Source organism: Geotrypetes seraphini, chromosome 16 (genome assembly GCF_902459505.1).
Source record: "Geotrypetes seraphini chromosome 16, aGeoSer1.1, whole genome shotgun sequence".
Taxonomy (NCBI): Eukaryota; Metazoa; Chordata; class Amphibia; order Gymnophiona; family Dermophiidae; genus Geotrypetes; species Geotrypetes seraphini.
Window position 1 is genome coordinate 51,712,475 of NC_047099.1, and position 62,637 is coordinate 51,775,111.

General features: G+C 42.3%; 2 protein-coding genes across 2 annotated transcripts; both read left to right on the forward strand.

Moving 5' to 3' along the window:
* Window positions 1-11,348: 11,348 nt before the first annotated feature.
* LOC117350214 (butyrophilin subfamily 2 member A2-like) lies at window positions 11,349-39,212 on the forward strand. The gene is made up of 10 exons (XM_033924331.1): window positions 11,349-11,451; window positions 12,897-13,244; window positions 18,605-18,886; window positions 20,662-20,790; window positions 21,605-21,625; window positions 22,062-22,082; window positions 22,456-22,476; window positions 36,380-36,400; window positions 36,481-36,507; window positions 37,914-39,212. The coding sequence occupies exons 1-10, from the start codon at window positions 11,355-11,357 to the stop codon at window positions 38,432-38,434; spliced, it is 1,488 nt and encodes a 495-aa protein (XP_033780222.1). The 5' UTR covers window positions 11,349-11,354; the 3' UTR covers window positions 38,435-39,212.
* An 11,539-nt stretch (window positions 39,213-50,751) lies between these two features.
* LOC117350215 (butyrophilin subfamily 1 member A1-like) lies at window positions 50,752-57,982 on the forward strand. The gene is made up of 4 exons (XM_033924332.1): window positions 50,752-50,859; window positions 52,007-52,354; window positions 56,548-56,823; window positions 57,868-57,982. Exons 1-4 carry the CDS (start codon window positions 50,790-50,792, stop codon window positions 57,879-57,881), a joined length of 708 nt encoding a protein of 235 aa, XP_033780223.1. The 5' UTR covers window positions 50,752-50,789; the 3' UTR covers window positions 57,882-57,982.
* The last annotated feature ends 4,655 nt before the right edge of the window (window positions 57,983-62,637 follow it).

The window sequence follows — 62,637 nt, forward strand, 5'->3', positions numbered from 1 at the left end:
CTCCATTCTACCAAAAACTACATTGGCTTCCTGTCGAGGGAAGAGTTCTCTTCAGATTTGGATGCCTTGTCTACAAAGCCCTACATGGCCTATTGCCTAACTACCTAACTGCTCAATTCTTGTTCTCGTTGCCAAGCCGCTCCACACGTTCCCGATTTATTTTTTACCTACCCTTCAGTTAAAGGCTGTACTCAAAGAAGACTCGTTAACCGACTCTTATCATACCAAGTCGGTTCCTGGAATCCTGAACTGGGCCAAATGGTTAGAATATCATCATATAGGCACTTTAGAAAGCTTGTAATCCCTTCAAAGCAGCATACTGATGTGAAACTATTGTTAACTTGTTGATGCCAATATTCTATCTATTGTAGCTCACTGACAATGGGCAGCCCATCTCTTTTGTAAACTGCATAGAACCGAAGGGCTTTTGCGGTATATAAATAAAAATTTATGTTATATTTACAGTAATTAAAAAATATAAAATGAATCTGCTAGTTTTGCTGCTTTTCCTTTCTACCAACTATAATCTGGCGTATTTCTTTATATATTTTCTTAATTTGAAATCTTCCACTAAGGTGGCATTTGCAAAAATAAGCTAAACAGAGACAATTATGGCATCTCTCCTGATCCTATAAAGCTGCATGCCAGCTGTGACTAGCTGCAAAGTTGGCAATTATTTGTGTAACTTTATTGGCTACAAGCTGCTAATTGTCATTAACAAGTGAGTATTAAATAGAATTGCTGTTAACTGGTGCTAATCCCTACTAATTAGCAGTTACATATGTAAATGCCCTTAGTAAATATTTAGATGATTTGCGCACAAATTCCATACCATGCAAGTGGAAAGGTTTGTACCGGAGGGGATGGCACAGGTAGGTCAGCGGTTTGCCTGGCACTTATATGCACATCTTCTAGAATACTGCGTTATGCGCCTGACTGCCTAGAGTTAGACGTGAGCGTTTACACTAGTGTTGCCTGATTCAGGGAAAGGTGTTTCGATTCAATTCACTTCTCATGCCCAATCGGGCATTTTTTTCAAACATCTTGGTGGGTTTATTTTGTAGCCTCTTCAACCACCCCACCATCCTTTGCCCTCTCCAACCCTATGCTGGCGTTGTGGTGTAAACAAAATAAACAAGACTTTTCCTCTCTTTCTTAGGTCCTAGCTCACAGTCTAACACCAACTTGGGGAGGATACACATTTCAAATGTGACATATTGTAAACAAAAAACAGAAAATAAAATTATTTTTTCTATCTTTTTGTTGTCTGGTCATCTTATTCAAATCATGTTGGTCCCAGGCTCTGGTTTCTGTTTGTTTTCTGTTAACTTTCTTATCAGGGTCTCCTGCCCATTTGACCTTTTCTTCTTTCTCCATGCTCATCATTCATCTTTCAGCTCTGTACCTTCCTTTCCACTGCCATATCCAACATTTCTCTTTCTTTCCCCTGTCTACCGTCTCTCTCTCTCTCTCTCTGCCTTGTACCCTGGATCAAACATCTCTATTCCCTTCCTTGCAGCATCTCTCCCTTCCTTTCCTCCATTATGTACAACATTTCTTTCTTTCTCCCCCATGCACCATCTCTCCCTGCCCTCCACCCTATATCCAATATTTCACTCTCTTAGTTGCATGTCTCCGTTCCTCTCATCCACCTCATGTCCAACAATTCTTCCTCTCTCCCCCATGTGCAGCAGCTTTCCATCTTTCCCCCCCCAATCCCCCAGTGCAGCACTTCCTGATGACCCCCACCTCCACCGTGAGATGTAACATATCTTCGGGCCTCCTAAAGCAGCAGCAGCAGCAGCAGTTGTGGTCAGATGTGCTGTGAACAGGCTGCTTGCAGCATGCTCCACCAGGGTTTCCCTCTGTCATATCATCAGTAATGTCATCAGTGACCCAGCAGAGGGCAGGGCCTGATGGGGCAGGTCTTGAGCAGTCTGCTCAGAACACTGCCTCTGCTGGCCAGTCAGCACCACCGCTGCTTTAGGAGACACTGAATCGGTGAGTCCGATTTTTTGGGAGATTGAATCGATTCACCAATGTGAATCAGCATATCGGGCAACATTGGTTTACACCAGCACCACTGGACTCACACTAGTAACTTCTGTGCAAAATTCACACCTAGGCCCTGATTCTATACATGGCACCAAGGAACGTGGTGCTTAGTGCATGACACTCTTAATTTAGGTGCTGTTTATAGAATTGCACCTAGCAGGGCCTAAACTGGACGTAAGCATCAGTAGGCACACCCTATTTATTCCAGGGTTTTCTTAGCCTAAATACTGGCACCTAAATCCAAACAGGCACCAACCTTTTGAAAAATCCGGACCCCTAGTCCTGCCCCTAGGTCTGCCTAGTTACGTCCTCCGCTGCCTGCCATGTTGGACTTCCTCCCAGCCCAACACAGCTTTTCAAAACCCAGACAAAGTGCTGGAGGACATGTCCAGGGAAATCCAGACATCTATTAACCTTAACCAACATGCCAAACACACCCACGATCCATCCCCTAACCATGCCTACTTTCTGGAAAGCTCCTTGGACTAGGCTCCTACTGATCTGGGTGTCTACCATCCAGTTAATTTTCATTTAAACCAGTTATGAGAAGCTAATTGCTTGTCATCGGCTTTTTAAATAATTAAGTTAGATCCCTAGATTGGCTAGGAGCGCCAATCTAGGCGTCTAACTGTAGGGGCTCCTTTTACTAAGCCGCGTTAGCGGTTTTAGCACATGCAGCATTTTAGCGCACGCTAAACCCGCGCTATGCTCAAATCTGGAGTTAAGGTCTAGTGCGGGCATCAATTTAGCATGTGCAATTCCACGCGTTTAAGCCCTAACACGGCTTAGTAAAAGGAGCCCTAGATGTCTTTTATAGAATCTGCCGGTTAATTGAAGGTGATCTACTGTATCCCCATGATGGATGGTTTGTTACTTTCAGTGTCAACATGAAACACTTTTACACGTATTACTAGAAGCATAGGAGGCAAACAGTCATGCTTAAAATATTTATTTATTTATTTATTTATACAATTTTACATTATTTATCAAGCATATCATCTTGTACAGAAAGTGTAATCAAGAAAACATAATTATTTAAGTTTGCTTCCAATCCTGAAAATAAACCAAACTATAAAAAGAAGTACATCTTAACTTAATCACAAACTAGTCCTCAAAATTGGGATCCAAGACTTAAGAATAAGAGTAATTTAAATTAAAGATAACAGACAAACAAAATCACATAATCTGTTGCTGAAAGAGAGCTAATTATTACTTGGGTGCAGATGTTTCTTCATTTTCAAGGCACTTCAGAGAAAGGAAAGCAGTCAAATGAGCCGGTTCTGAAAACACATATTTTAAGGAACGGTATCTAATTACACATTTACATGGGTATCTAAGAAAAAAGAAACCCCCCTATCTGAGTCACACCTGGTTTCAATATTAGAAATTCCCTTCTTCTCTTCTGAGTCTTTCTCGAGACATCCGGGAATATTTGAATATGGAAACCCAGGAAGTCTTAAGGATCCAGTCTGTCTGGAGCTAAAGCTACAGTCAATAAGAGAGTGGCTGCAATAGCCACTTCTCTGTCTGATTGTTCCAATAAAGCAGAAACATCTGTAGGATCTTCCTGTGGTTTTCCATCATCTTCTTTCTTTTGAGAGTCCTGAGTTTTTATAGGTAAATAGTACACCTTTGTAAGTGGTGGTAAAGAAGTCAGGGATTTTAAGAATTTCCAGAAAGTAATGCTTTATCATATCTCGTGGAGAGATTGATAAAATCTTTGGAAAATTGATTAAACGCAAATTGTTAGCCCAACTATTATTCTCAAGAGCTTCCAATTTTCTCCTCATAATTAGATTATCTTTTACAAGTAAATCTTGATTGCTTTTGACCATTTTTAAGTCCTTATTTTCTTCCTGGATATCAGACTTCAACAATACAATATCTTGATTCAAAGACTTAATTTCTTCTTTCTGGGTTTTCATTTCTTTGTCCAAATTTATTATTTGAGGATTAAGGGAATTTCCCAGAGTAGACACTAAGGCCCTGATTCTCCAAAAGTGCGTCCCGATTTTAGGCAGCTGTAGGCGTCCTACAGCTGTCTAATCAGCCAATCGGGATGCACGTTTTTAAAAAAAAATGCTCCCCAGGCAGGCCGCCTATATTGAAGGCCTGCCTGGGGCCCTGATTCTGTATAGGACGCCCGGGAGAGGCGTCCTATTCAGAATCGGCCTACATCAAAACCCCGATTCTGTAACCGGCGTCCATGTTACAGACGCTGGTTAGAGAATTGGGTTAGATTAGACACGGCCCACTACACTTATCGCGGCAAGGGATCTCTCTGCCGCTATAAGTATAGCGGGCCGCGGCCTGTCCTATCGGATGCCCCCCCTCCGACACTACCGACCGCCCCCCCGACACTACCAACCGCCCCCCCCCCGACATTACCGATCTCCCTCCCACCCCGACACTACCGATCGCAGGCAGGAGGGTGCCCAATCCCTCCTACCCGAAGTCGCACCCCCCCCGGCGCTAACAACCCCCAAACCTCCAAACTAACCTATTCTTCAGGCCAGACGGTTCTTGCTTGTCCAGCCGGTAGGCCCGCCTCGTCGAAATGAGGCAGGCTCGCCCCTTCCCGACCCATCCCGCCAAAGCCTAAGGCCTGATTGGCCCAGGCTCTAGAAGCCTGGACCAATCAGGCCTTAGGCATAGCGGGTCCGCCCATCCCCACTTAATCTAAGGCCTGATTTGCCAATCAGACCTTAGACTTAGTGGGGATGGGCGGACCCGCTATGCCTAAGGCCTGATTGGTCCAGGCTTCTAGAGCCTGGGCCAATCAGGCCTTAGGCTTCGGCGGGATGGGCCGGGAAGGGGCGAGCCCGCCTCATTAAGACGAGGTGGGCCTACCGGCTGGACGGGCAAGAACCGTCTGGCCTGAAGAACAGGTTAGTTTGGAGGTTTGGGGGTTGTTAGCGCCGGGGAGGGTGCATCTTCGGGCAGGAGGGATTGGGCACCCTCCTGCCTGCGATCCATATTGTCGGGGGGGGAGGGTGCGTCTTCGGGCAGGAGGGATTGGGCACCCTCCTGCCTGCGATCGGTAGTGTCGGGGTGGGAGGGAGATCGGCAATGTCGGGGGGGGTGCGGTCGGTAGTGTCAGAGGGGGGGGCATCCGATCGGACAGGCCGCGGCCCGCAATACTTATAGCGACAGAGAGATCCCTTGCCGCAATAAGTATAGCAGCTGCGTCTACTTACAATGTAGACCAGCATTTTGCTGGCCTACATTGTAAGCATTTCTTCCTCTACTAGGGAGACGCATAGGGCCGCCTAGGTTCGCCTAAGGCCCTTAGGCGAGCTTAGGCTTCTTGCGGGTCTCCCTAGGCTCTCGGAGGTGCCTTCAGGCCTGCCTGGGGAGCATTTTTTTAAACAAAACATGCATCCCGATTGGCTGATTAGACAGCTGTAGGACACCTATAGCTGCCTAAAATCGGGACGCACTTTTGGAGAATCAGGGCCTAAGTCCCAAACAGAGTCCAACGTGACTTCTGGGGGTTTAACAGGAACAAAAGAAATTGTTTGTGCAATATGAGATTGTTGAATCGCTTGGTTTACCTCGCTGGTGCCTTGGTCCTCCTTAGCTGAAGTTATCCCGGTCACTGGATCTTCCAGTAGGAGCGAGTCCCTCTGGGTTGTTTTCTGTAGCGAGCCCTCCGATGCACTGGCCTCTCAAGAGGAAAACACTGCCTCGTCGTGCGTGCTCTCCTCTCACGGTGAGCTGGCTCCCAGTGGCAGCGGCTGAAGGGGAGGCATCCTGACGTCAGGGCTCAGAGTAACATTGGGTCCAAGGGTATTCGCTGTGGCACTACTATCTGCCAGCGATCCCAGCGGGCGATTCCCCAACAAAAATTGCTCACTTTGGAGGCATCTGAAAATGTCATCAACTGTAAGAGCTGAGGCTCCTGAGCACCAGGAGGCACCACTAACACTCTTGCCCCTTCTTTTCGGCATTCTCCAGAGAGGTAAGAGAGACACTCTCAGCAATCAGATGATGGCAGCCATCTTGGATACTAAGCAGCCATCTTGGATTCTAAGCAGTCATGTTTAAAACATTTGTATAATTATTATTTAAATTAGAAATGAGTTGTTGGATTGGTGAAATAAGAGCTTTTTCAACAAACAAATGAATAATTACTTTAGCCTTATTGCGGTGTTCTTACTCCCGTGTGTGATTACATTTTACAGCCTACTTCCATTAAGGTGATACAAGGAAACATATTAAAAATAAAATCAGATAGAAAAGTCCTAAGCCATCTACTCATAAGGAAAGCAAGAAGAGAAAAGATAGACTCCTTAGTAGGTTAATAATTTTCCATTCCATACGGGTTAGGTGGGTGAAGGTTTCATCTGTATAGATTACACCTGCCATAAAGTAAGCACAAAGTTTTAAAGTTCAGGGTCCCAGTTCCTTTCGCTTTCTCTGAGAAAAACTGTGAAAGCAGATTTAAGAAACAAGTAAAGATTATGCTGGAAAAGGTAGAGAAAAACCCCTCTTGGATGACATCTTGGAGTTCTAACATTTAAGTGGACAAATATGTTCCTGTTTTTAGATTTCCAAACTGCTGGGATATGAAGGACGGAAGAGAGGAGAGGTTTGAGGGACTTGATCTTCTTGAGACATCCGCTATGAAGACTGAACACCAGAGGTAGGATGAATCCTTCCCCATATCCCCTATTCTTCTCCTAAACCTCGGTGCTTGCAGTTAAACTCTCAGTAGACCTATAGAAGGGGATTAATGGGAGGAACTGGGGTTTTGTTGCTGTGAGCAGAGTTTAGTAGTTGGTGTGGATGAGTAGACTGGATGGACCATTTGGTCTACGCTCTTATGATGTATGTGGTGAGTAGGACTTGAGTAACTGTAGGGTGAAAAGGAGAAATTGTCTCTCTTCCAAATAAGCTATTGCCTCAAACCAAATAAATGAGGTCTCCAGAACCAGGGCTGGAGTTTAGTCTATGGTTCCTATAGGTAGGATTGGGGGGGGGGGGAGGAGGAAGGTTTCTCCCCCAGGGATCATAAAGTGCAGTTCTAAAGCAAGGACAGACAAGTTCCTCTTTAGTCCTGGTATTTGCTGCTTTCAAAATTTGGCAGACTATGCCAAACCAGAAGGGAAGTTCTGGCAAATACAGAAAGGATTCGGTATTGGTGCAGGACGGTGCTCAGAGGTGATTTCATTCACCCCCTTCAGAAAGAGACTCAACCAAAGCAGTGAGTGGATAGAGCAGTGGTTCCCAAACTCTGTCCTGTCACTTCCATTATATGCAAATTTCTCTCATGCATATTCATTAGGGATATCTTGAAAACCCGACGGGCTGGGGGTCCCCCAGGACAAGGTTTGGGAACCACTGGGATAGAGTAACATTATACCTTTAATAACATTTTTTTTGCTACAGTTACTAGAACTAATAAGACACATGTTACAATTTTAACAAAGTTTTCCAAAATAAAGTTACATCACCAAAGATTGTAAACTTCTTATAAAAATCTGGTGTGACCAGAGCAGGAGCATTTGAGCACCGAACCTAATATTCCAGGCACACCTCTGTTCGTATTTATTACACCTTCAAAGCGACTTATAATACAGTCTTAGTAATGGTAATACATCCAGTTTAATAGTAATAATGGGAAGAAATAAATAACCTGATTTAACTGGGAAGGAGCCGCATCTTCCCAGTTATATAGCAATGGCCAGGTCCCAGTGTGATATTTGGTGCAGTGGTGTATTAAGGGGATGGGAGGGCAGTCCACCCCAGGTGCTATCATGGTGGGGGTGTTGGCACCTCATCTCCTCTCTACCTCCCCACTCCTCCCTCCATTGTATGTGCACATCTTCACTCCCTCCTCTCACCATATCTCTAGTTCTTTGCTGATGCCACTTGCGGGTCCCGCACCTAGGAAGTGACATCAGAGGGAGAGCCGCCTCCTACAGCGAGTTGGTGATGCTGCTCACGATAGGGAAGTTAAAGAGATATTGGGGAAGGGAAGGGGCACATGTGTATGGCAGTGGGGCATGGGAGGGTCACCACTGCATAGGGCACTTCTTGCCATCACTACACCACTGATTCGGTGGCTTTAAATTGAAGAGTGTTGACATGGTTGAGGACGAAGTTGGGTAGATCCAGGAATTATCTGGCACCATAGATATTAATCACTGATGTCCAGATAAATGGCAGCCATGCCTTACCTAGAGAGCTCTTCAAGTCCAGGCTCTGAATATTGACTGGACCTCGGTAACTGCTGACAACCACGAAAGACCCAGACATTTAGCTCTGGTGTCCAGGTAAAGACCAGTGATTAATATCCAGGGGGAAGCTATTCATTAAGGTGTTTAAGAAATCTAAATAAATAAATTCATTCATTCATTCAGCTGTTTTTATAAGAATGCTGGCTGAATATGGTGGAGAAAAAGTTTAACAGGACAAAATCATTTATAATATAACAAAGATAAAGCATGGTATAAATAACAGGAGAATACTAGTACAGATAGCATCTCTCACCATTAACCTGGAGTCCTTAGACCGATCCAGGGGAAGGAAATGCAGTTAGCGGTGAAACAACTCAAGAATCGCACCGGAATTTTACAAGCTTTTATTTTTCCAGATTTGTGGACCTTTGGAGGCTTACTATAATGCGGCGGGGTTGGGTGGTGCATTTCCGGAGGGTGCTAATCATGCCCACATAACATTAATTCCTAAACCTGGGAAACGGGAAACAGACATTGAATCATATCACCCTATATCCCTCATAAATGTTGATATCAAAATCTTGGACAAGGTATTAGCCAATTGGTTAGCTGCCTTGCTTCCTCACTTAATTTTACCGGAACAGGTACCTGATTGTAAACCGCTTAGATAACCTTGATAGGCGGTATATAAAATCCTAATGAATGAAACTTTGTCCAACAGCGTCACTCGGTCCTAAATGTCCGAAGATTGCTGACAGCCATGTATAGAGCTCAAGTAACCCACACGGCCGGCATTTTGGTTAGTCTAGATGCGGCTAAGGCCTTTGATCAGGTCAACTGGCATTACCTTTTTACTGTGCTCTCTTACATGGGTGTCACTGGTTGGTTTTACGATATGATTCGCTTGTTGTACACGTCTCCCACAGCTAGTATCTTAGTGAACGGTACGAGGACTCAATCCTTCCAGATAGCGCGGGGTACGAGACAGGGTAGCCCTCTCTCTCCCTTGTTGTTTTTGCTCTATCTGGATCCCTTTTTGCGTACCTTACAGAGGGACGATGGTTTGAGGGGCCTTCCGGAGGGGGTCTCTCAGTTGTGTGTTTTGGCGTTCACTGATGATATGTTACTAACCCTGTCTGACCCACAAGTCTCCCTGACGAGAGCATTAGCTATTTTAGATGAATTTAGTTTATATTCTGGATTGGTTCTTAACTTTCAAAAATCATTGGTGCTTCCTTTGTCCTGAGATATACCCGCTCGGTGGAGGGGGGCTTTTCCATTACGTTGGGCTACTACTCATTTGACCTACCTGGGGATTAAGATACCCATGGATCTCACTAGTTTGTACTCCCTGAATGTCCTGCCACTCTTGACTCTTACACAACAGAAACTACATATTTGGAGGGACTTTCCTTTATCATTGATGGGTAAAATTGCTCTATATAATATGGTGTTATTGCCCCAATGGCTTTATGTTTTCCAAATGCTTCCTATTTTGTTGTCAACTAAGTATGATAAAGAGGTGGGGAAATACTTGACTTCTTATCTGTGGAATGGAAAAAGGGCTCGGATTGCTCTGTCCATTTTGATGCTCCCAAAGGCGCAGAGTTCCGGGGCACTCGTCATTTTTCGGCGACTGCCTCGGAGCTCGCTCTTTGCACCCCTTACCATTTTAGTTATTTGCTACATGCTCAACATCTTCCTCGGGGACCTCCGCCAGTTGATGACTTGCTTTTTAAACCGCTATGTCAGGTGTGGAGGCGATTATGTAAATCTCTGCATATCAACCATACTGCCACAGCTTACTTGCCTTTTCTGGACAACAAGGACTTTCCACCTGGAACATCAACGTTTCCTCTTTCAGTGTGGAGAACTTCTAATTTGCAATATATTTTTCAGGTGGTTACTGCACAGGGCACAGTGCCTTCTTTTCCAGTCATGCAGACTGAGTTTCACTGGACGCCTATGGACTGGTTGGCCTATGCTCAGATGGCATCATACGTTCGATCTCTTCCTCTAGCGGGGCTCACCAATCACAGTCGGGAGACCATTTCGGAAGCGCTCTGTTTATCTGCACAGATCCCTATCCCTATGAAATTCCACATCCGTTTCCTTCGTGAGAATCTGAGGTCCATCTCTTATGATTCTTACGTGGCCCGATGGTCTGGGGACTTGTCTTGTGAGGTTACTGGCTTACACATTCAGCAAGGTCTAAAAAACATCTTTACCCTCACCTCTCATGTGACCTTACTTGAACTGAACTATAAATTCTACCTGCGCCTTTACAGGTCACCAGCCTACCTACATCACGCTAAACTTAGCCCCACCGACAATTGTCTCAAATGTGCTCAACCCAGGGTGACCTTGGGTCATCAATTTTGGGCTTGTCCCTTGATCCAGGGCTTTTGGAATCAATTGCAACAGCATATTGCCTCAATGTGGCGCCACAGTTACACTAACCGCCCTGAGATGCTTTTCACATTGGACTTTCTCCCCCGGGTGTCCCCGAAGGGCTTCCGGGTTTTTTTGGCTCAGGCCTTCCTCTTGGGAAAGAAAACTATATTACATTGCTGGATTGTATCGGACCCACTGACTTTGTCACTCTGGCGTACTCTTATGCGTCGCCAAGCGTCTATGGAGCGACTGTCCTTGACATCACTGGACACTCCTAAGGGCCATTTATATTGTTATGTTTGGGAACCATTTCAGCTTACACTGACTCATAAAGCTCATAGTAACATGTTAAACCCGTAATTCTGTTTGTTTACTGAAGGATGGATCATCTGTTACTGTGGGATACTTGGGCGGAGGGGTATTGGGAGGGAGGGCGGGGGTGGGACTTGGTTGTAGTTCATTGCATACTGTGTTTGTACTTGTGTTTTTTGGCTTCTTTGCAAAATCAATAAATATATTTAAACATAACCTGCAGTCCTATCCCCCCTCAACTGTTCTAGTCCTGAGGTCCTCCTTCCCCACTACAGCTCTATCAATGCATCTCCGTCACATCCTTTTGGAACCTTCTCCTGCCCCTGAGCCTCCAGAGCTCTCTATGTCAAAGTAACTTCATTTCACTCTTTTCTAGGTAACATAATCATATTCTTTCCAGAGGCACTGAAGATGGGTTTTCCTGAATCCCCCTGGAGGATGTCTCCCTCCTCTCTTCCCGGATTAATTCTTCTGTTGCTTTCTCATCACTTCCAGGCTGGAAATGCAGGTAAGAATCACTTCAAGATCTTATGGGCTTTTCATATCTGGGGAATTCTCAGAAAGAGTATTTTGGTACAGATCTGTGGATTTATTTCACGCATGCTCTGTGCACATGCGTGCTTGTCTTTGAACATTGCTGAAGTTGAATGTATGTGCAGTCACCCACACCTGCTGTTTCTGTGAGCTAAACATTTGGGAAAAAATGATCACTCCCTTGTAATGCAGGCAGTTCATTTTCATACTTTGAGCATCCTAAGGGCTTCATTTACAAAGCTGCAGTAGGGGAATATGATAAAGTACCTGAATGTAAACCACTTAGGATATAAGTGATATATAAATAATTAAAATTAATAAATTCCTGTGGGCAGAATTGCTACTAAGGTTTTGTAAAAGGGGCCCTAAGTTAGATGCCTGGTACAGAAAATAGGTGCAAAACATACAACTTTTCCTCACCCAACTCCACCCCCAAAATTGTCCATATTTTGGAACCTCAATTTAGAAATGCAACCATAGCCAAGGTTGGCTCTTAAACCTCTGAAAAAGAAATCATTCTAAATTCTGTAAAATACTCAACAGCATCTGCGGCAGCCACGGCCACACTGGGCGATTGAAGGCAAAGTGCAGGAGTGGCCTAATGGTTTGAGTAGTGGAGCAGAACCAGGGAGGGGAAGGTCATATCTTGTTTCCACACACCCCCTCCCCCTTCGGCTGATCCCTGTGACCTTGGGCAAGTCACTTCACCCGCTAGTGCCTCAGCTACAAACTACGGTTTACTAAATTTTGCTGCCATGTTAGCATGTGCTAATTACATTAGTATATGTTAATAGGTTCCACTGCATAGAATAGGCCTTCGATTAAATAATGGACATTAGCATGGGCTACTATGACAGGACCTTTCACTAAATGTAGCCCTTAGATCGTCAGCTCTTTAACGACCTGACTTTATAACTGGCCTCGTGCTTGGATTTGGAGATGTGAATAATAAATCCGTAATCCAACTAATGCTTTATTGTCTGGGTCAGGACAAGGGATCCTCTGCGTCCCTCTCTAGTTCATTCTTCCAGCACTGGGAGTTATAAAAGTATTTGTTCAATCTAACAAGAACATTTTAAAGATTATCCAATTTTACAAAGAGGAGAAATTATGGCATTAGGAATCATTTTTTTGCCGTGGGGCTTTGCAATTAGCGTAGACAGTTATACATCTCTTTATCTGTGCTATTCATCTATCTCATCCTGTCTATTGTTAATTATGTCATTCCATTTGATAACAGAACACTCAGGGGCAGGGTAAGGGAGGATAGGGGTTGAGTAGGGGATGGGGGTGGGATTTTGGAACCGGGGGATTCTTGTTATATAGTTCCCGAACAAATGTTGTATCTTCTACTGTATTCATTGTCCTGTTTTGTTTTTTCTGCCTTGTTCAATAAAATTGTTTCAACCTTGATAACAGAACATTTCAAAGTCCTTGGCCCTGATCAACCGGTGGTTGCCGTTCTGGGTGAAGATGCCATGTTACCCTGCCACCTTTCCCCAGCCCTCAATGCTGAGTACATGCAGGTTAGGTGGTTCCTAAACAGTTTTGGCTTTATTGTGCACCTGTATAAAAATGGGATGGATCAGAACGAGCATCAGAACTCAAAATACCGAGGCAGGACAGAGTTGATCAAGAATTACATTTCATATGGAAGTGTATCACTGAGGATACGAAATATTGGACTCGATGATGAAGGAATATACACCTGTTACTTTGAACTTGATACTTACTATGAAGAAGCAACAGTGAAACTGAAAGTAGCCGGTAAGTGGAAGTTTTTGTTCTCTTCTGTTTATTCTAATGTTGATTGAAAGATTCAAGGATACTTTATTGCAGGAGACACCACACTGCAGAGCTGGTGCCAGATGAACAGACAGTCCTTATACCCCTCACTTAACGTTCAGATCACTAGTAATTGCATGTCATTCTTTTAAATATTACATTTTATTTCATATGGGTCATGGATTTGATATATCACCTTTCTGTGTCAAAGTGTGTAAAGAGGGGCATTTTCAAAAGTAATTTATCCACGTCAATGAACTATTTGAGAAATACACACCTGCAGCTGAAGTTATGCGCTGATGATTCTTTGAGTTTTAGTGGCTGTCAGGATCTCTTGTTTTGCGTTGGCTGTGTTGGCTTTCCCCTTCAACATCTTCCATTGAACTTCTCCTTTTTACCTACTAACCTGAATTTGGGTATCTTTGTCTCTATCATCCTTGTCTACCCTCTTCAATATTGTGAGCAAGGCATGAAAAACTACTTCTTTACTTGATCCTGTTTCAATTTCATGGTTATTAATCACACACCACCATCTTCTTCCATATCTTCTGCAATATTGTTTTGTCGATTTTATGAATTTTTATGACTGTCCTTGATATTGAAAACTGCCTAGATTTTAGGCGATATATAAATGTGTTAAATAAATGAATAGATAGACTACTTATAATAATTTATTTATTTTTCTCATGATTTGGTTCCCATTCCCTGGAAACATGCCCCTAATTTGTCCTCTCCTACAAAACGCTACTAGACACAGCCAGACAGCACCTTAGTAAAGGAGGAAGAATGTTACTAATTCAACTTGATCTCTCAGCGGCATTCGACCTGGTAGACCACACCATACTACTCCAGATACTAGACGCCATAAGGATATCAGGAGCAGTATACAACTGGTTCCGAGGATTCTTAAAATCAAGAACCTACAAAGTCAAGTCAAACGACCATAAATCAAACCCCTGTTCTAACCCCTGTGGAGTCCCACAAGGATCACCACTATCACCTATGCTCTTCAACCTCTTCATATCCTCCCTTGGCTTCACTCTAGATACCCTAAACGCAACATCTTTCAGCTATGCAGACGATATAACCATACTCCTCCCCTTCGACACCCAAGACCCCACTTCTTTAGGCAAGCTAAAAACAACACTGGAAGCAGTGGAAGAATGGATGCTAAAACACAAACTGAAATTGAACTCTGACAAAACAAAATTCCTACTACTCGAAAAAGACAAAACCCCATCCATAACAGAATTAGCAATAAACGTCACCAAATACCCCATACAGCCCTCTCTCAAAATCCTTGGAGTGTTGATAGATAGAAGCTGCACAATGCAGATACAAATCAACAAAACCACTCAAAAAGCAGTTTTCACTATGCGCAATCTCTGAAAAATAAGAAAATTCTTTGAAAAAGACCATTACAGGATCATAGTTCAATCCCTTGTCCTAAGACTAGTGGACTATTACAACATCCTCTACCTTCCATGCCCCACAAATTTGATAAACCAACTGCAGTCCATTCAAAACACAGCCCTCAGGCTGATCTACTCACTTGAAAAATTCGACCATATCACTAATGCCTACCTTGACTCACACTGGCTACCAATACGAGCTCGAATCCAATTCAAATTTTATTGTCTACTATACAAAGCAATAAACGGATCTGCACCCACCTACCTCAACAACTGTCTAAATTTCAACTGCACATCCAGAACAAGAAGAACCCAGAACCTATTTGCCTATCCACCGCTCAAGGGAACTCAGCGAAAGAAGATGTACGATGGCCCCCTAGCGACGCAGGCAGCGAAACTGGACCCCTATATCTCCAACTTGATGTCAACTACAAGTGACTTTAAATCATTCCGAAAAGAAATCAAAACCATACTATTCAAAAAACTAAACAACCTCCCACCGACCCTAACAAGTAACTAACCCTAAACTCTTCTTCCCTAATAGTATCCCTCAACTCTCCTCCCTTCCCCAACTTCTCCCCTCTGCCTCCTCTATTAAACCTTCCCTAAACTGCATCTATTATGTAAGCATCCCCTAAATTGTAATTCCCTGCATCTACTGTGTAAGCATCCCCCAAATGTAACTTCCTAGAAAAGCCCAGCTATCTTATACTATAACCCGCTTAGAACTGTAAGCATCCCTTAAATTGTAACTTCCTGGAAATGTCCAGCTGTCTTATACTGTAATCCGCTTAGAACTGCAAGGTAAAGGCGGAATATAAGTCACTAATGTAATGTAATCCTTAGATCAGGATACAGCCCAGTATCAAACTTGCCCTTTGCTTCTAAGATTTTTGAGAGGATTGCTTCTAAAGAACTTTTAGATTGTATTGACCGAAACAACATTCTGCATCTTCACCAGTTAGTGTTCCATAACTAAGAAACCATTCTCACCAACATGCTTAGCAATACTACGTCTTAGATCAGGGGTGTCCAATGCTGCCCAGTGAAGTATTTTGTGTGGCCCTGGTCGAGGGCAATGCAGTGTTTTCCTCTGATGCCCCGGGTGTTTGCTGTCTTCCCGGCTCCCTCCTCTGTTTTGCTGCAGCGTTTGTGCGGCCCCAGAAACATTTTTTTTCTGCCAATGCAGCCCAGGGAAGCCAAAAGGTTGGACACCCCTGTTTTAGATGATAGGGCATTGTACTTCTAATCTCCTAAAATAGCAATTTAGATCTCCACAGGCTACTGCCAGGATGTGTTCTCCCTCCCCCACAACAAGACTGCCCACTAGGCCATTCTTGCTCCCCCAACAAGACTGCTCCAGGTAGCCATCCATTCCCACCCCCCCCCACACACACACACTAGACTCCCCATGTATTTCCTGCTGTAGGCAGCTGCTTCCTCTTTTTTGCACCATATCTCTCCCTGCAAGTTTGAGCCCTCAAGCAATAGGCGGTCCGGAACCGGCCAAAAAGTAGCCCAAAAAAGCGGAGAGCAGGGGAGAGCTGATGGAGGAGGGCTGCAGTCCGGCCATTGGACCAACGGTTGGCTCGGGGGCCTGTTCCAGCGGGGCACCCGACACTGTCTTCGCTCCTCCCCCATTCCAGCAGGGGAGAGCCGACGAGGAGGGCTGCAGTCCGGCCATTGGACCAACGGTCGGCTCGGGGGTCCGTTCCAGCGGGGCACCCGACACTTTCGCTCCTCCCCCATTCCAGCAGGGGAGAGCCGACGGAGGAGGGCTGCAGTCCGGCCATCGGACCAACGGTTGGCTCGGGGGCCTGTTCCAGTGGGGCACCCGACACTGTCTTCGCTCCGCCCCCATTCCAGCAGGGGAGAGCCGACGAGGAGGGCTGCAGTCCGGCCATCGGACCAACTGTCGGCTCGGGGGTCCGTTCCAGCAGGGCACCAGACACTGTCTTCGCTCCTCCCCCATTCCAGCAGGGGAGAGCCGACGAGGAGGGCTGCAGTCCGGCCATCGGACCCACGGTCGGCTCGGGGGCCCGTTCCAGCGGGGCACCCAATACTTTCGCTCCTCCCCCATTCCAGCAGGGGAGAGCCGACGGAGGAGGGCTGCAGTCCGGCTATCGGACCAACGGTTGGCTCGGGGTCCCGTTCCAGCGGGGCATCCGACACTTTCGCTCCTCCCCCATTCCAGCAGGGGAGAGCCGACGGAGGAGGGCTGCAGTCCGGCTATCGGACCAACGGTTGGCTCGGGGGCCCGTTCCAGCGGGGCACCCGACACTGTCTTCGCTCCTCCCCCATTCCAGCAGGGGAGAGCCGACGGAGGAGGGCTGCAGTCCGGCCATCGGACCAACTGTCGGCTCGGGGGTCCGTTCCAGCGGGGCACCAGACACTGTCTTCGCTCCTCCCCCATTCCAGCAGGGGAGAGCCGACGAGGAGGGCTGCAGTCCGGCCATCGGACCCACGGTCGGCTCGGGGGCCCGTTCCAGCGGGGCACCCAACACTTTCGCTCCTCCCCCATTCCAGCAGGGGAGAGCCGACGGAGGAGGGCTGCAGTCCGGCTATCGGACCAACGGTTGGCTCGGGGGCCCGTTCCAGCGGGGCATCCGACACTTTCGCTCCTCCCCCATTCCAGCAGGGGAGAGCCGACGGAGGAGGGCTGCAGTCCGGCCATCGGACCAACGGTTGGCTCGGGGGCCCGTTCCAGCGGGGCACCCGACACTGTCTTCGCTCCTCCCCCATTCCAGCAGGGGAGAGCCGACGGAGGAGGGCTGCAGTCCAGCCATCGGACCAACGGTCGGCTCGGGGCCCGTTCCAGCGGGGCACCCGACACTGTCTTCGCTCCACCCCCATTCCAGCAGGGGAGAGCCGACGGAGGAGGGCTGCAGTCCGGCCATCGGACCAACGGTCGGCTTGGGGGCCCGTTCCAGCGGGACACCCGACACTGTCTTCGCTCCTCCCCCATTCCAGCAGGGGAGAGCCGACGGAGGAGGGCTGCAGTCCGGCCATCGGACCAACGGTTGGCTCGGGGGCCCGTTCCAGCGGGGCACCCGACACTGATTTCGCTCCTCCCCCATTCGAGCAGGGGAGAGCTGACGGAGGAGGGCTGCAGTCCGGCCATCGGACCAACGGTTGGCTCGGGGGCCCGTTGAAGCTGGACTTCAGTTTTGACTGTTTTGTTTTTATTTTCACTTCTTTTTAGTTTATGATATATATTTTTTTAATCTCATTCATTGTTTTGCCACTTGTTTTGTTTTATTTTATCATTCAAATTTCATTTAAATTTTCCCAGAATTCTATTGCTTCGACGGTTCTCCCTCTGCATCTATTCCTATCTCCCCTCTTTTTAACCTTTCAAATTCCTTTAGATCATTGTAATCTTATTAGAATGTTTATTTTCTTATTTTTCTCCTCTATCTCTATTTTTCTTTCTTTATTACTCTTCTAATTGTCATTTTTCCTGGTACTTTAGTTAGATTGTGAGCCTTCGGGACAGTAAGGGAATTTCTATCTTACTTATAATTTTAATGCACCAATATATTCATTGTAACCCGTTCTGGGCTCTTTTGGGAGGATGGGCTAAAAAATTGAATATATAAATAAATAAATAAAGCATGAGAGTTCCTGTCAGACAGGTATATAGTACAGAAAAGAGGAAGTTCTTGTTTCGGATGCAGCGGCTAGAAAAAAGGAAAAAAAAAATGCAAGGCAAGAAAACCATAGGTGCCAGGGAGTCAAATCATGCCCCAACACCTGAAATTTGTCAGGCTCTGGCTTCAGGGCTCTGGACCTCTAATATTTCCACAGTTCTGCTGGTGATCAAGATTTCTGAGCCTGTTATCTCCATCAGCTACAGATGGTAAAATCTCAATTCTGTTTCATATATGTCACTATCATAAAATGAATCTATAACGTTCTGTTTTCCTTTAGGTCTGGGCAGTGCTCTTTCCATGTCAGTGACTGACCATCAGGACAGAGGGATAAAGGTCATGTGTGAATCTTCTGGATGGTATCCAGAGCCTGAAGTGACCTGGAGACAAGAAGATGGACAGAGTCCGATAGCAGCATCTGAAACAGAAACACAAGAGCAGAATGGTCTCTTCAAGGTCAAAACTTCCCTTCTTCTGAAAACAAATCAGCAGGGCAGCATTTCCTGTCATATCAGAAACGTCATCTTGAGCCAAGAGAAAGCATCCGTGATCTCTATAGCAGGTCAGTTACAGAGAGATTTACTTTATGTCCCCTATAAAGGGTGCCAAAATTTAGATACACAATTTGCTGTGCACTTATAGAATGGGGACAGTTATGTGCATAACTTAATTTGCTAATCAGCCCTAAATTGCCACTTAATTGGTGATAGGTATCAATAATCGGCCTTATCAAGCACTAAATGGCACTTTGTGGTCACATATAGTATATAATTGACTTAACACCCATGTTCTATAAACTGAACATATAGTTTCTATGGTATGCAACTCTAAAAGGGGCGGGGACTTGGGGGAGGCATGGGTGGGTCGGGGTGTGGCAAACAAGTGGGTGTGTTAAGGGATACTGTCATTTACACATCCAACTACCAGTACTTAGGCGCAGTGGTGTAGCAAGGGTGGGAGGCGCCTGGGGTGATGGCACACTCCTCCCCCCCACCCCCCTGTTCTCCACTCCCCTGCCATATCTGCATGCTCCTTCCCTTCCCCCGAGCCCCTTTAACTCCCCTGGTGCAAAGAGCATCACCAATTTGGTGGCCGTGCCAGCTCTCCCCTCTAACATCACTTCCTAATTGCGGGACCCAGAAGTGACGTCAAAAGGAGAGCAGACACCAGTGCAAGCAGCAGGTTGGAGTTGCGGCTCACAGCGGCAAGGTGCTAGAGGTACAGTGGAGGGGATGTGAAGGCGCACCTGTGGTGGGGAGAGGAGTGGGAAGAAGCGGGGGCAGAGAGGAGAAGAGGTACTGGCGCCCTCACCAAGATAGACCTCGGGTGGACCACCCCCTCTCCCCGCACTATGCAATTACTTAGGCATGAGCATTTACTCCAGCCTTTGAACCTCGTGGAACTGCCTTTAAAGCAGGGGTGACCAACCTGCGGGCCGAGGGCCGCATGTGGCCCACTGAAGTATTTTGTGCGGCCCTGGTCGAGGGTAATGCAATGTTTTCCTCTGCTACCCCTGGGTGTTTACTGTCTTGCTGGCTCCCTCCTCTGTCTTGCTGCAGCGTTTGCGAAGCCCCAGAAACATTTTTTTTCGGCCAATGCGGCCCAGGGAATTCAAAAGGATGGACACCCCTGCTTTAAAGAATGCCATTTAGTGCCCAAATATTTAAGAATATAAGAGTTGCTGTACTAGGACAGAGCGAAGGTCTGGCAGAAACCCAAAAATCTGAGACTGTGATGTCATAATGCCTCATTCCACCAATGCCTAAGAACGAATCTCAGCAGTGAGCTCACAGTGTCTTGATTGGTCTATACTTGGCTCACATAAGAACATAAGAGTTGCTGTACTAGGAAAGACTGAAGGTCCATCTAGCCCGGCATCCTGTTTCCCTCAGTGGCCAGCCCAAGTCCCTGGCAGAAACCCAAAGAGTAGCAACATTCCAGAACTGAGACCGTGATGTCATAATGCCTCATTCCATCAATGCCTAAGAGCCAACCTCATCAGTGATGGCACAATAGCTTGACTGTCCTATACTTGGCTCACATAAGAACATAAGAGCTGTTGTACTGGGACAGATCAAACATCCATTAAGCCCAGTATCCTGTTTCCAACAGTGGCCAACCGAGGTCCCAAGTTGGGACATAACTTCAACCAACCTTTCTTGAATTTAGCTCTATATCATGAAATTGGTTGCATCTCCTGAAATCAGATCTGGAGATAGTTGTTACCATGTCTTTCCTCAGGTCTAGTTCCATAATCAGATTAGGGATTGTCATTTATTAAGTGCAATATCCTAGAATAATTGAAGTTCACGTCTCTTGGTTTAATCTCTTTTTCAGACATATTTTACCAGCGGGTGTCTCGTTGGATGGCCTCTCTCTCCCTCATTTTGATGTCTGTGCTAATCCCATGTGGTTTGCTGGTCGTGTTGGTCATTTACCACTTGAGAAAGGAAAGAGAAGAGAAAGGTACAGTAATCCTCCAATTCTTGACAATGCCTCAGGGGCCTCACAGGAAGAGAGAGGAGGATGGGAGGGTCCCTGCGGAGATTAGCTATTGAACTTTAGTTGAGACCTGTCAGCTTCATTCAAGGGTAAGAATCTCTTTAGGGCCCTCATTAGCACAGTGGACCTGATTCTATAAATGGCGCCTAAATGACCCTACATTGTAGACACCGCTTCATGCAGTTATCCATCAACTGTTAGGCATCTGTTATAGAATCAAGCCTAGTGGCAGCTAGTTGTGTTTTGATGTTGCTAGACATCGCAGAAGTAGGCACTGCCAAATTAGGCCATGGTTTACCTGGTCTAATTTGCAGCATCTAACTCTGATGTCTAGCAACACCTAAGTCAACCACACCTATTCTCAAACCCTAACCCTACCTACTTTTCAGGTAGGCATGTTAGGCATTAAAGGGCGCCTTGACTTATGCATTGCTTGGTGCCACGTGGAATTCTGCACTCAACTTTCAATTGTTCTGTGTTTTTTTTTTTTTTTTATTAAACCTCAGTGGTGTGGCTACTTACTACACCAATTAATCTTGCTATCTTGCCTGCTTGGTTCATAGGTGGCAGAACTCAGTGCTTCACCTATTAGATATTTTGAGGGCTAGAGAGGAGCTGGCTTTCATGACACACGTTGGTACCAACAACAGAGGAAAGTTCTGGAAGTCAGATTTAGAGAGAGGGTCAAGGTGCACAGTGGATGCATTTCACCTCTGTTCGAATCCTCTGTTAATGTTGCTGTATCCTAGCAGTGAATTTTCTCTTTTTTTTCTTGTAGAAAACCTTTCTGCAAAAGTTGGTAAGTAATTAAGAGAAAATGGGATACTCACGTGGGATCTTTAAGGGAGTAAATTCAGGGGAGGGGATACTTGGAATGGGCAGACTTGGTGGGCTATAGCCCTTTTCTGCTGCTTTTTTCTATGTTTCTATGTTTCTAATTGTATCATTATGTTTTACGGTTCCTGGTTAGAGGGTGGTGGATCTCACAAATCATCTAGATAAAATTTTAGGGAATGCTGGGAAGGAGCCAGAGGTACCACACCACACAGAAGCACCAATATCAGAGGATAATTCATGAGGAAGGTTCCGGAAAGCAAGTTACTGTATATGGGAGATGAGGCCCGAGGCCCAGGGTCCACATTGAAAGCATTTCACCTCTGGGGAGTAAGTCTTAAAGGAATGTTAATGTTGCTGTATCTCAACATTGATTCTTTTTGCTTTTTGTTTTCTCGTAGAATCATTTTCTGCAGATATTAGTAAGTAATTGTATCATTATGTTGTGTGTCTCAAACTGTTCCAGTTCCTAAATCAATCCTTAGGAATGTAGAGAGCTGGATGGACAGTGGATGTAGGGATTGCTTAGTAACTTGACTGTCTGTTTGAGGATGGTAGATCTCACCTAGATAACATGTTAGGAAGTGCTGGGGAGGAGCTGGCTGTCACACCACAATAGGTGCCAACATCATGGAAAGATGCATGAGGGAGGTTCCGGAAAGCAAGTTGGTATATATGGGGGATGAGGACCAAGGTCTACAGTAAAGGCATTTCACCTCTGGAGAGTAAGTCTTAAAGGAATGTTAATGTTGCTATATCTCAACATTGATTCTTTTGCTTTTTGTTTTCTTGTAGAAACATTTTCTGCAGATATTAGTAAGTAATTGTATCATTATGTTGTGTGGCTCAAACTGTTCCAGTTCCTAAATCAATCATTAGGAATGTAGAGAGCTGGCTGGATAGTGCAGAAGTGCACAGATGGATCAACAAATGGTTAGAAAACAGAATACAGAGGGTGTGCATAAATGGGAAATTTTCAGACTGGGAGAAAGTTAGTCTGTCAGTTGGGTGGTTGTAGGATTTCCTGGTAACATCCGTATACAGTGTTCCCCCCGCAAATTCATAGTTCGCGGATCCAGTCATTTGCGGTATTCTCCGACTGCATCTTCCTGTACTAAATTCATGCTTCACCAATCAGGAGCTGCGTGTCAAAGTAGCTCCTGATTGGTGAAGCTCAACTTTAATACAGGAAGAGGTGGTCAGAGCATACCACAAGTGATTTCTTTCACTTGCTGGTGCTCCAGCTGTACTCTCCTGCCTTTACATCTGCCCTCTTCTGCCTCCCCAGGTGAAAAACCATATTCGCTGTTTTTTGATATTTGTGGGGCTTCCTGGAACAGAGCTCCCCCCCGATTATTGGGGGAGTACTATAGTGCAAAGATAGTGACCCTCTTAGAAAGAGCTGAGGAGGAGCTGGTTGTTATGGTACATGTGGATACCAACGATACAGGAAAATGCAGGATAGAGGTTCTAGGAAGGCAAGTAATTTGTGGGGAGAGTCTGTGACATATGGTTAATGAATTTCATCCCTAGGAGGAGGACCTGAAACAATGTTCAAATCCTTCTTGGTGTCATGTTTTGGTGTGAGCAGTGATTCTTTCCACTTGCAGAAATGCTTACTACAAATAAGAATAAATACTTTCCTGTAACAACTACAGTTCTTAAGTTTTGCCCATTACTCTGATATGTCCTGATTTTCTTATGAATGTCTCTCTTCCTGGTGATGTAGATGGTCAGAGGTGGTCTCAGCTAGAATTGTATCATTGGGTGATTCATATGTTGGACCAATTAAAATGATCCCAGACTGCAAAGAGTCCAGAAAACAAGAATAAAGAAGTACAAGTTACCCAAACAGATCATGGGATTTTACTCCCTTCTCCTCTGCTCCATGGTCAAATTTATCCAGACAAAAAGAGGCAAAGTTAGACGTGATCCAGGATGCAGTCTTAGTTTAGCTAAACCAGGCTGACATTCTGCACTGTCCAACTAAATGTACTCACATAAGTCTTGGTGGATAAATTCAATAGCAAGAATTATGAAACTGATTCCCCAATATATTCAGCACCACACAAGCAGGGGAGATACAGGCCCTGTATGGTGTCATCATCTGATGGACCCAGGCAGTGGCGTACCTAGGGTATGTGGCACCCGGGGCCCATCATTTTTTGACACCCCCCCTCCCCCATCTATATGAAAAATATGATTTTTAGTAACAATCCACATATCGCACCACAAGAGTGTACCTAGGAAAAGGCTGCATCTTAAACACTGCAGTGAGCAATATAACACCAACACATACATTGTAAAACTAAACAAGCCAGATCCCGCACAGTCAATTGATCCTGTAGTCAATGCCAACTGAAAACTGTGTTCTTTTCATACACACAGAACAGAGATACACCCTCGCCCAATATGGAATAATCACAAACTAAAAATAGAAATATGCAGACAAAAGTTAAACTGAACCGCCAAGAAACCAGACCCTGGATACAATGCAACACCACAAAAAAGAGTAACACATGTCCTCTAATACAGTGCAAAATATAAAGACAGTAGATGTAAATTTGAAAAAACTGATACATAACAATCACCACTTTACAAATTAACAAATAAAAATAAAACAAATAATGAGAAATTAAAAAATACAATTTTATTGGACTAATCCCCATAAGCTCGGTCCCCATCCCTGCAAACCACCTGATTCCATCCACACAAGCCTTGAATTGTTTATATTAAAGTATAAAAAGAAACAATATTCTGTACAATTGTCAATTTATAAATCAGCGTCTTCTCCCCACTCTCTTCCCCATTTCCCTTCAGCATCCTCAGCCCACTTTCTCTCCACTTTCCTTCAGCGCACGCACATAAAAACAAGCAAGTAATTTTATATCATTTTCATTCTATTCATTCATAGAAATTAAAGTCTAGATAATGCCAGTCACATAACAAAACATGATTTTACAAAAATAATTCCCTGCACAGTCAAGCCTGCAAGGATTACTAGATGTCTTTCAGCAGCTCCCCTCCCTCCCTCCCCCTTACCTTTGTGGCCAAGTCAAAATGATCTACCAACAATAAAATTTTAAAAACACAAAGCACGCTGTACGCAGAGAAAATGTTAATTATCATTTATATTCCGCGGGTTTTCAAAGAGGTCAAGGCAGATGACTTTATGCAATGTCACCTCAGTAACAACTATACAAAAATAAACAAATATTCCCCCTCCCTTTTTACTAAACTGCAATAGCGTTTTTTAGCGCAGGGAGCTGCGCTGAATGCCCCACGCTGCTCTCGACGCTCATAGGCTCCCTGCGCTAAAAAACGCTATTGCGGTTTAGTAAAAGGGGGCCATAGTGCAAAATATAGACAGCAGATATAAATTCTCAAAACGGACACATTTTGATCACTAAGTTGAAAATAAAATCATTTTTCCTACCTTTTTGTCTGGTGATTTCATGAGTCTCTGGTCCTTCTTCTGGTCCTTCTTCTTTCTTCTCCTGCCCCCCCCTCTTTCTTTCTCTCTCTCCCTGGCTCCCCTCTTTATTTCTGCCTTTCTTTCTCTCTCCCCCTGGCCCCCCTCTTTATTTCTGCCTTTCTTTCTCTCTCCCCCTGGCCTCCCTCTTTATTTCTCTCTCCCCCCTGGCCCTCCTCTTTCTTTCTGCCTTTCTTTCTCTCCCCCTTGACCCCCTCTTTATTTTTGCCTTTCTTTATCTCTCCCCCTGGCCCCCCTCTTTATTTCTCTCTTCCCCTGGCCTCCCTCTTTATTTCTCTCTCCCCCTGGCCCTCCTCTTTCATTCTGCCTTTCTTTCTCTCCCCCTGGCCCTCCTCTTTCTTTCTGCCTTTCTTTCTCTCTCCCCCTGGCTCCCCTTTTTATTTTTTCCTTTCTTTCTCTCTCTCTCCCTAGCTCCCACAAAGCCAATGTGCCAATTTCTCCAGTTCCACGATTCTTTCCCTACCCTCACCCCCAAGCCAGCAGCCGATTTCTCCCTCCTCCTTCCCCGATGTCCTGATGTCCTGAACTTCGTCGGACAGCAGCAGCATTCACAATTCACTGCTGTTGCCCGCTTCAGGCCTTCCTCTCTGTCGGGTCCTGTCTTCATGAAAACAGGAAGTAGGCAAGACCCGGCAGAGAACAAGGCCTGAAGCCGCCAACAGCAGCGAATTGTAAACGCTGCTGCTGCCCGAAGAAGGTAATGAAGCACCGAGGCAGACCGCTTCACCCCCCTCCCAGCCGAACCCCCGCTGACCCTCCTATCTCCCCCCCCGGTGAACCTTTCCGACCCTCCCAGCGAGAGCAGCAAACCTCCTTCGCGGCTTTCTCCTCCCTCTTCCGCGTCAGTGATGCGGCAGAGGAAGGAGAAAGCCGACGCTACTGGAGGGAAGTTTGCTGCTTTCGCTGGGAGGGTCGGAAAGGAGTCACTTGGTACACTACTGGACCCAGGGTGCACCAGTTTTCCTGTAGCTTAACTCAAAACATCCTCCTTTCAGCCCTGAGACCCTCTACTGAGAGGTCCTATTAGTTCAGGGAATTGCTTCTCACAATGGGCTGCATCCAATGGCCAAGATCCATTCGCTTGCCCCCTGCGGCAAGTCTTGTCTTCACCTCCATCATTCTTCTCACACTCTCTCATGTCCTGCATCATGAGCAGTCTCCTAAAAATAAAACGTCCAGTGTGGGGCCTGCCACCAGCCTGGGACCTTAATATTGTCTTCATTTTGCCCATTGAGACCACTCTTTGGCACTCTTTGAACTGCTGGGACCAGCTCCTCACCTGGACTATTCTTATCCTGGTTACTGTAATATCAGCCAAGATGGATCAGCAAACTGTAGATGTTACTGACTTTTCTGTCATATACTCAGTTCTTCCCCAACAAAAGTAACTCTACACACCTATTCCAAATTTCTATCCAAGATTATCTCAGAATTCAACATGAATCAGTTCATTTACTATACCGTGTCGCGAGCTAGGCCTCTATTCAGGACAGCAGGGGGCGCTAGCTATAATCTTTGTAAGTCTGTTCTAAGGGAGCTGAGAAAACCCTTCAGGAAGGTTCAGTCTAGCCATCTGCCTAAGGCAGTGGTTCCCAAACCCTGTCCTGGGGGACCCCCAGCCAGTCGGGTTTTCAAGATATCCCTAATGAATATGCATGAGAGAGATTTGCATACCTGTCACTTCTATTATATGCAAATCTCTCTCATGCATATTCATTAGGGATATATTGAAAACCCGACTGGCTGGGGGTCCCCCAAGACAGGGTTTGGGAACCACTGGACTAAGGTAACTAAAACTGTGCAGTGCATAAAAATGTCCTCAAGGAAAACAACATTCAGAGCTTATCAGTTTTTTTATTCTGACCTTCGGCGGCCATAAATCAGGATAGCCAAGCTTCCCCAAACACACAAAAAAACCCAAAACACTTTCTTTCTGTTGATCCAAAAGAAATGCAAACCCCTTTCAATTGCTCCTGAGCTTTCAGGCTCAAACAGGTAAGTCCTTTTCACCAGGGCAAATGAACCATAGGTCCCTTTCATTCACAAGTAGAATTTCCTCACAGAAAAAAGAACAAGAAAAGTTCAATGCACAAAAAGGTATTAGGCACATATTCCAACTGCTGCCTGCATTGCAGGTGACACTGAGCTTCAGCTCAGCTCAGAATGGGAACCCCCCCCCCAGAACGTGTTCAATTCTTTTTGCTTGAAAAGCAAAATCCACTGGGTGAAATCTCTCACCCTGGTAATCATACAAATACAGGATCCTTCCCCAAACTGAGTTCTGCAATCTTTTAGCAGTTTTATTAAACTTATTATTTATTGAAATTTTCTTTTTTTTTTAAATTCTTTATTCATTTTAAAACTTTCATCAAGTGTACAAATATTATATAATAAACACATTTAGCTTGAGCACTTGAACATCTTATCATTATAACTTATAATTAAAAATGTATCCCTATCCCACCCTCCCTCAAAACCCTCTATTTATTATAAGATCATATATTTGAAATCCTCCCCCCACCCAATACTGAATGGTGTATAATTAATAGAAAAATGGCATCTAATCATGACAGAAAGATGTTAATGGCTCCCATATTTTAATAAAATTTTTATAATTTCCATTCTGTACCGCTATTGATCTTTCCATTCTATATATGTGACATACTGAATTCCACCAAAACTTAAAATTGAGCCTACTATGATCTTTCCAGTTATTAGTAATATGTTGGATGGCAACTCCAGTCAAAATCAATAAAAGTTTGTTACATATTGATATCTGACTCTTTTTTCTCATAGACATACCAAAAAGCACAGTATCATAAGATAATGCTACATGGTTTTCCAATAAACAATTTATTTGATCCCAGATTGAGTTTCAAAAGGCTAAGATATGGGGACAGTAGAATAAAAGATGATCCAAAGTCCCTACCTCCAATTTACAATGCCAGCACCTATTGGACAAGGAACTACCGTATTTAATTTTTGTAATCTAACTGGGGTCCAAAAAGCTCTATGTAACAAAAAAAAAAAACACAACAATTTTCAATATATTACAAGAAACTAACATTCTTGCTAAGGAAATACAGCCGGAATAAATGTTAACACATCACATCTATAAACAGATATGAAAATAAATTTTTTTCTTCCTTAGACCACAAAAGAATAAAGGGGAGTAATGGCAATTATTAAGAAGTTAAACACAAAGGAAAAAGAACTAATCAATGAAAGGCTATAACATGCTCTGCATTATATTAAATTTCCGCTAAACAACAGCAATTTTCTTTAGCTCCAGAAATGATTTTAGATGCTCCGGCTGAAAGAAAATATATTTAACCTGAGCAAATTTTACTACGCATTTACAAGGGTACGCCAGTAAAAAGGACGCCCCAAGTGCCCTGGTCTCCTGTCTCAAGGACAAAAATTGTTTCCTTTTTTCCTGGGTAACCTTAGTTACATCCAGGAATACCCATATCTTTTTACCATAAAACAGTTCTTTTGATAGACGGAAATAGAGTTTCATAAAAGAATCCAAGTCCTGTTGAAAAATAAATGAAATCAGAAGTGTCACTCTCAATGAGGAGTCAGAGATAGACTCTTCCAAAATAGCTGATATGTTGTTAACATCCAATTGCGGTGTATCTGGATTAGTTCCCTCCATTGTTTCCCGAGCTCTAGTGGTTTGTGGAAGATAATATATTTTATTTAATGGAGGAATATGGTCTGGTGAATATTTTAAAACTTCCAACAAATATCTCTTGAACATCTCATATGCTGAAATCTCGGGTACTTTGGGGAAATTCAAAATTCTGGCATTAAGTCTGCGATTAAAATTCTCAATGTTTTCTATTTTTCTTTGAAGCATAGTATTATCTTTAATCACAGCTACTTTAAAGGCTTGTAAGACTTGAACTTCTGATTGCACATTTACTATAGAGTTTTTCATTTCTGTGTTAGAATGTTCCAAGGCTCTTGAAATATCATCGATTTTACCAGCCAAAGTTTTTACCTCCTCTGATGTCTTCGAGGCAGCCTCTGATGTTTTAACCTCAGCTTTATCCAATTTCTGGAGCATTTGCCAAATTGCTGCTAAAGTCACCTCATTGGAGAGGTTCATCTCCCCAATGTTGACTCCCATCGGCAGAAGCTTATCTGCCCTGGCTGCTTCCTCCACCGGAACTCTAGGCGTGTCCTCGGCAACACTGGCAATTCCCGCCTCCAGGGCGTTCGAATCCGCCGGACAAGGAGGTGGCTCCGCTTGCGGTGGCGAAAGAGAGATCTCATGCCCCTGTGAGGTAAGGCCTTCTTTACCTTTCCCCAACAAGGGGCTAATTCCGCCAGTCCCAATGCAGATACCGGGTAATAATTGCTCAATCGTCTGCTATCTAATAGGTGGTATCGTCATTGAGGAAGAAGGCGCCTTGACCAAACCTTTCCTTTTCTGTGGCAAAATTGCTCTAGGAAAAAAGACGCTAACAGCCACGAGAGCTCGATCTCACAGCTCAGTCAATGCCGCCATCTTAGCCACTCCCCTCGAGTCTTTTAGCAGTTTTAATAGTCACTCAAGCATATGGTTGAAAAGCTTATTCTTGGCAAAGACAAAAACAAAAACTGCAATACAGCAGGTATCACACTGCAAACATTATCATACTTTGCTTCAAAGTTTCACAGTCCTATTCAACCCAGTTTTCTGGTGTTTCCCTCCTGGCTGGATCTCAGGTGTAAGTACTTCTGCAACCACAGTATAGCTGGGAAACATCGTGTCACCAAAGCTGCTGCTCAAGTTACAGCTTCTGTCTCTGTGCAGACAGAAAATGTTACCCAGGCAGAAGGAGTGGTTCCATATGCAAGCTGTCTTCAGCTTGAATCCCTCATGAAGGAAATAAAAGAACTGAGAGAGGAGGTGGCAAGACTGAGAAGCATCCATGAGAATGAGAGGTATATCGATGAAATGGTTCATGAGGCGTCAAAGATTTCCAGCAGTGGGGAAGAAGAGGCTGTGCTGAGGGAAGACAGCTGGACTCAGACTACGGAACACTGCAAGATTGGTACTGTAACTTCCCCTGCCCTTGAACTGAAGAACCTGTATGCTGTCCTGGAAGTGGAGAAGATGAGAGCATCCTAAGTAGAGGATGAGCCAAAGATTGAAATCCCCAAAATTACTGGATCCATGACCTCTAGGAGGCATAAGGTAGTGGTAGTTGCCAATTCCCTTCTGAGGGGTACAGAAGCATCCATCTGCAGACCAGACAGGATGTCATGAGAGGTATGCTCTCTACCTGGTGGCAAAATCCAAGATGTTAAGGAGAGCTTACTGAGACCCATCAAGCCTGATGACTGTTATCCGATGCTGCTCATCTACATTGGCACTAATGATACTGCCAGGTACCCCTACGAACGTATCAAAAGCAACTTTGTGGCTCTGGGAAAGAAGATGAAGCAGACAGATCCACAGGTGGTATTCTCATCCATCCTCCCTATTGAGGGTAAAGGCTAGGGCATAGAAGCATGGCTACATGAATGGTGTCATCATGAGCATTTTGGCTACCTAGACCATGGGATGATTTTCCAAGGGCTGCTGAGTAGGGATGGTATACATCTGTCAAAGAAAGGAAGAAGTATCTTCAGCGGCTGGTTAACTAATCTACTGAAGAGGCCTTTAAACTAGAAGGGATGGGGCAGGGCAATCAAAGTCCCTGGGTGAGTATAAGCCCCCAGGCAAGTAAATCACTGAATACCTGTACACGGATGGGAAAATGGGGCAATGTCTGGAAAGCAGTATATACTAATGCTCGAAGTATGGGAAATAAGATTCTGGATCTAGAAGCTGTGATAAGAAGAGGGGTTGGATATAGTGGCGACCACGGAAACGTGGTTCACAGAGAACCATGACTGGGATGTAGTTATCCCGGGCTATAATCTGTTCAGGAAAGACAGGGTAGGAAGAAAAGGAGGGGGGAGTAGCTTTAATGATATGTTAAAGATCATATTAAAGCCACATAATTGCAGGATCTGCAGGGCACAGAAGAGGCACTGTGGATCAATTTGGAAAGATGGTATGGTGAATATATTTGCATTGGTGTGATATACAGGCCTCCTTCACAGACAGAAGAAGTGGATAGAGATTTAATAGTAGACATTCAGAATATATCTAAAAAGGGGGAAATCTTGCTAATATGTGATTTTAACATGCTGGATGTTGATTCGGGTATCCCTATTGCGGGGTTTTCTAGAAGTAGGGAGATTCTGGATTCTCTACAAGGAGAACTGTTCCAGCAGTTGGTAATGGAACCCATGCGGGATGGGAGTCATACTGAACTCATCTGGCATCCAGTGATCACTGCAGTGTACGGTTTAATATATATATATATTTTTTTATAAGATTTTGAAATTATTTACAAGAACAACTCTTGTTATAGAAATACAGAAACAAATTATAAGAAGAATAGTATCCACATGAAAACAAATTACATCTTTCTTAGACTCAACAAATAAGCATGGGGGGATCTCAGGAAAATAACAAGGAGATTATCAATTTCAAAATATAATTAAACAGAAAAAGCTTAACAGGATATCCCGCTTTCATATAATACCGGTTCTGTAACAATAAACACTTCAAATTACCAGTCTCTTCATATCTACAAATGCTTTAAGCTGTTCTGGGGCAAAGAATACATATTTTACACCTGAATAGGATAGAATAATAGGGACGAAGCTCCCAAATAAATTATATCTGATTTCAATGCAAGAAATAATTTCCTACGATCTTGAGTTTGTTTAGTCACATCTGGAAATATCCACATTTTTTTTACCATAATATAACTTTTGAAAATTATGATAAAACAACCTGAAAATGTTAACATCCTGTTCAAATGCAAAGGACACTAGTAAGATCGCTCTTTCAGAGTTTTCTGTAATAGTTGATTCCAATATGTCTGTGATGTTTAAAGGTGATTCATCTAGCTTCTTTTGCAAATTCTCTGCGGTGTCTCCCATTTCTTTCTTTGCTGGCAAATAATAGATACAATTTATAGGAGGTATATTTTCAGAAGGAAAACCCCAAAATTTCAATCAAATATTTTCTAAGCAACTCAATTGGGTCACACTCAGAGATTTAGGAAAACTTAATAGTCCCAAGTTCAATCTACGATTGTAGTTTTCAAGTTGTTCAAACTTATGATTAAGTATAGCTTTTTCTTTTATAATTTCAGTTGTTAGATCTTGCAGTTTATCAGTAACATTCTTCATCTGTAAGTAAAATTCATCCCTAGTCCCATCTAATTTCTTCCCCAGAGCAGTCACAGTACTTACTAAAGTTGAAACTTCATTTGAAGATCTGGCAACTGAGGTGTTCAATGTCTGGAGAGCTTTCCAAATGCTCTCCAGTGTTATCAACTTAGGTTTTCCAAGCCGGGTAGCAGTATCGACTACCACTCACAGCTCACAGCTCCTTCTCAATTCTCGTGGCCACTGCCCCTTGGATTGGGGTTTCCCCAGCAGAGACTCCTCACCGGGTTCCCCCATCAGAGCCGCGATAAGAGCAGGACAAGGCGGAGGCACAGAACCCGGAGGAGATAGGGAGATGTTAAATCCCAAGTCCAAGTTCTCGGCGTCTCCTTCCACCATGTGCACTGCAGATTGGCCTCTGGTCACTTGCAAGGTTAAAGTTAAGCCAAACTCTTTCATGGAATGCTGAGTGGGTGAGGAGGTTCTGGCAACCAAGGGCTCAGGCCAAACACTTCCCTTCCTCTTTGAATGCGGCATTTTGTATAAGGAAACAAAAATGCTCAGAGTCCAAGTTGGGAGTGTTTCACTACACTGCTGCCATCTTGGACCACCCCTAGATGTTCTCTGTATGATTTAAAAGTAAGATGGGTATAGAGAGTGCTTAGTCTCAATGTAAACAAATCTAAATCCATGATTTTTCCAATCAGGCACGGTCAATCATTACTTTCTCCCATAGAATTTAGGTCCATTCCAGTTCAGTCTCTAAGAACCATAAAGCTTTTGGGAATCACTCTAGATGTGAAACTCACATTTCATGACCACATCAGTTCAGTCGTATGGAAATGTTTTCACTGTCTCTGTCTGATTTGCTCCCTTGCAAAGTTTCTCGATCATGCCTCTCTTAACACTCTCATCCATTCTGTAGCAGTGAAGGAAGTGATCAGAGACAAGAAGACTTCATTTAAGGAATGGAAAAGGTCAAAAACAGACAAAAACTGGAAAAAGCACAAATAACATCAAAGCAGGTGCCATAAAGCAGTAAGAGGGGCCAAAAGAAACTACAAGGAAAAAATAGTCAAGGAAGCAAAAAACTTCAAGCCGTTCTTTCAATATATTAATATATTAAGGGGAAACGACATGCAAAGTAAGCGGTGGGGCCATTGGATGACCACAGAATAAAGGGAGTGTTAAAGGAGGACAAAGCCATAGCCAACAAACTGAACTCATTTTATGCATGTGTATTTACCGAAAAGGACATACCAGAAGCCGACAGGCTATACACAGGAAACGAAGATGGAAACTGACAGGGTTGACAGTCAATCTAGAAGAGGTATGCAGGCAGATTGATAAGCTTAAAAACGATAAATCCCCGGAACCGGTTGGCATCCATCTAAGGGTAATCAAGGAACTGAAAGGGGCTAAAGCTGAACTGCTTCAACTAATAGCCAATTTGTCGATCAAAACAGGAAGGATTCCGGAAGACTGGAAAGTGGCGAATGTTACACCGATCTTCAAGAAAGGTTTGAGGGGACATCCAGGAAACTACAGACCGTTGAGTCTGACCTCGGTACCGGGAACGATGGTAGAGGTGCTGATAAAGGACCACATCATTGAGCACCTTGATGGACATGATCTGATGAGGACCAGCCAGCGTAGCTTCAGCAAAGGAAGATCTTGCTTGATGAACTTGTTGCACTTCTTCAAGGGAGTAAACAGGCAGATAGACAAGGGTGACCCAGTCGACATTGTATATCTGGATTTTCAGAAGGCGTTCAACAAGGTTCCACATGAACGACTACTTCAAAAAATTGTGACCCATGTAATCGAGGGTGAAATACATATGTGGATTAAAAATTGGCTGGCGGATAGGAAACAGAGAGTGGGGGGTAAATGGACAATACTCGGACTAGAAAAGCATCACGAGTGGAGTGGAATGCTTGAACATATTTATAAACAACCTGGAAATTGGTATGACGACTGAGGTGATTAAATTTGCAGATGATACAAAGTTATTCAGAGTAGTGAAGACGCAGGAGGATTGTGAAGACCTGCAACGTGACATAAACACACTCGAGAAATGGGCCATGACATGGCAAATGAAGTTCAATGTGGATAAGTGTAAGGTGATGCATGTTGGTAACAAAACTCTTATACATGAATACAGGATGTCTGGTGCGGTACTTGGAGAGAACCCACAGAAAAGAGACTTGGGAGTACTGGTTGACAAGTCAATGAAGCCGTCTGTGCAATGTGCAGCGGTGGAGAAAAGGGCAAACAGAATGCTGGGCATGATTAAGAAGGGGATCACAAACAGATCAGAGAGGGTTATCATGCCGCTGTACCAGGCCATGGTACGGCCTCACCTGGAATATTGCGTCCAGCACTGGTCGCCATACATGAAGAAGGACATGGTACTACTCGAAAGCGTCCAGAGAAGAGCGACTAAAATGGTTAAGGGGCTGGAGGAGTTGCCATATGGTTAGAGATTAGAGAAACTGGGCCTCTTCTCCCTTGAAAAGAAGAGACTGAGAGGGGACATGATCGAAACATTCAAGATAATGAAGGGAATACACTTAGTAGATAAATACAGGTTGTTCACCCTCTCCAAGGTGGAGAGAACGAGAGGGCACTCTTTAAAGTTAAAAGGGGATAGATTCCGTATAAACGTAAGGAAGTTCTTCTTCACCGAGAGAGTGGTGGAAAACTAGGAAGCTCTTCCGGAGGCTGTTATGGGGAAAAATACCCTCCAGGGATTCAAGACAAAGTTAGACAAGTTCCTGCTGAACTGGAACTTACACAGGTAAGGCTAGTCTCAGTTATGGCACTGGTCTTTGACCTAAAGGCCGCTGCGTGAGCCAGCAGTGACCCAGCAGTGGCAATTCTTATGTTCTTGCTTAGACTACAGCAACACCTTTTTTAAGGGAATTATGAAAAAAGAAATTTGACATCTTCAGATTATCCAAAACACCGCTGTCAAAATCATCTTCAATGCAAAAAATTCAACCATGCAACACCTCTGTTGGTCAAAGCACACTGGTTACCTATCTCGCACCGTATCACCTATAAAATAATGTTGTTGACGTTCAAAACCAGACAAACAGGGCAGCCAGAATTCATCAATAGACTTTTAATACCCCACTCCTCTCAATGTACTCTCCGGTCATCTAATCATAATCTGCTAACAATTCCATCATTAAAGTTTATCAATACTATGCACAATAATATCTTCTCTGTTACCGCTCCCATGCTCTGGAATTTAGCACCGGCTTATTTATGATAAATTTACACATTAGATAATTTTAAGACCAGCTTAAAAACAATGCTTTTCAAAGACACTTTTGCAGTATGACCGTCCTTTTAAGGACATTTTAATCGATTACTAGTTCAGTCCCCCTGGCTAGTCTAGCAGTTTAGAACAAATACTTAGTTTCCCTTCCCTTTTGTTTTTTTCCTTGATTGTTCTTTTCTCTCTAATTATTGTAGTTCTACCCCTTTCTTATGGGTCAATCTATTTGGTCTGTCATGTTAGTCCTAGTATCTGTTTCACTGGTTGTCTTTTAGCTATTAAGTTTATTGTGTTTGTATTTCCCTGTTTATGCTTATTTATGTAAAGCTGCTTTGTAATTTTGAAAAGGCAGGATATCAAACTTTTAATAAACCTGGAACTCCACTAATCCTGATAAATCTTGTTATTAAATATATCCCACCAAACTTGCCCAAGTAAGTTTAGCTGGACAAGGCCGAATGTCAGCATAGTTAGCTAAACCATGACTGCACCCTGGATCCCTTCTAACTCCGCCTCTAGAGGTACAGCTGTCTTGCTAAATTATATCAAGATAACATTTACAAACAGGAGAGAATAGTTTAATATCCAATGATTTGTTTGAATGATTTCCACACTTACCCAGATAAATTTCTTGAATAATGATCTTATTAAGGGTACTAAAGTTTTTTTTTACAAACTGGCTTCTTTAATTTTTATCTATTTTTATTTCTATCTAGAATCTCTTCATTCAGAACTTGGTAAGTTTCTATTCTCACGTATATGAAAGTGTTGCTTAAAGATTTTCTAAACTCTGACTGTTGTGTTTCTCTAATTTCAGAGTGGAGAAGATGCTGTAGCTATGCAGGTAAGAGTCTCACACAATCTGAATGTGAATTTCCTCCCCTCTGTAGCTGTTTTCAGGGTGGTCTCACACTTCAGCCTTGTAGAGGTGTTGTTAGAGACAGAGAAAGTATCTCCAGTGATAGAGAAGCTGTGTGTTTTTCCTGATGATACAGTGCAAGGTCAGGGAAAGATCCCTCTGGTAAGGAGAGAATAGAGAACTCACAATGTTCATTTATATAGTAGCCGTGAGCTTTGTATTTTATTGTCACTGTGCAGCAATAGTTCACGAGTTTAAATATATCAACTCTCGATCATTTATAAGAAAACTGAACAGACAGGGAGATGTTTTGTTGCTGCTGTTTTAATCTGAGCTTGCAGCTAGATGTGTCTTTATTTCTGTTGCGATGGGTGATCAATCAAATGAATAAAGTGAAGTGGAAAGGAACCAGGCAGGTGAGGAAAGGACTGAGGAGAAGGTTATCATGTCACTGTACCGGGCCATGGTGCTCCCCCACCTGGAATACTGCGTCCAACACTGGTCGCCGTACATGAAAAAGGATATAGTACTACTCAAGAGGGTCCAGAGATAAGCAACAAAAATGGTTAAGGGGCTGGAGGAGTTGCCGTACAGCGAGAGGTTAGAGAAATTGGGCCTTTTCTCCCTTGAAAAGAGGAGACTGAGAGGGGACATGATTGAAACATTCAAGAGAATGAAGTGAATAGACTTAGTAGATAAGGACAGGTGGTTCACCCTCTCCAAGGTAAGGAGAACGAGAGGGCACTCTCTAAAGTTGAAAGGGGATAGATTCCATAGAAACGTAAGGAAGTTCTTCTTCACCCAGAGAGTGGTAGAAAACTGGAACGCTCTTCCAGAGTCTGTCAAAGGGGAAAACACCCTCCAAGGATTCAAGACAAAGTTAGACAAGTTCCTGCAGAACCAGAAAGTACGTAGGTAAGGCTAGACTCAGTTAGGGCACTGGCCTTTGACCTAAGGGCCGCTGCAGGAGCGGACTGCTGGGCACGATGGACCACTGGTCTAACCCAACAGCGGCAATTCTTATGTTCTGACTGGGTAGATGTGGAGAGAGAGCTGAACAGATCCTTTTCCTAACATCTGGAATATAATTGGACAGGGAGCCAGTAGGGTTGTGAGTTACAGGAAGCTTGGAATGGAATTAACCAATGGGACTTTCTCTTTCATGAATTCATTGAAGTATGAATGAATAATCTCAGCCCAATGGGAACACTGACAATATGACATCCAATAGGAACTCTTTGAGTTGGCTCTTTGAGGCTGCCAATAGCAGAGCTGCTGTTATAGAATAAGTGAATGATTAAGAAACTGGCCAATGAGGGCTGGAATCTGTGTGTGGGGAGCCAATGAGAAGTACGTGTGCTCATGTTTATTAATGTGTCTCCTCTCTGCAGTGGACGTGACTCTGGATCCTGGAACTGCTCATCCTTTACTCCTCCTATCTGAGGATCAGAAAAGTGTCAGAAGGGGAAACATAAGACAGGATCTGCTGGACAATCCCAAGAGATTTGATACTGATCCCTGTGTGCTGGGGTGTCAGGGCTTCACCTCGGGAAGACACTACTGGGAGGTGGAGGTGGGGGATGGGCACTACTGGACATTGGGAGTGTGTAAAGAGTCTGTCAGGAGGAAAGGGAAGATCAGATGGTTATATGATGGGGGATACTGGACAGTGTGGAAGATGGGTGATGAATATTCAGCCTTCACCTCCCCTGTGACTCATCTTTCCCTGAGAGAGAGACCCCACGCAGTGGGGATTTTCCTGGACTATGAGGCAGGAAAGGTCTCATTTTACGATGCAGATAATAAATCTCTTATCCACACCTTCACTGATGCCTTCAAAGAGACCCTCCGACCTTTCTTCTTTGCTTATTTTGTACCTTTCACAATTCGCCCAGTGGCAGCCTGGGAATGAGAGACTTGGGCTCAGGATTAACATCTCCAATTTCTGGCAGGATTGTTGTGAGATGTTGAACATATTCAAATAAATCACTGACAGAAATATTACAAGTAACTATTTATGCAGATAGAAGAAGCTCCTTCCTGGTGGTGATCAGTGGCTGAGGAGCGGACACTCAGCAAACAGGGGGATAGCCAGAAGTTGATTTGGAGGGGGCAAAGGTGGACTGGTATACCCAAAAAAACAGTGAGGAAACTTAGAATTGTTCAAAACGCAGCGGTCCGCTTGATATTTGGATTGAAAAAAAGCGACCATGTTAGCCCCTACTACAGACTACTGCACTGGCTGCCAGTTGAGGCACGAATAATATTCAAGTTCTTTTGCATATGCTTCAAGCTAGTTTGGGGACTAGCTCCTACATACTTGCTATCTCACTTCGTATTATACAGCCCAAAAAGACAAACAAGAAACTGCAAGCTATTTGCATACCCAAGCATTACCGGCTGTAAATACAAAATCTTTCTGGATAGAACTTTTATTTACCAAGCAAACAAACAACAACACGGGCTAGACAACTACATTTAATGGAACTAGACTGACCTATGACGCTTTTAGAAAAGTCATAAAAACTGTCTTATTCGACAGATATATCACCTAAACAGTAATTACACCAAACACTTGTTCCATTGCTTTTTTCATATGTCCCCTCTGAAATTCTTAACAAACTGTAAATTGTATTTTTTTTCCAAGCTTCTTCACACTATAATTGCACTGACTACCCGCATATTGTAACTCGCTGATTGTCCAGCTCTCTTCAATGTCCCCTCTGAAATTCTTAATTCGCTGCATTTTTTTTAAAAAGATTTTACTTACTATAATTTCACTGACTATCTACATATTGTAACTCGCTGATTGTCCAGCTCTCTTCAATGTGAACCGCCTAAAAGTCACAAGATTATGGCAGTATAGAAGAATAAAGTTATTATTATTATTAAGCTCCAGTCTACCCGATCAAAGGCCTTCTCTGCATCATTCATAACTTTTGTTAAATTCAACATATGAAACGTTAATCTGGTGTTATTAGAAGAATGTCTCTGAGCAACGAACCCTGTTTGATGCATACCAATGATATGAGAGAGCCTTGGCCAAGCGTAAAGCCAATAGTTTAGCCAAAAGTTTTCCATCTACATTAATTAAAGAAATAGGCCTGTAATTTGAAACCATAGAACATAAGAACATAAGAAATGCCTCCGCTGGGTCAGACCCGAGGTCCATCGCGCCCAGCAGTCCGCTCACGCGGCGGCCCAACAGGTCCAGGACCTGTGCAGTAAATTTCTATCTATACCCCTCTATCCCCTTTTCCAGCAGGAATTTGTCCAAACCTTTCTTAAACCCCAGTACTGTACTCTGCCCTATAACTTCCTCTGGAATTGTATTCCAGGTGTCCACCACACGTTGTATAAAGAAGAACTTCCTAGCATTAGTTTTGAATTTGCCTCCTTTCAACTTTTCCGAATGCCCTCTTGTTTTTTTATTTTCTGAAAGTTTGAAGAATCTGTCCCTCTCTACTCTCTCTATGACCTTCATGATCTTGTAAGTCTCTATCATATCCCCTCTTAATCTTCTCTTTTCTAGGGAAAAGAGTCCCAGTTTTTCCAATCGCTCAGCGTATGAAAGGCTTTCCATCCCCTTAATCAGTCGTGTCGCTCTCCTCTGAACTCTCTCGAGCAATGCCATATCCTTCTTAAGGTACGGTGACCAATATTGGACGCAGTACTCAAGATGTGGACGCACCATTGCCCGATACAGCGGCAGGATAACTTCTTTCGTTCTGGTTGTAATACCTTTCTTGATTATACCTAGCATTCTATTCGCTCTCTTAGCGGCAGCTGCGCACTGTGCTGTCGGCTTCATTGTCATGTCCACCATCACCCCCAAGTCCCTTACTTGGGTACTCTCATTCAAAAACATCCCTCCCATCGCATAATTATACCTCGAGTTTTTGCTTCCTACATGCAATACTTTACACTTCCCAACATTGAATTTCATCTGCCATCTCTCTGCCCATTCCCCTAGTTTGTCCAAGTCTCTTTGCAATTCTTCGCAGTCCTCCTTTGTCCGAGCTCTACTAAATAGTTTGGTGTCGTCCGCAAATTTTATTATCTCACACTTCGTCCCTGTTTCTAGATCATTTATGAATATGTTAAAAAGCAGTGGCCCGAGCACCGAGCCCTGCGGAACACCACTCGTGACCTTTCTCCAGTCTGAGTAGTGACCCTTCACCCCTACCCTCTGTTTCCTACCTTCTAACCAGTTTCTGATCCATCTATGCACGTCTCCGTCCACCCCATGGTTCTTCAGTTTCCGGAGTAGACGTTCATGAGGCACCTTGTCAAAGGCTTTCTGGAAATCTAGGTATATGATGTCTATGGGGTCTCCTCTGTCCATTTGTTTGTTAATTCCTTCGAAGAAGTGCAGTAAGTTAGTCAGGCACGATCTTCCCCTGCAGAAACCATGTTGGCTGGTTTTCAGAAGTTCGTTTCTTTCAAAATGTTCATCGATGTTTTCTTTTATCAGTGCTTCCGCCATTTTCCCCAGAACCGAGGTCAGACTCACCGGTCTGTAGTTTCCCGGGTCCCCTCTTGATCCCTTTTTAAAGATGGGCGTAACGTTGGCTATCTTCCAATCATCCGGAATCACACCTGTTTTCAGAGATAGGTTGCAAATTTGCTGCAGTAGTTCCGCTATTTCCTCCTTTAGTTCCTTCAGAACCCTTGGATGGATTCCATCCGGACCCGGCGATTTGTCAGTTTTTAGTTTTTCTATCTGCCTGCGCACCTCAACCAACATGGGATCTTTATTTGGCTTCGGCAAAGCTATAGTTAAAGATTCTGCCATAGTACCTGTAATACAACCCTTAGTTGAACCTGATATAAATTTAACAGATGTGGTAATAGGGTATTTTGAAATGATTTATAAAACTCTACAGTGAAACCATCACCACCTGGAGCGGACCCAACTTTAAGGGACTTCAATGCTATTTATAGTTCTTTCATTGATATAGGCTCCTCAAGACTTCTTTTTATAAGTTCAGGAATTTTTGGTCCCTTAATTAGTTTTAAAAATTCTAAACCTTCTTTTTTTTTTTTTTTTTCAGTTCAATATTTTTTATTGATTTTTTGAAAAAATATAGGAAACAGTTCAAGTACATGGTATCAAAATATAAAACAAAACATTTAGTATAACTAATATTCAGTTACATTGTGCAATGTAGAATTGAATCGTTTTAAAAGATCTAAAGTACTAGGACTGTTTATGAAAAATTAGTAAAAGGAAAGATAAGAGGAAAGAGAAATTGAAGGAAGAAAAAGAAGAGGAAGAGGAAGAAGAAGAAGAAGAGAGGAGTGTCTATGAAATAGATTTAACATATGAGTCCAGGAATTTCCAGGGTGATTTACATTGTATCAAATTTTTGGAAAGTCGAATTATATTTTTCTTTTCATAAGCATATGATTCAAATTTATAATACATGCTCAAAGAATTCCACCAGAAGGTATAGTTTAGTAATGAAGAGGACTTCCAATTTTTCAAGATGTGCATAAGGGCAGTCACAAACATTGCATCAATGAGTTTAGGAGGACTTATTTGAATAAGGCTTGGAAGAATATAAAGCTTTATAAAATTCCAAAAATTGTTTTAAAATAGATCCAATTTGAGAATGGGTATCTCCCTTCTCATCTTTAACTGCAACAATTTTTACCTTTTTTTCTTTGTTATGGGAAAATTTGCCAATAATCTTCCCGCTTTATTCAAGTTTCCATAATACAGGGCCTGCTGAGAAAACAAATCTTTCCTGACCAATTCAGAAGAAATCTCATTGTACTTACATTTAGCTTTTAAAAGGGCCTGCAAGGTAATTTGTTCCCATTTTCCAGCCAATTTTAACTCCAAGACCTTAATTTCTTGTTCCAAATTAGAAAATTCCCTTTTGAGTTGTTTCCTAATATATGCTGAATATGAAATGATTTGTCCCCTCATTGTTGCTTTGAAAGCATCCCACAAGGTTTCTAAGGAGATTTCCTCTGAGGTATTGATCTGAAAATATTCATTCATTTTTAACTGAAATTCTTTAAGAAAGTTTGAGTCTGCAAGCAATGTATTGTTAAATCTCCACACAGGTCTACTACTATCCTGCTCAGCAAATTTAAATTCAATCCAAACTCCACCATGATCTGATAAAATTATTGGGTCTATGCTGGCATTTGTTACCTGCTGAACTAATTGATCTGAAACAAAAATATAATCTATTCGTGAAAATGATTTATGAACATGGGAGCAAAAAGAAAATTCCCGTTCATTAAAATTAAGGATCCGCCATATATCTTTCAAACCACAAGCGTTAAAATCCTGTGCCACTATTATATTAGATACAAACCTGAATGCAGTAAAAAAGTCAATAAGTTCTGAGAGTGGTATTCTGGAAGTAAAAAATGTGTGAACACAAGGCAAACCCTCAAGTCTATTACATATATAAAATTCTTTGTGAAACAGGATATCCTTAGTGTGAGAGGTCAGCAAAGGGAGGAACACCTCCAGTGCTTAGCAAAACAAGGCAAGGGCTAACAAGCCCCTACCTGTACACCATCATCGGATATCTCACATGTGCCTCAACAGAAATTGTGAAAAATAGTGTAATAAATAATTACAATAATCACACAAGTGAATTAAAGCCAAAATACCGCTCTGAGAACCCCCCAGCCAACTCCCAAAAATCAACTCAGACTTAGCTTGGATTAGGTGAAGGTGATTTCCTACGATAGACAGGAAAGTCCAGGGAATTACCACATTCAAAGGATCCCCTTATGGCAGGGTTCAACCATGCCCAGTTAAGGTGACAAAGCATCCCTTCATCAGGAACCCATTGGGATTGAAAAGCTGTAAAAATCAATAGCCACACTGGTGAACAATCCAAGCCAGCTGGAAGGAGAGCAGAGCTAACAGAGCGAAGCGCACACTGCGCTTAAAAGCTGAACAGGAAATATGTCAGGAGAGGGCAAACCAATGAGAATCACACAAAGGGGCCATACTACAAAATGGTGTTCCACTCGATGCTGTCATTGAGTCCATCGGGTTGTACAGACCGCAAGTGGAAAATCCAGAATTGCTCTCTTAGTTGAATACGGGACATTTTATCACCTTTAAAGTCCCCAGGAAGTTGTTCAAGAGCAAACCAGATGAGATCGTAGAATCCATGGCCCTTGTCTAGACAATGGGGAACCAGAGGAGCAGACAATGAATTGATGTTAAGTCTGCTTTTATGTTCAGACAATCTGATCTTAATTTTCCTACTGGTCTGCCCCACATAGATAAGGTTACATGGGCAAATGATAACGTAAATTACCCACTGGGAGTCACAAGTATTATGGTGTCTCTTTATTAGAAGCAGACAATGGTAATATCAGCTTTCGCAGAGTTTTGAAAAACTCAATTTGATTCGAATTAGGGGCATATACATTGAAAAGCGGCTGCGTATTATTTCTTGAGCTCATATCCATGTGTAACCATCTTCCTAAAGGATCTGTAGCAGTCAATGTAAACATAGCTGAACATTTCTTATTCACCAAAATAGCTACCCCAGCCTTCTTTCCCACAGCAGGGGCAAAAACCCCCCAATGTTTTACCCATCCCCCATCTAGTTTCCAGGATTCTGAGGCCGATAAATGTGTTTCTTGGATATAGCAAATATCCACATTTTGTTGTTTCAAAAAATTAAGCATTTTCTTCCTCTTAATGGGATGATTGAGACCATTAACATTTAAGGAGAATAATTTAAGATTAATTTTTCCATTTAAAAGCACATTTCATCAGTTGTTCTCTAGATTTCCCCCTTAGCAGATGACTAATTACAATATTCCCCCACATTCAAGGTCCCCAATAGAAAATCTCTTCCAACCCTCCAACCCATCCTAATTTTAAACAATCATGCATATCCAGAATCTCTCCCCCATATCCCCTCCCTTCCGTCCTCCATCCCACCCCAGTATCTCATACGAAAGCTTGTATGCAAACATATGGACTAGTGAGAAACTCCCCTCCCCAAACACTCAATTTCTAAGAAACTGTATTAGAAACATTTAAAAATATATCCTTTCCAAATGAACATATTAAATCAGTTGTAAAATCGTCATTAAAACATCAATGAAAATCCCTCTTTATATTTAAGTCATGTTATATTAAAGCCATTTTTAATCAATTAGATAAATATACTATTAAAAGTTCCCCTTCCCCATTCCTATATCTAACATTTAATTATATATCTTTGAAATAATCCTTAAAATAATGAATGGAAATCAATTGAAAATCCTCTATATTATCTACATAAATTCTGAACCACATTACTCATTATTTTATTATATTAAAAATAAAATATCAATTTGATTAAATAAACTAAAAATAGCATATATCAAATAAGACTCCCATATTTAATTCCAACATCCCATCCCCATCCCCACTGAAATGCTCTAATGAGTAATGAACTTTCCAATGAACAAACCGTTAAGATCCTAAATTCATTAATCAATTGACCTAATAATCAATCATCAAATATATTTCAATGATTATATTATATTATATTAGAGACTGTATCTGACGAAGGACGTAAGAAGACTTGAGGTGGTCCAGAGGAGGGCGACGAAAATGATAGGAGGCTTGCGCCAGAAGATGTACGAGGAGAGACTGGAAGCCCTGAATATGTATACTCTAGAGGAGAGGAGAGACAGGGGAGATATGATTCAGACGTTCAAATACTTGAAGGGTATTAACGTAGAACAAAATATTTTCCAGAGAAAGGAAAATGGTAAAACCAGAGGACATAATTTGAGGTTGAGGGGTGGTAGATTCAGGGGCAATGTTAGGAAATTCTACTTTACGGAGAGGGTAGTGGATGCCTTGAATGCGCTCCCGAGAGAGGTGGTGGAGAGTAAAACTGTGACTGAGTTCAAAGAAGCGTGGGATGAACACAGAGGATTTAGAATCAGAAAATAATATTAAATATTGAACTAAGGCCAGTACTGTGCAGACTTGCATGGTCTGTGTCTGTATATGGCCATTTGGTGGAGGATGGGCTGGGGAGGGCTTCAATGTTTGGGAGGGTGTAGATGGGCTGGAGTAAGTCTTAACAAAGATTTCGGCAGTTGGAACCCAAGCACAGTACCGGGTAAAGCTTTGGATTCTTGCCCAGAAATAGCTAAGAAGAAAAAAATTTAAATTGAATCAGGTTGGGCAGACTGGAAGGACCATTCGGGTCTTTATCTGCCGTCATCTACTATGTCACTATGTTAAATTGATACCAAATAAAAATGCCCACTACCCAATAAAGTAAAATCATTATTGTATCTGTGTCTGGTTGCAGGCCTAGCCTAAAAGAATACAACAGGTCTTTTAGTTAAAATTGGTATTTGAACAGAATCCACAGTTTCTGGATCCAGTATCCCAAATCTGCAGCGATTTGCTGACAATGGTGTACACTGTACAAGATAACCTGGAAGCCATTCTAGAAGGTGTGCTTTCATATGGCACAGCTTTGCACCGACCCCCGGTAACAGGACAACCTGTATACAGTTAACAATGAATGTAGACAGCCCCCAATAAAACTAAAAGCCGACTGTCCAAGGTGGTACAGCCCATACTACAATTCAGGGCAGGAACGAGTGCTCTGTATGCTGTTGGACCGCCATTTGGGGCTTTGCGCTTCACTCAGATCCTGTTCAACAATGCAGACTGTTGGCGGTCTGTTTCAATATGTAGCAGGTGATGAAAGCGGAATAACAAGGCAGCAGAAGTAAATAAGAAAGTATTTCCACTATGGAAAACAGCGAACACCCACAAATTTGTGCTCTACCAAGTTGCACAGACACTTCTTATGTCGGCAGATGAAGGCAGCAGAAATCGACATTTGTGCTCCCTCTGTGGAAACTTGTATCCTGCAGGGCCATGCAGTTGCTTCAGGGAAAAATATCAACAAGGCGCCGGTTAAGTGAACTTATTCCCTCCCAAATACCACAAGTTTGCTTTCCCTAAGTCTGTAAATAAGCATGTCGGTGATTCAAGGGAAATCAGCTGCTTATAATCGCATTTCTTTTACACTCCATATCAGTTCCTCTCCTCCGTAAGTTGTCAGCTGTAGTGGCAGGAATCAGCGGCAATGGTAAATGTAATGTAATTTATTTCTTATATACCGCTACATCCGTTAGGTTCTAAGCGGTTTACAGAAAATATACATTAAGATTAGAAATAGGAAAGGTACTTGAAAAATTCCCTTACTGTCCCGAAGGCTCACAATCTAACTAAAGTACCTGGAGGGTAATAGAGAAGTGAAAAGTAGAGTTAGAGGAAAAATAAAAATAAAATAAACATTTTAACAAGACAGCATTGATCTAAATACTTTGGGAGGTAGAAGAGAGGAGAGAAAGGAATAGAAGCAGAAGGGGGAGACGTTGAACATTAGAATTCTGGAGAAATTTAAATGATAGAAATAGAACAAAACAAAGACAAAATGCAAAACAATAGATAAGATTAAAGATAAATCATAAGCTGGAAAGAAAAATAAAATAAAACTTTGTCAAAGTAAGGCAGAAGGCTGCTCCAGCAGCGGAACACAATGCAGGCTGACACGGAAGTTGATCAAGTAACTCTTAGACACAAAGCCCTTCGGGAAAAACAGTCTCTTTCCGCTCAGCCAATGTAAAAATAAAAATAACACAAAATCCAGAGTCAATCATAATTTTCAAAGTCCCACATTCAATTCATTGGCTCAATACATTCAAAAATATATTCTTTTAATTTGTCTGGATCATCATATTGTATAGTTTTGTTTAAGTGTGCCACCAACATGCACCTGGGAAGCCAGAATCCATGCAAGATCTACACCCTAAATGGCGAGATCCTGACAAGAACTGTAGCAGAAAGAGACTTGGGAGTGATTGTCAGGGAAGACATGAAGTCAGCAAACCAAGTGGAGCAAGCTTCATCCAAAGCAAGGCAAATCATAGGTTGCATACGCAGGAGTTTCATCAGCCGTAAACCTGAAGTCATTATGCCACTGTATAGATCCATGGTGAGACCGCACTTGGAGTACTGTGTGCAATTCTGGAGGCCGCATTACCGCAAGGATGTGCTGAGACTGGAGTCGGTCCAGAGGATGGCCACCAGGATGGTCTCGGGACTCAGGGAGCTCCCGTACGAGGAGCGGTTGGGAAATTTGCAGCTCTACTCACTCGAGGAGCATCGAGAGAGGGGAGATATGATCGAGACATTCAAATATCTCACGGGCCGCATCAAGGTGGAAGAAGACATCTTCTTCTTCAAGGGTCCCGCGGCAACAAGGGGGCATTCGTGGAAAATCAGGAGCGGGAAACTGCACAGTGACACTAGGAAGTTCTTCTTCACTGAAAGGGTGGTTGATCGCTGGAATAGTCTTCCACTTCGGGTTATTGAGGCCACCAGTGTGGCGGATTTTAAGGTCAGATGGGATAGACATGTGGGATCTATCCGCAAAGATAGATAGCGAGGATCACTGGAGTGGGCAGACTTGATGGGCCGTGGCCCTTATCTGCCGTCTATTTCTATGTTTCTAACATCGAGGCAGGATATCGGAGTCCATAACGTGCCCCCAGCTGCTTCAGCTCCGGACGGAGGGCTAAAAAATCTCTTACTCATATTGGCTGTGTTTGGAGCGAAATCTGGACGAAGAGTTAATTTTGAATCGTGCCAGGTAATATTTTTAATTTATTTAGCAGAATTTAAGATCAGCATGGCCTGCTGACACCTTAAGACTTTAAAAATGAACAGCTGTGGCTGACGGTTACCTGCACGAGCAGAGATTCTATAGGCCCTCTCAATCTCAAATGGCAGTTTAAACTTAATATTTAGCAGCTTAGGGATTAAATTTTCTAAGAAAGCGATAGGATCATTTCCCTCCACCTGTTCAGGGAGCCCTAAAATCCTCACGTTATATTTTCAAGATCTGTTGCTCAGATCTTCATGATCCTTCTCGAAAGATTCAGGTGGTTAACAATCAAACATATGAAAAAGAAAGGAATGACATAAAATCAGAAAGAAAAGACCTAAGCCATCTACTCATAAGGAAAGAAAGAAGCGAAAAGATATACAGTATGTTTCTGTAGACTCCTTAGTAGGTTAATAATTTTCCATTCTACACTGGATGGGCGGGTGACAATTTCAATTGTATAAATTACACTTGCCATAAAGTAAACACAAAAGTGTCAATTAAATCCAAAGGTCCCAGTTACTTTCACTTTCTCTGAGAAAAATTAGGAAAGCAGATCTAAGAAACAAGTAAAGTTTATGCTGGAAAATGGAGAAGAAAGACATGTAGATGACATCCTGGAATTCTAAACATTTAAGCGGACAAATATGTTCCTGTTTTCACATTTCCAAACTGCTGGGACATGATGGAAGGAAGACAGGAGAGCGTTGAGGGAGTTATCTTCCCGAGACTTTTTCTGTGCAGACCTAACATAAGAGGTAGGATGACCCCCCCACCCCCCAAATGTCCCTTATTCTCCTAAACTTCACTGCCTCCAGTTAAACTCTCAGTAGACCTACAGAGGAAGGAACTGGGGTTTTGTTGCTGGGAGCAGAGTTTAGTAGTTGATGCGGATGGGCAGATGTGGTCTTTGCTCTTTATGAATGACTGGATGTGTGTGGCGTATGGGAAGTAACTGTGGGGTGAAAATGAAAAATTCTCTCTTCCAAATAGCTTATTGTCTCAAACCAAATAAATGAGCTCTCCAGAATCAGGGTTGGAGTTTAGTCTGCTTCATATAGGTAGAGCCTGGGAGGGTGGAAGGTTCTCCCCTAGGGATCATCATAGAGCATAGTTTGCTGCATTCATAGTTTGACAGGCTGTGCTAAATCTGAGCCTGTCCAGAAGTACAGGACACTTCCCTTTAAATACATAAAGATTTGATATTGGTGCAGGACATTGCTCAAATGTGATTTTTTTTTCAAATTTTATTTAAAATGTCATTAACCACCTTCAGGAAGAGATTCATCCAAGGCAGTGAATAGCAGGTATAATTTGATATAGGCAGGTTACACAATAGTAACGTTACAGATCCTGCAAAAAATAAAATTGCAGTCTCAGCAAGTTAGTGATCAAAATCCAAAAGCAGATTTATCAGATATTTCAATCATATTAGTAGCTTCGGTTGCTGTTCTACCTGATAAATTTTGGATAATGAAATTGTTCTTCCAAAGCAGACATAAAGAGTTTTGGGGTTTAAAAACTCAGATTTTCTGGTGAACTTCAGTGCTCAGGTGCAGCTCATCCAGTTGTTTTCCCAGATGTTTCGCATGAGATTCAAAAGCGAAAAAGACAATTCTGGATATTAAAACCTGGACTTTTGTTTATAGGAGGGTCCCTTTTATTTAAGATACTCTTGTAAATATAAAATCTCTGAAATATGTATTTTTTGAACCTTCACACTTAACTGCATTTCTGTCCTTAAAGCGCCTCGAAGGGGTTTGAAGTTTTTGAACTCTTAGAAATTAGATTTTGGTTCAGATGTTGGAACTTAGTTTTCCTAGAATATTATATGCTTGTTTTTCTTCATTTTAGTAATCAAGAATTTCAACCATTATGTGGACTTGAGATGGATTAGCTTAAGTATTTTCTTTTGATATAGATTATGTATTCCTCATTCTTAGCTAATATTTTATTTTCTGTACAAGATTAATTATTGATTTTATATGTTTAAAATTGATAAATAAAAATATAGTAACATTACACCTATAACAAGATTAATCATTTTTGCTACATGTACTAGAATTAATAAGTAATAGTAACACATCCAGTTTAAAATTAATAATGGGAACAAATAGACAACATGATCTAACTGGGGAGGAGCCACATCTACATGGTTATATAGCTCTGATCAAGTCCCAGTGTGACATTTGGTGGCATTTAATCTGAGAGTGCCAGCATGGTTGAGGATGAAGTTGGGTACATCCAGAAGTTATCTGGCACCACAGATATTCATCACTGGTGTCCAGATAAATGACAACCATGCCTTGCTTAGAGAGCTATCCCAGTACAGGCTCTGAATATTGACTGGACCTGGGTAACAATCATGGAAAGACCCAGATATTTACCTGGTGTTCAGGTACAGAATATACTATTGTAGTACTGAGTTCCTCCTTCCCCACCACAGCTCTATCAATGCATCTCAATCGCATCCTTCTGGAACCTTTTCCTTCCCCTGAGCTTCCAGAGATCTCTATGTCAGAGTAACTTCATTTCACTCTCTTCTAGGGAACATAATAGTATTCTCCTTAGGGCCCCTGGAGAATGTCTCTCTCCTCGCTTCCCGGATTTATTCTTCTGTTGATTTCTCATCACTTCCAGACTGGAAATGTGGGTAAGTCACTTCAAGATTTGCTGAGCTTTTCATATCAGGAGGAATTTTCAGAAAGTGTATTTTGGTACAAATTTATGGATTCTTTTCATGTGTGGTCTTTGCACCTGCATGCTTCTCCTTGAACACTGCTGAAGTTAAATGTATGTGCAGTTACTCACACATGTTGTTTTTGTGAGCTAAACATTTGGGGCAAAATATTCACACCACACTGGAACACCCCTTGTAATGCTAACAGTTCATTGTCATATAGTTTGAGCATCCTAAGGGCTTCTTTCTTTTACAAAGCCACGGTAGTGATTCTGGCACAGTAAATGCACTAAAGCCCACTCAATTCCACAGCAGAACCGCTACTACAGCTTTGTATAAAGGGCCCTAAGTTAGGCGTCTGGTACAGAAAATCAGTGGAAAACAAACAACTTTTCCTGGCCCATCTCCACCCCCATAATTGTCCATGTTCTAGAATCTACATTTAGGAACGAAACCCTTGCAGGTTTCTAAACTCTCTATACCAAAGCTGGCTTTTAAACCCTTGAGAAATAATTCTAAACATGTCTGTAAAATACTCAACAGTGTCTCCAGCAGCCATGGCCATAAACGGAGAGTGAAGGCAAAATGGAAGAGTGGCCTAGTGGTTAGAGCATTTGAGGAAAACTGGGGAAGGCAGGGTCATATCTCACTTCCCCCACGGATACTCCTTCTGACCTTGAACAAGTCACTTCACTTGCTAGTGCCTCAACTACAAACTAAGTATGTACTATTTACATTAACACATGTTATTAGTCAATAGGTCCCACTGCATAGAATAGGACTTCAAATAAATAATGGACATTAATACATGTTACCGGCTAGAAGGATGCCCATTCCCTTCTGCCAGACACTCCCACTCCCCTGCCAACCCGCACAGCCCACCCCTCCAGACCCCCCCCCACCCCCACAAGGACCCCCGTAACCCCACCTGGACCCCGTCGGAATGGCAGGCCTGACCCTTCCTGGTGCATTGTTTGATGCACCGGGGAGGGACATAGGGCCTGATTGGCCCAGGCTTCTAAGGCCCCACCAGTTTTTGAACTATATTTTTTTTATTATGAGCCCCATATTGTCTATTGCTAATTAATGTCTTTCCATTTATTTATCCCATGACTAACAGAAAACTTTAAAGTCATTGGCCCAGATCAGCCGGTGGTTGCCATTCTGGATGAAGATGCCGTATTACCCTGCCGCCTCCTTCCAGCCCTCAATGCTGAAGACATGCAAATGAGGTGGTTCCAAAACAGTTTTGACTTTATTGTACACTGGTATGAGATTGGGATGGATCAGAGTGATCGTCAGAACTCAAAATACCGAGGCAGGACAGAGCTGATCAGAAGTTACATTTCATGTGGAAGTGTGTCACTGAGGATACGCAATATTGGACTCGATGATGAAGGAATATATACTTGCTACTTTAAATTAGATACTTACTATGAAGAAGCAACAGTGGAGCTGAAAGTAGCTGGTAAGTGGAAGGTTTCATTCTCTTCTGAATTTTCATCTTTTCTCTGTTTATTCTAATATTGGTTGAAAGGTACAAGGCCACTTTATTTCAGGAGACACCACCCTGCAGAGCTGGTGCCAGAATGTTGGGCACCTTAGATGAACAAACAGTCCTTAGGACATAGGAATCTGCTTCCCCTGTCACTGCTGTTAGGGTTCTGTGCATGTGTCAATCACTCACTGAGCGATTCAATCAATCGCGTTTGCATGCAAACTTGATAGTGCATCGATCGCTGTTGGAGAATAGGCCAACAGGATTGGGGTGCTATCTTTAGTGCATCTAGTCTAAATTGTGTAAAGAGGGACTTTTTAAAAGTCATTTATCCATGTTAATTAACTATTTGAAAATTACCCAACTGCAGCTGAAGGTATGCACTGATGATTCTTTGTGTTTCTGGAACCATCAGAATCTATTATTTTGCATTAGCTGCAGCTGCTCTTCCCCCCCCCCCCCTCCCCGATGCTGCTGCTCTAGGTGTTTGCATAGTTTGGGCTAATGGTTAAACTGTTACAAAAATTATTATTAAATGGATGGAACTCCACCAATAAGCTATATCCCTCTCAAAGAGAGAAATATAACTTATAAAGAAATAATAATATGGGGAAAATTAGCTTGCTTGATTAAAAACTTAGCTTTGCAACAATAATTAAATATATATTCGAGAACTAAGACTCAGAACATTTATAAGCAAACTGAAAATTTATTTAATAGCCTTAACATCAAGCAAGTAGAGCAATTACAGATAGGATCTTTTAACATAAGAACATAAGAATTGCCGCTGCTGGGTCAGATCAGTGGTCCATCACGCCCAGCAGTCCACTCACGCGGTGGCCCCCAGGTCAAAAACATGTGCCCTAACCAAGACCTGCCCTACCTGCATTCATTCTGGTTCAGCAGGAACTTGTCCAACCTTGTCTTGAATCCCTAGAGAATGTTTTCCCCTATAACAGACTCCAGAAGAGCATTCCAGTTCTTTACCACTCTCTGGGTGAAGAACTTCCTTACGTTTGTACAGAATCTATCCCCTTTTAACTTTAGAGAGTGCCCTCTCATTCTCTTTACCTTGGAGGGGGTGAACAACCTAGACAAAATTATTATTAGAGCAGAAGGATCAATTTATCTGGATTCAGAAAGTTACTCACAATGTGAATATTCCTTAAAATGGAGCAGAGGCCGCATGGTAGGCCCAAGAGTGATGTTTCATCATGGTGATCTAAAGAAAAGTTGTTGCAGCTTGATCCAGGCTTGTTCCAGAGCGAGTGAGCCCTGTTAGAAAGGATTTTCCCCTCATATTTATAGGGCTAATCCTGGGTGGACAATGTCATGATTAAATTATAGCAGTCCAGCCTTTTTCTCTGTTCCTAGGTGGTGTCATGATTGAATTACAATGGACTGTTCTTGCTGGATGTGGTGTGAATCTGTATCTGAGTGGTTTAAAATGGAGGATCCCTCTGTTCCCAGGCAGATGAGGTCATCTGATTGAATCATCTTTGAGTTGCTTAAAATGGTGTGATGAGCTTCTATTCTTGTAGTTTGGTGTAAAGAGGTTCTATTGATCTTGCAGACTGCAGTAGTTTGATGTGAAGAGTTTCTGGCCTATATCCTGTTCCACTGATACACCTTCTATTATGGTTCAGTAGAGTTCTGTTTAGCACTGGTATCCACCCTGGCCATATGTCTTTATTTAACATTTTCTGAAGGTGAATGGCTCAGTCCTTTCTTTTGTAATAGGTGCATTTAACACAAAAATAGTGTGATGAGGTTCTATTGAATGGGGCATTTAACACTTTTCTAAACAGATGGCTCTGCTGACCACATCATAAATTCACATTTAAATCCATCAAATTAATATACTTTAAGAATATTTTAACTCCAAGCAGAATTATAAAACATTTTTTTTTTGTGTGTGTTTTATAAATCTTTATTCATTTTCTTATGTTACAACAAGTGTTTCAAATAAATTCATTAGAAACTTGAATATACACACTTGATTAACTCACATATTAACATCAAATTTAACATTTCTTAAAAAAAATTAATATTATATAAAGTTATAATATTATACAAGAAATCTAAATTTATATAATTCTTATTGAATATAATAATCCCTCATCCCTCCCTCCCTTCCAATCAGTAATACATATAATCCACTTTATTGTAATTCATTCTAATATTGATATACTATGTAATAATCAGAAATAAAATCCCACCCCATTTCCCTTTGATCAAAAGTTAATCATTCATTACAGAATTTTGTTAACGGTCCCCATATTTTTTGAAATTTACTCATATAGCCTTTTTGTGTTGCAATGGTGAGTTCCATTTTGTATAAATGGCATACAGAATTCCACCAAAAATTGTAGTTTAACATATCATGTTTTTTCCAATTGTATGTTATTTGCTGCATTGCTATTCCAGTTAAAATAAACAGAAGTTTGTTGTTGCTTGCCGAAATTTGACTTCTTGCTCTCATAGTTGTGCCAAATAAAATAGTATCATATGTCAAGGCTACTGGATTTTCCAACATCCTATTGATTTGAGGCCAAATTGATTTCCATAATGATAAGATAAATGGACAATAGAATAAAAGGTGATCTAATGTTCCGACTTCAACATGACAGTGCCAGCATCTATTAGACTTAGAACTATCTATTTTTTGTAAACGAACAGGGGTCCAAAAAGCTCTATGCAGAAGAAAAAACCAAGTTTGTCTCATAGATGCTGACACTGTACATCTTAACCTCCAAGACCAAAGTCGTGGCCATTGAGATGCGGTAATTTGGTGCTTTATCTCAATGCTCCAAATGTCTCTAAGACCATTTTTTGGTTTTTTATTTACAAATCCTGATATTAATTTATACCACTGTGCGGCTTTATGATCTGTTGAATCCATCTGGAAACATAAGAATTCCAAACTATGATAGTTAGTAAGATTTTTCCATTCAGGGAACCCTTCCTGAATGGATTGCTTCAATTGCAACCATCTAAAATATTGTGATTTATTAAGATCAAATTTATGTTGCAATTGTGAAAACTCCAGCAACTTACCATTTTGTATTACATCATTATAACTCCAAGCAGAATTATAAAAACATTTTAACTTCAAGCAGAATTATAAAGCCATCCCTCAGAATTAATAATCTCTTGGGTCAGGCAATAATAATAAGATAAAAGCATACATTTTATACTAAGGATACAATTACTTTAACAAACTATATACAGCTCCTTATAAAATCTTCTTTAGATCAGGATTCAGCCTTAAACTACTGCCTAGTATCAAACTTGCTCTTTCCTTCTAAGATTCTTGAGAGGATTTTTTAAAGCAACCTTTGATTTTATTGACCGTAACAGCATTTTGTATTCCCTTCAATCTGGATTCCTTCCTGGCCATAACTAAGAAACCATTCTCGCCACCTTGCTTAGTAATATTCTGTTCTAGATGATGGTGACATTGTACTTCTAATCTCCTAATATAGCCAGTTAAGTCTGTGCTGGCTACTGTCTGGATGCCCCCCCCCACCCCACCCCATAAAACTACTCACTAGGCCAACTTTTCCAGGTAGCCATCCATCCCCCCAACACACACACACACACACAAACTCCCTATTAGGCCAGATCTGCTCACACTTCCTTTCCTACTGCAGGCAGCTATTTCCTCTTCTTTTCACCATATGGCTCCCTACAAGTTTGAGCCTCACAGTTCAGGAACCTCCATGCTGGTCTTATGAGACTTGAGTCCTCAAGCATGAGAGTTTCTGAACCATGTGGCTGAAACTCTCAAACAGCTATACAATGCAGGAGAGAGGAAGTTCTTGTTTCAGTTGCAGCAGTGGCCAGAAAAAAAATGCAAGATAAGAAAAACAAAGGTGGCAGGGAGTAACTACTAGTCAAATGGTGCCCCAACACCTGAAATTTGTCAGCCTCTGGCTTCGGTGCTCTGGACCTCTAGTATTTGCACAATTCTGCTGGTGATCAGAATTTCTGGGCCTGTTCTCCATCAGCTACAGAATCTTTATTCTGTTTAATATTTTGAATGCTTAAATAAACTAATAAATAAATATTTAGCAAGGAGGTAAGACACCAACGAAAAACATTAGCTTTATTTGGGAGAGTCTTAGTATAAAATGAATCTCTAACATTCTGTTTCCCTTTAGGTCTGGGCAGTATTCCTTCCATCTCTCTGCATGACCATCAGGACAGAGATATAAGGGTCCTGTGTGAATCTTCTGGATGGTATCCAGAGCCTGAAGTGACCTGGAGTCAAGAAGATGGACAAAGCCTGACGTCATTATCAGAAACAGAAGAGCAGAATGGCCTGTTCAAGGTCAAAACTTCCCTTCCTCTGAGAACAAATCAGCATCGGAGAATTTCCTGTGGTATCAGAAACATCATCTTGAGCCAAGACAAAGAGTCCGTGATCTCTATAGCAGGTCAGTTACCGAGAGAAGTTTCAGTAATATAGAGTTTCCTGAGATTGAGATCTACTTATGTCCTCTATAAAGGATACCAAAATTTAATGCACAATTTGCCCTGAATTGCCACTTAATTGGTGATAGGTCTCAATAATTGGCCTTATCAAGCACTAAATGTCACTATGAACTAATTTTGTAACCGATGCCTAATGTTAGGCACCTATTTTGGAGGCGCCCATTTAGATAGGTGCCTATCTAAATTGAATAACAAGCTCAATTAAGCTTTTTAATCAGCAATAATTGAAACTTAGGCACCTATCAAGACAGCGATTCTGTAACAATGTGCCTCTAAAAATTTAGGCGGCCTTCAAAAAATAGGCGCTATGCACGTTAGGCGTGGACGTGGCTACGTATTAGGCGCCTTGTTGCAGAATCACTGCTTTTATACGTGCTTAAGCGCTTACATGGCCGCCTAACTTTTAGTTGTGCCTAGAAGTGACCTATTTATTGGCTGCCTCCAAAATAGATGCCACTCTGTGTGAGTCACTAAACAGCACCCAATTGTGCTTTGAATCATGCTGAACTAACTTTTGGGTGCTTCTTATAGAATTTGCCCCTAAGTGGTCACATATATAACTGATTCACACCCGTGTTCTATAAACTGAATATATAAGTTCTATGGTATTCAACTCTAAAAGGGGCTGGAACCTTGGGAAGGCATTAGTGGGTTGGGGGTGTGGCAAGCAAGTGGGTGTGTTGTTATAGGATACTGAACACTTAAAAGACTAATGTCTCCACCGTCTCAATAATTGTTTAATTTTTAACTTTTAACGGGCTTCAGACATGCCATTTTTGTACGCCCACATTTTTTGGCGATACAAAATGTTCTTAGTGGCTATGGCTGCTGGCTTCTTCATTCACCCATATTATTTATATTTTTATTATTATTATTTTCTTTAATTTTTCATTTTTAAAGTGCATAGTGCCCTCATAAATATTTGCAATAAAAATATTTTGATATGAAATTTAACTTATCTTAAATATCTGTTGGTTCCTTAATAGGATCAAGTATCTAGACCGCCAGGATTTGAGGCCCTCCTCCGCCAACGGCAAAAAAAAAAAAAAAGCAGCAGAAGACTCCCGTCGGATACGCGGCTTGTTTCCTAAATTATTTGGCCCTGATGCAGTGGGTTTGAATCCTTGCCCACGAAACGCTGGCCACGTTGGCTTTTTTGAAATACAAGCGCTAACTCAAGATAAGTAGGCTTTTTGAACAATGAATGTTGCCTAGAGATTAATGCTGCCTAGAGATTAACAGGATGGATAGCAATAGCACAATAAGAGTTAACTATTAGAGATAAATGAACGAATGCAGTTTCATGAAGTATGTAAGAGTGTAATGAAAGGAATAAAAATGAACCAAATATAATATTTTAACAAAGTTTTATAAAATTGAAAAAATAGAAATAACTTGTTTATACTAGATTTAAAATAGGAATCACTAATTTATATTAGAGTTAGTTTTTTTGGAATAAATGAGAATAATAGGAGTGAGGCCAATGATTGGAGAATAAGGAGCAAAAACAACTACGCTGAATACCCCAGTCATTGAATTTGACTACGCGTAGGCTCCATTACTGAGGCCAACTCCTGATAGCAGAATAGAACTTTCATTTACACTTTAGCTTAAGTGGGAATCACTTGGTTGATATTATTTTATGCTCAGTAGTGGTCACAAGTTCGTAGTGTAAGTGGTAGTTGGTACCAGCATTTTTTAAATTGATATTGGAAGGATAAGGTAATTTTCCTGGTAAACTTTATATCATAAAACAAAAACCAAACAAAGGAGACTCTTGGTGCCCAATCTCTTTATTTTCTATCAAGACTCAACACAATCATATTTTGTCCCCAAATGGGCCTGTCTCAGGAGTCTGGACTGTGATTTGGGGCCGAAACATGATCGTGTCGAGTCTTGATAGAAAATAAAATGATTGGTCACCAAGAGTCTCCTTCATTGTTTGGTTTTTGCTTTCCAAGCCCTGGGAAGTTATCATCTACTGTTTTCCTGAAACTTTATATCGTTCCATGCTTGGAATTTTAAGTAGAAAAGATTTCTGGTGGAATATCTATTGGAGGCACCCTGGTTTCCCTAGGAGGAGGTCCTGGAAAAATGTTCAAATCCCTCTTGATGTCATATTTTAGTGATTCTTTCCTCTTTTGTTCTCTTGCAGAAATGTTTAATAAGAATAAGTACTTTTCTATTTAGATTTTGTGTCTGTAACAACTCCAGTTCTTAAGTTTTGCCCATTACCCTGATATGTCCTGATTTATAAATGTCTTATAAGGGTCTCTTTTCCTGGTGAGTGCAGATGGTCAGATGTGGTCTCAACTAGAGCGGTATCATTGGGTGATTCTTATGTTGGAACAATTAAATGATCCCAGACTGTAAAGAGTCCAGAAAATAAGAATAAAGAAATACAAGTTACCCAGAGAAATCACTGGATTTTACTCCCTTCTCCTCTGCTCCATGGTCATATTTTATCCAGACAAATGGAGGCAGAGTTAGAAGTGATTCAGATGCAGTCATAGTTTAGCTAAACCAAGCTAAATGTACTCGGATAAGAGAGCCTTGAAACCAGGCTTGGTTGGACTTTTGCACAGCTATCTGCATAAACATTGATTAACTAACTCAACTCTTCTACACTTACCCAGATAAATCCTAGTGGCCATTCGCTGGACTAACTCAGCTCGAAGTACATCTTTACGGTAATGTGGCCTCCAGAATTGCACACAGTACTCCAGATGAGGTCTCACCATGGGTCTGTACAGTGGCATTATGACTTCAGGTTTACGGCTGACGAAGCTTCTATTGATACATCCCATCATTCGCCTTGCCTTGGATGAGGCTTTCTCTACTTGTTTGGCAGCCTTCATGTCTGCACTGATGATTACTCCCAAGTCCCGTTCTTCTGAAGTCATAGCTAGTGTTTCTCCATTCAAGGTGTATGTTCTGCATGGATTTCTGCTGCCGAGATGCATCACCTTACACTTCTTTGCGTTGAAGCCCAGCTGCCATGTTCAGGACCAGTTTTCCAACTTGATCAGATCCTGCGTCATATCATAGCTTTAACTGGATGGTGCTGAAATAAACTATAACTGCACCCTGGAACCCTTTTAACTCCGCTTCTAGTTGTACAGCTCTCTGGTTAAATAATGTCACAACAACATTTAACAACAGAGCTCAGGCCTACAGCAGCAAGAGCAACACTCCACTCCCCTGCCGCGGTCCAATGGGCTTTGTAGAAGGGCCAAGCTGCAAGCACACACTACAGCAATCATGAGGGCCACTTACCTCCAAGAGCAAGGCAAACTCAAGGAAGCAGGTTATGGACACTGACCCATGACCTCCACGACCTATCCAAAATTGTTGACCCATTATCAGCTCTGCCAGAGGGTATGGGAGGTTCTGGTTCAACTTTCAGTGAATGTAAGTTGTTTATAAACAAAATTAAAAAGGGCAGCTGACAGAACAAGACTGGAAATATTTCGAGAATAAAACAACACAGATTTCAAAGTCTGCAGTGATCACACAATCTTTTTTCTTTGCAACTCATTGTGCATTAGCGGCACCTGTTGGCATTTTTAAGTCAGACCCTGCACTTTCTGATCTTGCTGGTAAATTTCATAAAGGCACACTGGAACAAATTGTATGTTATTCACATGTGATAACCTGTGTCAGCTCTGGACTGCCAAATGAAAGTGTATATCAGATGTTCTAGGAATATGGGAGAAGTTAATATATGGGATTGTAATTTAGGCAGCTGTGGGTCTTACTGAATTATTGTAAGTCATATATGCTCACTTTCCTAGTTAGTGTCTGTGGAAATAGAACTAATCATAAAGCACTGGAAGAGCAAGACTGTATTGGACATTTGTAGGTGGTGAAATCTGGGTGTTGGGTCCGTTGTTATGAGCTGCAGTGGCAGGAAAAAGAAATCGGTCCTTCATGGGTTCAATTGGACACATATGTGAACAGCTGGATGTAAGACATTAAACCTTCTCTGATGCATATTCTGTTTTTGTTATTTGTATTGTAAAATGAAGAATAAAGAGATTATTTTTTAAATCTTGCTGTTGTTCAACCCTAAGTTCTGATGGTCCTTCCTTTGATCATATTGTCTTGTCCACCTGCAGGGTCATTTTTTAACAGGTCACCATGTTTAGGAGGTCAAGAGAGGGCCTCATTTATAGAGACAGATAGAGGAAAATGTTGTAACAGGGTGTCTGGTTTAAGAGGGTCACTAGGACATATTGAGCCTTCCAACAAGGGCTCACAGTTTAGTACCTAGCACTGCTAATCTATGATCAGCTTCCCCTTCCCTGGATGAGGGACTCATTGTACACCGCACTTGGTTAGATATGAGGGGGGGAAGGGTCCTTCTTTCTTTTTCTTCCTTTCCATTGGTGTGTGTGTGGGGGGGAGGGTTAGTTGGGGAATTTAATACCTGATTTCTAAGACCTATAAGAGCACAAGGTCTTGGAGATAAGATGGCCTGTTGGATTGGAATGGGGGTGGTTGCAAAAAAAAAAAAAAAAAGAGGGATATTGATCTAGGATACTTGGTATTTCATGTAATAATGGAAAAAGGTTGATGATAGAGAAAGTGACTTTATTATGCAATATCATCTTGGTGGAGATTTGTTTACATTCATATTGTATTCATTGTTCTGGATTGTTCTCTGTCATCAATAAAATTGTTTGAAAAAAGAGGGTCACTAGGAGTCTACTGACATACCTTTGTGTTTTTATAAACTAGGACCATATGGCTTATCCAGACTATCTACTATCCCCCCTATCCCTTAAAGATCTTATGTCCTTGTCCCATTTTTCCTTGGATAGGTAAAATCCTCATCTCCATCACCTTGACTGCAAGATCAGGGAGTGATCTCTCTGGTAAGGAGAGAATAGAAACAGAATATAGAGACGAGTGTGTGTTTCCTTTCAGCATATAAGGTAAGATTAAGAAATGATTCCCTCTGAAATGTGGTAATAAAGATGCCGATGGGAGAAATAATGGGATTTTATCACATAAAATCATATTTTTGTAAATGCTGCACCATGTTACTTACCAGTGTGGTGTGATTATCACTTATATATATCAATGTAAGTTTCTTTCTATATCCTTTCTTTATAGGGTCGCTACACAGTAAAAGTGCCATAGAAAGCTCAGGATGTGTTTTTTTTTCCTATAATAGCTGTTACATTTTGAGCTTTGTATTTCATTGTCTCTGTGAAGAAATTGCTCTGTGTTGTGGCTGAAGGTGAAGCTCCTCCGTGAATTTTACGGTTAATAAGGTTTTTCCTTTAATGGGGCTGAACAGTCAGAATCTCTGACACTCATTGAGAAAAAAACTAAATAGAGGAGAGAGGTTGGTTTTGTAAGTGCTGATTTACTAAGAACTTTCAGCTGGAAGTGTTTATTTCTGTTGTGATGGGCGATCAATCAGATGAATAAAGTGAAGTGGAAAGGAACCAGGAAGGTGAGGAGAGGACTGAAGGGAAGGTTCTGTCTTGGCAGATGAGGAGAGAGGGCTGCACAGAGCCTTTGCCTAGCACAAGGAACGTGATTGGACACAGGGAGCCGGATTGCAGAATCACAGCCACATCAAACATGGCCACCAGAAGTTTAGGCCAGGGTTTTGAAGACCTACATTTCTGATGTCTATGAATCGTGGCTACAGAGGTGCCTAAGATTCTGCCAAAAATCTCGAGGGATTTGATACTGTTCTTTGTATGCTGGGGTGTTAGGGCATCACCTCAGGGAGACATTAC

Bases quoted from the DNA above. Each gene is read 5' to 3' on its own strand.
- LOC117350214 (XM_033924331.1), top strand. From the start codon at position 11,355: ATGGGTTTTCCTGAATCCCCCTGGAGGATGTCTCCCTCCTCTCTTCCC. The intron at 13,245-18,604 runs GTAAGTGGAAGT...GTTTTCCTTTAG, and splicing joins AGTGAAACTGAAAGTAGCCG to GTCTGGGCAGTGCTCTTTCC. The intron at 36,508-37,913 runs GTAAGAGTCTCA...TCCTCTCTGCAG, and splicing joins AAGATGCTGTAGCTATGCAG to TGGACGTGACTCTGGATCCT.
- LOC117350215 (XM_033924332.1), top strand. From the start codon at position 50,790: ATGTCTCTCTCCTCGCTTCCCGGATTTATTCTTCTGTTGATTTCTCAT. The intron at 50,860-52,006 runs GTAAGTCACTTC...CATGACTAACAG, and splicing joins CTTCCAGACTGGAAATGTGG to AAAACTTTAAAGTCATTGGC. The intron at 52,355-56,547 runs GTAAGTGGAAGG...GTTTCCCTTTAG, and splicing joins AGTGGAGCTGAAAGTAGCTG to GTCTGGGCAGTATTCCTTCC.